This window comes from Semicossyphus pulcher, unplaced genomic scaffold (assembly GCF_022749685.1).
Source record: "Semicossyphus pulcher isolate SPU_LCO1_2020_fin unplaced genomic scaffold, fSemPul1.0.p SCAF_6, whole genome shotgun sequence".
Classification (NCBI taxonomy): Eukaryota; Metazoa; Chordata; class Actinopteri; order Labriformes; family Labridae; genus Semicossyphus; species Semicossyphus pulcher.
In genome coordinates this window covers 4,735,668-4,790,352 of record NW_027211737.1, presented here as the reverse complement: position 1 = coordinate 4,790,352, position 54,685 = coordinate 4,735,668, and the positions used below count along the sequence as shown (strand labels likewise).

The window sequence follows — 54,685 nt, the reverse complement described above, 5'->3', positions numbered from 1 at the left end:
AAAAATCCTCCCTTTCCTTTTTTGGTTCCAACCTGTTTGTAGAGTTACCAACAGAAAAAAGGTCCATTCCTCCCGAACACTGCTGATGACGCTCTAAAAGCGTACCCTGTTTAAATACACACATAAAGCTGCATTCAATCTTTGGAGGACTCATATCTGTTGGAGTTGCTGTGCCCATCCTTTCGGCACCAAACGCTTGTGTAAAGAAATACGGTCCTGTTGCTGGATGTGAGGCAGCAGCTGGCGCTGGCACCCCGATGCCCCCGGTAGAGAACACTGCTGTGGTTGCTGCAGGAAGTCAGTGAGGGCTGCTGGCGTCCCAGTGCCAAATGTAGCAGCTGAGTTAAAGTGCTGGAGCTCCTGAAGGAAGAAACCATAGGGCCCTGGTGTCACAGTAACACCTGCCCCTCCACGTACTGTGTTTGCTGCAGCGAGGCAGCGGTGAAGTAAATCCCAGGACTTTAACACTCTTTCCTCATGATCTAAAGCTAAATGTAACCATGATTACAAGGACATACATTTGATGAAGGGTTATTTATAATTAATGATTAATTATTAATAATATAATCAGCATCTTTATAAAAATTCAACAGATAAAATAAGCGGAGCTGAAACAGAGAAATAAAGGGTTAATTCATCATTCAAGTGTTATAAACAAGTGAAAACAAAACTTTCAGAATAAGAAATAAAAATCTAAATGTGTTATAAACTTAGTTTGACAGCTTGGGATCAAAATGTACAACATATTTTCCCTTTAACAGCTTCTTTGCTACAGAAACAGAAACAGACATTAAACTGCACTTCTGTTCTTCACAGCTAGGGGGCGCCGAGTCCCTTTGTAAACTCCATTTGTGGGGCAGTCAAAGAGAGTTAGACAGCTGACCTCTCAGTGACCTTCTGTTGCTTCTTTTTGTCCTCCTTAATTCTTCTTCTTGTTCCTGCGTCATTCATTTAAAAAAGGGTCAAAGATCAAAAGTCAAACTTCATCATGAACAAGCATCACATCGTTACCCCGACTGTTGCACATTTATCCTGATTTCAAATATCAAATGTAGCAGTGTTTGTATTGATGTCATAAATCAGATCTGTGTCGTGTGTCATTTATCATTAATACATATGATGGTGTTTCTGGCATCCAGCGTCTCCTGGAACAAAGAACACCTTCACTTCTGTCAGAAGAAACATTTTCAGTTACATTTCAGTAAAAAGTCCTGTTGGATTGTTGGTTTGATCTTACAGCTGATGCTTACAGAGACGAGGGTGGAGGACAATGACTGTGGACCTGAATGGAGATCAGAGGGAGGAGAACATGTTGAATCAGTCAGACTGACTCTGGAACCAGAGGTGAGTGTGTATCGTCGGCCGCTCCACTTTAACTCTTTAGCTTGGACGCTGCGATGAGTCCCTGTGATGCTGTTATCCCACTGACACCACTGGAGCTTCTGTATCGTGTTCTCTCTCTGCACTAAAGCTCCTCAGACTTGTAGTTTTCTCCCAAAGAGCCCAAACATCTGAAGACAGGCGTGAAGGTTTCCCTTCTGATCACGACTTCTCCCCAAACACACCAGTTTGAGTCGCTAAAAACATGATTCCCTCCATTTGTTCTTTGAGCTGGTGTTTTCCCTGAATGTTGCAGCTTCCTGTGATGTGTTAATGCTTTACAGTCTGCTCTAACATTAACACATCGTCCTCCTTCTGGGCCACCTTGTTCAACACTTTCTTCTCATCTTCTTTACACTGATGAAATCCCAATAGTGATGATATCACCATGTCGTCAGTGATGTCACCACGATATCTGCAGAGACAGAGCAGCATCCCTTTTCCTCTTAGTTTTCAGCTTCTGTTGGAGAACACACAAAGTGAGGGATAATGTCGGAGTGCTGCCTCACCATGAAGCTCGTCACTTCTAAAGAAATCATTTATTTTGATTTCAAAGTGTTTTAATGCTTCGTCTAACAAACTAACTCGTCTGTAAGATTTTAGAGTTGGAGCTGCCTGACCCTGCAGCCTTCTTAAAATGAGCTTTTGTAATCCACATTAAACTGAACATTTACACTGATGGAGGAGTGAGACAGGTAACAGGGACCACATGAGTCACTGAGGCTTTCTGTCACTGTCAAAGTCTGTCTTTAGTCCACACCGTGCTCACTGTAGTGTTTACTTCACGTGCCTCTTTTTATGCAGCAGATTTCTGTGTCATCACGCTCTGTGTCTTTTTTTCTGCAGTTTTCATCTTTATTTATTTTCTCTTTCAGCCAGACGTGAAGTTTAACAGAAATCCTGCACATTGACGTGATCGGACGTCGTCCTTCGGTCTGTGATCAGGATTAAATGTGTTCTGTTATTCTGAACAGATATTACAGTGCAGAAATTAACCAATCAGAATCGAGTATTCAACATAGCGTTACACTTAAAAAGAGGCTAATGCACTAAACACTAGTTCATTTAATAACAGGTGCTCACAGTGAAGCTGGAGGACAACACTGACCCTGAAAGCAGAGACTGTTTGGTTCCTTGCACATTAAAGCAGGTGCAGTTCCTCTGGAGTCCACTTGAGGCTGTCTCCAGCAGTGAGTCAGTCCCCATAGAGCCCCATGTTAAAATGAGTCATTGGAGCCCTTTGGAGATTTTTTCATACAGAATTGAACCAATCATCTGTCTTGCTGTGCGCTTTATTACACGAACCAAGAAGTCTGTGCTTCAGTGTTTTTGGAGAGTGAAAGTTATCACTATTAATTATTGAACAAATAATATTTATATGTTAGCACTAATTAGCAGCTATCTGTGTCTGTTACTGGAGAAGGTTGACTTAACATATGTGCTCACCATACTTTTATTACTGTTTTACAGATAACCAGTTTCCCCCACCCCTCAGTCTCAGGACCTTGTAAAACAAACAAACGCCTCTTTTAGCCCTCCTGTTATCCTTGGGGTCAATTTGACCCCATTCAATGTTTATCATTCAAAAAATAGTAGTTGACTATTTTTTTTTTGCTTCATATTTCATGACTTTTCCTAATTTGATGGGGACAACTGATTATGCATAAAATTATCATGATGATATTTTTTCAATGTGCTGAACACATGAAGCACGCATTGGTGTTCCTCTGGGGTCAGTTTGACCCCAAGCTGTTTTAGCTGTGTAAAACTTGTCTGTGTGTGTGTGACCTAACATCCCCACACCTGCAGGTGCAGAGTTAATACTTTTGAGTTGATACATAACAGGGGGGGGACAACTATTCCCACCAGAACTTTGATACTTCTCGTGGTGTGGGCATGTGGGAAACAACTTGACTTGTGAACTCCTGCCAAAATGAGGAAGCCAATGTAGGCTTGCAAGTTGATCACATCCAAGTCTTTCCAACTACACATGCCTCCCCTCTCAAATTATCATCTCAAGTACAATATTTTCAATCGATGGTTATATGAAGAGCTCATAATGACTTTATGTCTTCAACATGGCTGACTGTGTGTCTGGTGGGACACACTCTTAGCAGCACGTCTACCTTGTTGTTGAAGTGAGTAGAGGGACCATAATTTTCCATTTTTGGTGCTAACGTGACATGGGGGAGGGGGAAACAATATTCTCATGAGAACTTTCCCGCACCATGGGCATGAAGGTGTGTGTGTGGAGGGCAGGGTATTCCCGCAAGGACATTGGTAGTTCATGCAAAATAAGGGAGGTCACCAACATCAATCAATACGGTTCATTCTGTGAGAGTCATGAATGTGCACCCCAAATTAGAAAAGATTTGGATGAAAGATTTTCAAGACACACTAACTCTAAAACTGAAAGTTTGACCTGATGGTGGCGCTACAGGAAAGGTCATATCATCACCAAAACCAATAGGGTTCATACTCTGGTGTTCATTAATGTTGTCAGTCAATTTGAGAAGATTTGTATGAAAACTTTTCAAGATACATTCATTCTAATTTAAAAGTTTGGGCTGATGGTGGCGCTAGAGAACAGGTCAACTCACCGATATGTTTCATTATCAAGGGGTTATTTATGTATTCAACAAATAAACAAAGTGCCTGACACAAAGACTTGGTCAACAATTTTATGTAAATCATTTTCTGGAGTCAAATATCCCTGGGGTCAGATTACACTAAAATGTGTTAGTTTATTTGAGGATAATAGGAGGGTTAAGAGCCTATCTACCCATCTATCTGTCTATCTGTCTGTGCTTCCATCCACCCATCCCTCCCTCCCTCCCACCATCTCTCTCTCTCTATCTGTGTGGTTTTCTGTGTGTTGCCTGTCTGTCCTTGCTAGCTTGCTGGCTTTGCATCCATCCACCTTGCTATGGAGTTCCATGCACAGCAATTCTCTGGTAAGTAGTAGTGTGCACGAGGCATAGCTAAAATGTCTCTCAAAATAAGATCTTAAATATTTGAGGGGATTTTAGTTTAAAACAACAGCGTTTGGTTTGATATCACACTTAACATTTTAATGCATTTCAGTGAAATGAACAGCAATTGGATCATTTATCTTGTGATTTTGTATCCATGAATAAATGTCATGATATAGGGCCTATATCAGGATTGGGGAAAAAAGATCGCTGTGAAAGGAATGTCTTACATGTATTATATCTACATTTTAAGTTTTCATGCGTACATTGATATAACGAGTATTCATTGTGGCATCTGTAATGTTAACCTTAGTACGTGTTAGCTAAACAATAGCCTCTTGTGTTGGGCTTAAGGTGGGCATGGTGATTATAATGTATCCACACAAAAGCCTAGGCTTCAGTGGGCTTTAATCTGGACTATGATGGTGCTTACAATCTGAGCTTCCTACCCCCTAGACCTTTCAAGTGAAAGGAGACGTGCATGTTTTAAGACATGGGTAGGATTTAATAGAGAATAGGGCTGTCACTTATTGTTCGTAAATGGAATTATCAGGAATTACAGTTTGAACATTATGAAATATGTGTTCGAATTCAAAATTCAAGGGCAGTTACCCCTCTTATTCATTTCACAATCTGCTTTCCAGTGTCCCAGATCACTGTAAACACACTAAAAGTAAAGCATAGTCTTTCAAAATGTACACTTACTGGTATGTTTATAGGTGAGGTATTAAACAAGGGCTGCCTTGTTCCCCAAAACTGTATTGCGCTCTCTATTTAGTCTGAGATTAGTCAGGCACACACGCAGGCATATAGTTAAAACCTCAATCTCAGATTGCTTGAGTTCAGAACAAAAAACAACACCACTTCCAGAATGCCAAAACAACTGTCACAACACCTGTCTGCCAAGAGAGGTACTGGCTAATCTATAACTGTTCATTTTCAATATACTTTGTTGTTGTACACATTGTTTTTGTTGCTATTATCGCAGATAGTTAGCTCTAGTCACCTTTTGCTATATTCATCTTGCTAGCATATTGTTTCACTGTCGTGAAAAAACACTCAGGTAGCCCCTCTAGCCCTCTGTGTAAATGGTAACAAAGGAAAGCTGGGGCTGTTTCCCCACAGATCAAAGATTGATGGTTTAAAATGTTTTATTTTTGTTTGTTTTGGTACTTTGGCATCAGAAGATGATACAGAGACTCAGCTTCATGAGATGCTCCAAAAAGACCTCAACACAGTGGTAATGTATCAATTTCAATATCTTGTTCCGTACATGGGGATCAGACATTATGATTCATACCAACATTCTGTTTACTATATCTGCCAAATTTCAATGGGTAGGGACATTGATCATCAAAATTTCCTGATAGCTAGATTGTATCAAAGGCAAATTGCCGACACAGATATGAAAGAGACCAACGTTACTGAAAAAGCAGCTAGGCTAACATAGCTACAGTGAAGAGGCTAACCTAGCCTATGGGGTTGTCTCTTTCAGATCTGCGTCAGCTCTTTGCCTGATACAACCTAACAGATGGAATCTAGAATATATAACTCTAAAACTCTTGATAAAACTAGGTAAAACTCTACTCATTCAGTCAGTGATGTTATGGCAGCTAAATAGTGTAATGTTAGCAACAGGTTTGCCCTGTGTGCTGCTGAATGAAAACAGTGTAGTCCATATGTCCCTGTTCATTTAATATGTTTCACTAAAGTTGACAGCGCTTTACAGTGGTCACTTGGTATTGTTGTGATTTGAAAGAAGTTATTTGTGCAGGTTGGTGGTTTTGCATTACTTGGATTATGTTGTTCTTTTTAGGTGAAAAAGAGAAAGAAATCTAAACCATCACAGTCGTGTAAATGGAGATAACGAGATGAAGACGGCAACATTATTGCCCAAACCATCAAGTCCTCTTCATCAAGCTCACATGGTTAGTTTATCATATCCAGCTTTGCATAGTGTATACAAATTTGCTAGTAGTAGTAGTAGTAAGATCCATCCTCAACAACTCCTCAACAACTACCATTGAAGTGCTCTTGAGCAAGGTATTCAGCCCCCAACTGCTCCTGTAAAGGTACTCAGCGAGCAACAGACGAAGACTGATTGTACCGGGCACCTCACATGTTTGAATGTATTTGACTTTGTGAATGATTAGCAGGGCTCTGCTGAAAAGCAGCATACATGCTCAGCAAATCTTTCCTCTGTAAACTGGGCCAGTACTCAAGAGTAAAAGTTGTGATCCAGGGCTTGGCACAGGGTTGGGAGTAAGGAGACCAATGATTTTTTAAGTCAGTGTGTGTGGTTTGTTACTGTTAGTGACAGTGATCATGGTGAAGTAGCATGTGGAACAGTAGAGGAATGGTTTGATGATGCTCCTGTACAGTAGAAGCAGAAGGTGAGGTTTGACTGGGATGACAGTAGTGTGTTGAGCAAAGAGTTCATAGTCAAGGGTGAACCCGAGGTACTTGATTTAAGTTAGGTGAAATTCTTTTTTTTTTTTTAGGTGGAAATTCTTTTTCTACCTCCATCAACCTATGCCAATACCTCGTGAATAAAACCAAAAGCCAAGGCACGAACCGAACTTTGGCTCGGTGTGCCCACTGAAATCATTTCAGGGCCAGTGGCTTTAATAGTTGTGCCAGAGAATTTGAAATGTTAAAGGTATAATGGGTAGGATTTGCTTTTTGTAAACATTAAAGTTGGTCCCTCCTCCCTGGCTCAAAGGGCACGCATTTCTGGTGGTCCCACGTGCTTACCATCTGGTAACTGGTCACTGTTTTTTTTCGAGTCTCGCACCTCACACCCAGCGTGCTGTTATTGGCTGGGGGCTACACCACTCCCAGAAGAGTCCCAAGCACAGCCAAATAAGAAAAACCAGGCAGACTGCAGTGTCTATGTAGATACAGACACAAACACAAACGAGCCCTGTGATGTATTATCACATGGCAGCTCACAATTTGTTATTATTTGTAGTTTTAATAATTGCATTTACTTCATTTTTCTTAATGTGCATGTAGATATGACCACTGTGTCAAAATGTGAAAGACTGCATCACAATCCTGCAACTAACATCTGTCATTCTCGGCACTGTCAAGATCATATGTGATGCTGCACATCTAATCACCAATGTGGAGGCCAAGTGGCCCGGGTCTGTGCATGACTCACGGATTTACTGTGAGTCTACTGTAAGCCACAGAATGGAACGTGGTAAGTAGCCTCGACCTTTGTTCAATATAATTCACTTGTCTCTCTCCTTTGACACACTCAAAGTATCCACTATACATTACAGGACACTTTGACGGCTACCTGCTGGGTGACAGGGGGTACCCATGCCGGCCAACGTTGCTGACCCCTTACCCTGACCCTGAGCCAGGCCCCCAGCAGCGCTTCAATGTGGCCCACTGCAGGACGAGAGCTCGGGTGGAGATGACCATAGGCCTGTTGAAAGCCCGTTTCCAGTGCCTACGTCACCTCAGGGTAACCCCTGAGAGGGCCTGCGACATTATTGTGGCATGTGTTGTTCTCCATAATATTGCCACAATTAGAGGAGAGCAACACCCTGCCCTACAAATAGAGGCTGAAAAAGACCCCCTCCCTGCAGCTGACATGCAGGATGGAAGGTTAGTCAGAGGCGTCATCTGCCACAATCATTTCGCTGTCTAAGACACGTTTATTTTTTTTTCTTTTAGTTCTTTAACATGTCTTACCTTATTTAGATCAGACTTTGAAGTCTTAGTTATACTTCTTAACTTCCAACCGCTTAGCCATTGTTCATATGTTTGACCTTTGACCCATTTACACAGTGCTTGTCAGATGAGGCCTGGGTAGTTTTCTACTTTCTGAAGCCCAAGGACACCGAGTACTCCTATCTCTATAAAATGCCTGTGTATTCACTCATTTCTTTATCATTCTTATTAGGCTCTCTTTGGTTGCCTCTCTGTTATGCTCTGACCCTTTTCAAAAGTCTTTTATAGTTATAATAAAATAATCAAAAGATAAATCTGTGTCAAAGTCATGTTTTGTAGATTTTCAACCACCACTGCCGAGAGCAGTCAAATAAGACAAATGAGTCACATTTTATTTGGTCCTCTTTATTTCCTACAAATACAAAAGCAGACGTTAATTACTGGAACAATATTTAAAAAATAAAATAACACAATTCACCTGTGAATATGCACCCACCTCTAACTTGTGTTGCAATATTTTGATCTCCAGCGCTGTCTTTGGCTGTCACCAATTCTTTATTTGTTTTTTCTATTTTTTTAAACGATGCCTCCTGTACAGTTCCTTTACAGGTAACTGGGAATACATAAGGATGACATTAAATCATACAGTTCATGCAGAATTAACCTCTGGCATTTAGTGACTCACTGTGTTCACCTGTGCTGTTGAGTCTGATGGACCCTCCTCCTGCTGCCCAGCCATGCTCTGTTAAAAAGGATAAGAATGTCTGTTCATACTTCAGTGTAGGCTACATGCCACAATGTTCCACACAAGAACTTAAAGAGCAGTGAATGGGAAGATAACGCCAGATATCAGTAACATATCATTTTAACATGTTACCTCTGTAGGCCTCTCTGTGGCAGCAGAGAGGGTGTCTTCATCTTCCTGAGGTTCTTCCTGTTTAGATGAGCATTAGGTTTTAAAACACTTTACACTATTATTTGGTCATCTCTGGAGTATTGAGTAGCCTACTTACAGCTGCAAGGTGTTCTGTCGTTGGATGGGGCTCGACAAGGCAGAGAACCCCATCACAATCTGTTAGGACAAATGGCCATGGCTATTACATCAATCAATTAATTTTTATTTCTATAGTGACAAATCACAATGAAAATAATGTCATAACACTTAACATGCAGCGCAGGTTTAGACAGTACTCTTTATTTCTTACATCTTATGAAGGCACTGGTGTCCTGGGGAGTGACAGGCTCAGATGAGCTCCCACCAGGGATTCCCTCTGCCACTGGCCTCCCCGTGTTCTGGCTCAGGGCCAGCTCCTCTGCCGCAGTCAGAGGTGGTGGTGCTGGACCTCCACCAGCCTCTGCCTTCTTTCTGTTGGCTGAGCAGAATTTAAATGTATTGAGGCCTAATTAATGAAATGTATGTGAAATCAGCATCATGTTAGGGATAAAGCGGCACAAAAACTACCACTGAATGATATTTACTTTAATAATCTAAATATGATTGAAGTGAGGTTCAGACATGAGCCCATTTTACCTGTTTGAATGATGTTCTTGTACTTCATTTTTAGCTGCTTCCATGTGCGTTTAGGTCCCGCTGGATTGCACCTAAATTAATATAAATTGTAGCTTCTATTCCTTGATTATATATTTAATTAATACACCAATTCAAACTTAGGCGTTCACTCGAGCAGCGATTTCTTCCCACGCCGCTTCTCTCTCTCTTGCAGCTGCAGCCGTATTGCTTCTCTTGCGAAATATTTAAAAATATAAAAAAAATATAAAATTAAAATATAAAAATTTATTTATATTTAGTTATTTTTTGTTTTTTCATTGATTACCAAAAATGACTTTTTCAGGCTCTCTTTTCTTACTCATAATCTGGAAGCTAAAGTCAGCTGTCAACTGAAAGAAGAAAAAGGTTTACGGGCAGGTTTACAGCAGCTATACAGGTATTAACTAATATTGTCAATGCCCTGTACAAAAACAACATAGTGCTGCTTTATGAGCTAGACTGAAATAAAAGTTTAATAATGGTTCAAACGTTTTATTAATGGCACGTCAGAAGAAGTCTCGGCCTGTATATTCTTTTTCACTTCATCAGATGAACCCTGTTACACAAGAAACCACTATGTGTTGTCTGACTTCCCCTGAGGCTTTGATTTGTTAAAATCTTCATAGTCAGCTTTATTTGTAGATTATCACGTCCAAAGACCAAGCAGCTCTCGTACTCATGTAACCTTCAGATCCAGACGTCCAGCAGTCTTTGTTCCACCAGGGGGCGTCCTCACCAGGTTCCAAGGGTTTGCACTGACCAGGGAAAAATAACTTCTTTTCCCACTTTTCTTCTTGGATTTGGAATAATCTGCAGAACATGTAAAGTATCAGGTGACAAACTTTAGGCCCTGTTAAAAGTCCATGTAAGTGAGAAAAGCATGTTTGAAAAGGATTGAGTCTTTTCACGAGAGCTCTTGGTGTCTGTGTTCTCTGTCTGCTGTGTTTGATTTTAAACTGTAGCTGCTGTCTCTGCCAGGTCTCCCTCAGAGAGCGGACTTCAGTCTTTAGGGACTTCCTGTTAAAATAAAGCTTTGAAAACAGAACACGTATTCAGAGTATCCTGATCACTACAGTTTCAACAGGTTTGTGCTAATTAACATCTCAAATGTGAACCAACCAATATGGACTGACAGTGTGTGACAAAACCCAGAGTATCAGTCAGGTTAATCCAGCCTTATATGGGCACAGATTATAATGTTTTTTATTCTTAATTCACTTCTATCAGTTATTTTTGTTTTCCTCAGAGAGTGAATAAAATCCTGTTTAATCAGATTCTGCTAATGGACGCTGTTTTCAGATTATCATTGAAGCATTTTCCCTCCAAGCTTTACAAACGAGGCTCTCCTCTTTGGTGATCCTGTGACAACGCTGCCACCCAGTGGCTGAAAGGTGCCATTAACCACTGACAGCACAGAATATCGGAATATTCCAGGTTGATCAGTTAAACCAGGCTGAGACTAAAACAGTGAAACAGCAGCTCTGCATTAAACTCTGTCTTCATGGAGGTTTGAATGTTTCTGATTCATTTTCAACCTTTTTCAGTCTGCAGCTTTTCTTTCAGCAAATTTAAAACATGTTTCATTTATTTTCAGAACTTCCTTTGATTCACTTCTGTTCAGTGTTTCGTCTCCTTTATAAAATAACACAAACACACATGTAACACCGTGTCTGACACTCTGATGAATTTGTCACCTCAAGGTTTGGACAGAGGGGAGACAACACACGGCTGATAACTGAAACAGAAACAATTTACTTATTCCAACATGACATTAACATTTGAGTGGGAGATTTTGCCAGGTGCCACATTTACCTCCTTAATCAGCCAGTGTCAGTGTGGTTAGGATCAGTATAGGCTAGTGGTGATGATGCGGCTTGGGAAATAGGTCACTTTTATTTGGAGTAGAGCAGACACTGCTACATGATGTCAGCACAGTGTCATCAGTACTCCAGCTGCTTCATATGCTTTGTGTTGAAAAGCTTTTGTTGGCAGGTTCCTTTCATCTGTGGCTTTATTATCTGTGTTGTCTTTGCAATGAGGATGTAGATTCTTGTTATGTGAATGTCTGCCCCTTAAAATGTTTGAGGAGAAGCAAACACAATGTAGCTCTTTGTCAACAGAAGCTGCAGCTTCAGAAGCAAGCACAGACGGGTCAAGTGTCAGTTTCAGTTACAGCACAAATAATTGTCATGGAAATCTGTGATTAAATAAACACTATTTAATATAAAGAAAGATTGCAAAAAAGCACTTCACTAACCTGAGAATTATACAGCTGAATAATAAGCCTCATGCTTAAAGGACCAGTTTCTGTCTGTGTGCATGCAGTCTCTCTCTCTCTCTCTCTCTCTCTTTATACATCACATACATCCTCAGAAATGTCCCCCTGAAAAACAATGAGGTGAGGAACACAGAGTCTACTGTGCAAGCTGCCATACCAGACTGTTGTCAACAAGATCAGGATACTTTAACGTTGTACAAACATGTAGGATCAGTCCTTCTTCACCTTTCTGCACAGAAAAGTCTCTTCAGGAGTTTTGATGATGTAAATTTAGCTCCATATAAAGGTGACGCTGAGGTGTGTGAAAAAAGTGATGTGACTGTTGTTCCTGTTGGGTTTTGGATGTGTTGAGCAGCAGGTTGTTGTGGTGGCACAATGTGACTCCTTAGACAACCTGCTCCCGCTCACTGTGCTCTTTTTAGTTACACTCAGCTCATTTCCTGTAAATGGAGAGGGGAGGAGACACCTGACCAGGTGATCCATGAGAACAGGGAGGGAACCTGAAAGTGAAAGTGTCAGGCACCTCAGACTCCATTTTGAGTCGACGGAGCAGAAGGAGACAAAGCTGAAGGCTGAGGCAGGGTGAGTGTTAACAAACATTTGTATCATTTGACTGTTAAAGTCTCTGAGTCACTTTTCTACCTGTGGACTGTAGAGGAAAGAAAAGTTCGAATAAACTCGACAGTTTGTTTCATCTGTGGACACAAAGTCTGATTGGCTGAATAATTTACATGAAACCTTCAGTAACTCAAGAAAACAGGCAGAGATATAAAGAACACTGAGCAGGTGGAGCGCTGACTGCTTTAATTTCACTGTATACTGTGTGCGTGTGTGTGTGTGTGTGTGTGTGTGTGTGTGTGTGTGTGTGTGTGCGCGTGTGCGTGCGTGTGTGCGTGTGTGCATGTGCGTGTGCGTGTGTGTGCATGTGTGTGCGTGTGAGTACGTGCGTGCGTGTGTGTGTGTGTGTGTGTGTTCATGTGTGTGTGTGACTCCTTGACAGACTTGTTTTTCTTGAACGTTCTATCAGAAGATGAGTGTTTGTGTGGATGAAGAGGAGAACAGAGCAGAGTCTGCAGTATCCAGCTGTCTGTCTCTGAAGAGTGACCTGTCCAAAGATCATCCTCCAGACTTCAGTAATGAACCTGGACCCTCAGACACAAAGTAAGAGACTGATTCTAACTCAAGTATGACTCATTTTAGTTTCATCTAACACTTCCTTGTGATTTTGTTTTTATAGTAAATATTTCCACTGTTATTTCAAACATTTCAACCTGTTTTTGTTAAAAGCCGATAAAAAGTTTAAGAGTTAAAAACAACTCTATGATCAACAGCAGCAGCAGTTTGAGCTTTTAGATCTTCTTAAATGTTTGTAGTCTGAGGATTTATCAAGGATTCACATGATAAGAATAAAAACATGTTGTGTGTTGCAGAGTTCAGCCCAACAGATGGAGAGCAGAGTCTGCAGTATCCAGCTGTCTGTCTCTGAAGAGTGACCGGTCCAAAGAGTATCCTCCAGAGTTCAGTAATGAACCTGGACCCTCAGACACAAAGTAAGAGACTGTTTTTACTGTAAACTGACCTGACAGACGACGATGCATTGAGGATGAATACTAAATGTTTTGCTAATAGATTTATATTCCTGATGCAGAATGATTACTGCAGGAACAGTTTCACACTAAGGTGGATATAGTCTGAGTTTTATATCCACAAACTTCTGATGTTTCTTCTGCAGGAAACACTTGAAACCTCCATTTCAGAATTTACACTTCAGAAAATATAGGATTCATTACGTTTCAAAATCTGCTTCAAATGTTTAAATATTTTTCATATCACCGTTCTGATCTACCAGCTGCCATCTTGAATCAGTTCATATAATAACATTGTAGTGTCTGTGTTGGCTTCAGTAATCAGATGAGAGAGGTGAACACGCGTCTTTACTTGGAAACCTCAGGTAATAACACCTCACAGCAGGTTACAGCGTGTGTAGGCAGAGGTTATATGTTGGCCAACCATACAGTGACATCCAGGGTTGGGAGGGTTGTGTTCTGATACAGTTACTCATTACCTGTTAAAAATGTGATCAGTAACGTAATCCAAGTATCACAATGTTAAAGTAACGTAACTGATTACTTTTAGTTACTTTAGAATGACTTCAATATTAAATCTGCAAATTAAGACGAGAGAAAAGAGATGTCAGTACTTATGTCATGTGTTAATGCCCGTTTAAATGAAGAGCGGTAATTATGCACATTCAAATGTACTTTGTTAAGTCTGCTATTCACACTACTTAACAGTCAAACTGCCATAAAGTTATTCCAGTCCGGGGCTTGTGTTTTTACGCACACCATTCCGGCTGCGGCCTCACCACAGTCACAAACTATTTTTCAGTAGCAGAAGAAGACGACGACAGGTTAGCTTTGAACATGTTTAACTGAACTGATCTGTGCAGCTAACGTTAGCGGTTGGTCTTACCTGTAAATGTTTCTTTAAATTAGATGTCGAGTCCTTGAATAATGACAGCATTTTCACAGCCGGAAGGCAGAACTTGCACTGGACTGTGATGTTGCTTCAGGCAACTTTGAGGAGCGGTGTTGTGAGCAAGCGGCAACCTCCGGTGTTGAAAAATGAAGCCAATGCGGAAGTGCAAAAAACTGCAGTTCCTCGAGTTGCCACTTGAGGCTCCAGAAAACAAGAAATAACATTACAGCAGGTGGGAAAATGCCCATTTTTACAGCAGAAATAAACATTTTACAGCCTGGTTAAAAAGAACAGGTTTGTTATAAATAGCTGATTTTATTGTTCAAGATAACTGTACGGGTGGTGCATGTTTTTTTATAACACACCCGTTTTAATTATATTAAGCCTTAAATTATAGGGGTCGGATCACTTGATTGACAGGCGGATCCTGCAGGCTGTCAGCTAGACATCAACACAGACACAGACACTGAGCTTAACTTCACCTGTTTGTGTTGTTGGAGACTTTTGGGGATTTTTTCCATTCAAAGTTTGGACAAATAATCTCTCTGTGGGATTTGTGGAACTTTATGGCTGTGCAAGAAGTCTTAGCTCCAGCTTTACGGTGAGTTAAATGTTAGTGTTATTGTATTGAAATATTTTTCGCACTAAGTAGCAGGTATACTGTGCTCGCTTTAGCTGCTTGTTAGCCTGTACAGTGTTTATCAAACATTTATTTAATCGTCGGCCAGTAAATAGGAGTCAGGAGTTGTTGGCTTTTCCCCGGAGAGATTACAGCGGACTGCAGTGATGAGAAGACCGGTTACTTTAAGTTACGTGTCGGCTCGCCGCTCTCTCATCAGGCGAGCGAGCAGCGAGTCCGCTACTTCTTTAGTCTGATAACTAAACACCTGCATTCAGTCACCAACAGAATCTCCTCCTGGCAAAGCCAAACTAGCTCATTCATGATTTATACAGTCTATGGCCTAATAACCGCTAGCTACGCTGAGGAGCATATAGCCTAGCTTCATAGCCGTAGCTAGCTGATTATTGTGGCCCGCCTATAGAGCTCAGCCATAGCCTTTAGCTCTGTCGCGCTCCGCCTCTTTGCCTGCCTCTGGATTAGCCGGCTCTGGCGTTTCCAATATGGCGACCCCCAGCAGCGGCGCAATTCGGGCTTCAAAATGCTTCTTCAGAAACCAATGGGTGACGTCACTGAGACTACGTCCATTATTTATACAGTCTATGGTTGTGAGATGTGTGTGTCGTGAAGCATCGTGAAGCATCGTGAAGCGCAGTGAAGTGTCATAACGTGTGCGCGCAGGTGCATGTTATTATCAGACGGTCAGACGGACGGGTTAGAAATGAGACGCCAGATGTTATAGAGCCATGGTTCTCAACTGGTGGGTCAGGACCCAAAAGTGGGTCCCATGCGTGCAGTAGTAGTGTAGTTAGTTCACACTCCATTAATCCACTGAGTGGATAATCCCAGCTACATTTACGTTCTTGAAACTTGATGAGCCCCACAGTAGTTGCATTTATTATGCACTTTTTTTTATTTCTGTCGGAAAAACGGCCGTTACATGAATAAATGGTGGAGAGAATATTTTCCTCACACTGTCACCTGCTGGTCATTTTGGGTGACTATTACACTGGTGTGTTTTGTGATGTTGACATTCTGTGATGTTTTGTTCTGTCTCAGGTCATTTTTCATGAAATAGATTTTAGTGGTTAAAACACGTCAGAAATTTGGGTCGTGATTAATCATTAAAGGTGGTGATGGGTCCTGAGGCTAGGCCAGTTGAGAACCACTGTTATAGAGCATCTTTGGTATTAAATCGTCTTCATCTTCAAATGTATTTTAAAATTGTAATCCTGCTAGTAATCCCCATTTTTAATAAATGTATCTGTAATGTAATTACCACCTTTTTTTTCTGTGACTGTAAGAGAATACAGTTGCCTGTTTTTGTATCCTAATTACGTAACGCCGTTACTTGTATTCTGTTGCTCCCCAAGCCTGGTGACATCACAGCTGCATGTGCATATATAAACCAGCAGGTGGCAGACTACCACTCTGATACAAACAGCTTTGCTCACGTTGATTCTCGGTGTTGACGGTTTGCTCTTTGGATTTAGTTTTCAGAACAATGCTTTCATGGATTTATGATTTAAACTCTTACTTTGATAATGTCTTTGCATTGAGGTCCGGGTATCATCAAATAATCTGTTCTGTGATCAGAGAACCCAAAACGAAACTGCTGAAAACGACTCGTTTTATCGTTTTCGACCAATGGACTGTATATACAAAAGTGATGTTGAAATAGCCCCTGCAATAGGCGCTGCCATCTTGTGATGGTGACGTCATACGGAGCCAGGGACTGCGCAGTAGAGATCAGCGGGTGAAGCAGCCGTAGCCACTTCCGCTAACTAAAACACACATTTAACTTACTGAAAAAACAGCAAGGATCCCGCACACCAGCATATTTAACAGCAGAGCAGCTTCTCTGTGTTGGTCTGAGGTTAACGTTCACAGGTAAAAAGTAAGATCCATCCATGTTCTAACATCACTCATGCAGTTAAGCACGGCCTGAAGAGAGTCTTTGGTAGGGACCTTTAATGGTAAATACACCTGCACATCATCAGCAAAGCAGTGAAAAGGAACAACATGCTTTCTAAAAATCAACCCCAGGGGTAGCATATAAAGGGAGAACAGTAGGGGGCCCAGAACTGACCCCTGGGGGACCCCGCATGTCAGAGGGGCCACTGTGGAGGAAAACTGGCCCATGTGCACAGAGAGTGTTCTTTCAGAGAGGTACGATTTGAACCAGCCCAAAGCAGTGCCTTTGATGCCTACACAGTGTTCAAGGTGTGAGAGAAGGATTGTATGATCCACTGTGTCAAACGCCGCTGTCAGGTCAAGAAGAATTAAAAAGGCACAGTGACCAGAATCAAGGTTCAACAAGAGATCATTAAAAACTTTTAAAAGAGCAGTTTCAGTGCTGTGAAGAGACTTAAAACCAGACTGAAACAATTCACAAACATTGGCCCTTTGTAAAAATTCTTGGAGTTGGTTAAAAACAGCTTTCTCTGAAACTTTGGCCTAAAGTTAGATAAAACCACGGGATCCAAATTTTTCTTTTTCAAGAGAGGCTGCACTGTGGCATGTTTGAAAGAGGATGGAACACATCCAGCGCTGAGACACCGATTTATAAGAAACAAAATAAAAGACTGAACTGAGCTAAAAACCTCCTTAAACAGGCGGGATGGAATGCTGTCGGATGGACAGTTCGCAGGACACAAGTGTTCCACTATTTCAATGAGTGTATGTGGAGAAACAGGCTCAAACTGCTGAAAAACAGCTGAGCTTGCTGAAGGAACTGAGGGGTCCTGAGCAGACTGAGGGAGCGGGGACCTAAGAGCAGAAATCTTATTGATGAAGAACTGCAGAAAATCCTCACACAGAGAAGGAGAAGGCAATACAGGCAGCATCACAAGCATTCACAAGAGAATCAAACACATTAAATAGAACCTGCGGTTTGTGAGCATTGGCAGAGATATTCAGTTTTAGCAGCTTTTACAGCCTGCTGATACGTAAGGAAACAGTCACGTAGGAGATCCCAAGAAATATGGAGTTTGTCCTTTTTCCACTTTCTTTCCGCCTGTCTGCATGCGCGTCTGAGCGCGCGAGTGGACTCATTCAGCCAGGGCTCAGTCTGAGGCTTTACACGCCTTACAGTCAAGGTCCAAAATCTCAGTGCAGAGGGAATCAAACATAGTCAAACAGACATCCACACTGAGGTCGCCAAAATCATCCACAGAATACAAGAAAGAGTCTTTAAAAGCAGCGGAAAACTGCGAAGGAGTTGAAGAATTAAAAACACGGAGACAGCGAACGGGGGCGGAGTTCGTAGTTAAAGATGCAGGCAGTGAGAGGGAAAATAAAACAGGTAGATGGTCGGATAGGGGTGTGTGACAGATTTCGGATATCTGCAAATTCAATCCATATGACAGCACAAGATCCAAAATGTGGCCTTTGTCATGCATCGGCTCCGAAACAGATTGCGTGAGATTAAAAGAGTCGATGAGATTGAGAAAGTCTCTGACCAGCGGTCTGGTCTCACAGCAGACATGCACGTTGAAGTCGCCAACAATTGAAAAGTGATCATATTTAAGAGTGACACCCGATACAAAGTCTGCAAAGTCCTGTATAAAGGCTTTGTTAAATTTGGGTGGCCGATAGACCACCGCACAGAGAACAGTCGCAGGGAAGTTTACCTCAAAGAGTTAGAGCTCGAAGCTGGAGCAGCTGACAGCTGGAGACTGCTGGCAGTGAAAGGTAGACTTGAATATGGATGCCAGTCCTCCACCTTTGCCGGTGACGCGAGGAGAGCTGAAGAAACTACATCCAGGGGGAAGGAGCTCCGAAAAAGGAGCAAATTCACCTTCACGGAGCCAGGTTTCCGTTAAGAACATTCCGGCTATTCAGCTTCTACTATGGCGGAGATGGACCAGAGATCAGACCGGACATACGCAAACGATTAACGGCTCTGAGTATGATGCCACCAGCATCCTAATAGTCAGGTTAGTAGGCAGTATGCAGTACATACTGTTTGAGTATGTAGTAGGCAGTATGTTCGTATGCGGTTTCAGACACATCATCTGTTTTAGACAAAAAACGAAAAAACAGAAGAACAGAGCAGTTTTCTCGTTTTGTCACTCAGAAACAAAAATCGAAAAAATGGCAAAAACAATTTAAACAAAACGGTCAAATCTGTTTTATTGTCAATTTATCATTTTAATTTTTATCATAATGAATAAAGGAATAAATTGGGGACGTCATGTGACACGGAAGTAACACTTAAAATGTCAAAATAAAAGCCCCTAAACAGTACAGCTGGCTAGAAGATAGATAGATAGATAGAAAGAGAGAGAGAGAGAGAGAGAGAGAGATAGATAGATAGATAGATAGATAGATAGATAGATAATAGTTTTGAAATTGCAATTTAACTTAAATCTACATTCTTATATCATTTGATTTTTTTAATATCATATCACCAGATTATTTTTTTTGCAAGTCTGCAAAACATTTTGTTTCATATTTTGTTGAACCCAATAAATAATAAATCTTAACCCCAAATTAACATTTATATGAAGATGAGGTCATTAAAAAAAATATCTAATTTCTTTCAGACAAATTTGAGCCAAATTTCAAATCATCACAGATTTTGTTTTGGTTATTAACTTATTTTTTTCAATTTTCTTTTCACAACTGAAGATTTTTTGTGATTTTTTTTAATTAAGTGAAATAATTTTATGTTGTTTAGTTAACATCTTCCAGCCAAATAGAGCATCTTCAAAGTCACCAGCAGAGGTCCCCATCCTCCACCCTGAAGGTTACAAACAGTGACATGGTTTAGGATAATCATGACAACAGCAAAATAATGATAACAATTATACAACATATTACAATTGAACTTAAAGGTACATTGCTCTATCATTTCATTTGGCCTGAGTGACTCATTTTACGAACAGGTATATATTCCAAATGTGTATAAAAATAGGCAACAAACAGTAACATGTAATTTTCAGCTGCCAAAGAATGATTGTGGTTTGTCTATGCCCAAAAATAACTAGATCTAAATTTATAGACATGATCATTTCCAGCAATCAAATATACTTTGTTACCACACAACCATATAGAAATGAGAAAATAACACTTAAAGTGTCATCTTCCTTGTTTCAGTGGACAAATGCACATTATAAATCTACAGAACATATTTCTCTTTACAATTTACCAGAGGATCTAAATATGCAGTGGGGTGTGAGAGATGTCACTGGCTTGCTTTGCAAATATTGTTTTCCTTTCTGCGTGTTGGAGGCCTCTTGGGGCAGCTCTTGTGCCACATAATCAAACAATTACCTACCCACCTACCTACCTGCCTACCAGCTAGCGCTGTTTAGGGGCTTTTATTTTGACAACTGTTACTTCCGTGTCACGTGACGGCCACATTTATATCTTTATTCACTGTGATAAAATCCAAAATAATAAATGGACAATAAACCTGATTGGACCGTTTAGTTTAAATTGTTTTTGTCGTTTTTTCAATTTTTGATTCTGAGTGACAAAACGAGAAAACTGCTCCGTACTTCTGATCACAGAACAGATTATCCGATGATACCCGGACCTACCCGGACCTTGTTGGTTACATGTTGTTTAAAGTTGTTTGCAGCTGTGTGTAGCTTTATTACCCAGGGGACATTTGTGGACTATAGATTCATCTTCTCTTTAACTCACTACTTGTGTAAAACATGGTGAAAAAATGAAGCTCAAAGTTGCACTTGGTAATTCTCCAGTGGATTCAGGTGTTATCAGGACATTAAACGGCTGCTGTCAGTTGTCCTCTGGAGGAAAGATGTGAGGGCCGTACTCTAACTCCTAGTCGACCGATAATATCTAAACATTTTATAACACTAGAAGTATTTGGTTGTAGTACTTTGAAATCAAGTACAACAGAGACAATACATGTGACAGTAGTATCTCAAGTCCCATCAAACAGCTTCATTACAGTTAAATGCTCAGACCTTATGTTCCCTTTTAAACGCTGTCACTGCCAGTTATTACAATCTTTTTATATTTGGATCATTAAATGTGAAAAACAGCAAACAGGTGAAACGTATGTTGTTAAACTACTGCTTGAATAATTGAGTGATTATTATTTAGTTTTCTGCATCATGAAGTGTTACTTTCATTGCATGCTGGGATATACGTAAATAAAGCAGGAACAGGAGGAAGATTCAGAAACTTGCTGCAGTCACAATGTGGTTATAAAACGTAAAGAAAAGACTTGATGTGTTTAAATGTGTTTATTCAGGATGAGGAGCACAGCAGGCTCTGACACTCAGTGAGTATTGTTGTTCAACTAGAGAGAGACACAGATATATAAACACTGCAGCACACTGACATCATTGTGTTTGTGGTAGTATTACATTAGTGATGGTTCTACATTGATACACTGGCTTGTATAGCACTGTTAGATAAAATGAGGCTATGTGAGAACCCTGTCAGGGACCACGTTGTGTTCACGTGCTGTTTGTGTCAAACTCCAGAGCTGCTTTTATGTCCCAGTCCGTCCCTGAACAGTGGAAAGTGACTGAAGACATAAAGGGCCTGAAAACAAAGGCACCTGTCTGGACTTGAACCTGTGACACCTCTGTTACATGCTGTGTGTCTGAAGCCTTTTTTACACTGCGGTTCCTCCTCAGCGCCGTAACGAAGCTCCGTCCTCATGCCACCTTGTCATTCTACATTGGACCACACAACGCCGCCGCCCCAGAGTCTTTTTAAATAGCGTTCCAGCGTTGCGTCCGCCGTTTCGTTACATTCCGTCCTCTGATGCCGGCTCAGAGGCATCGGAGGACGGAACGTAACAGAGGCGTAATAATCATAAAATAATAATGAGCCTGCTGCTCTACTTCAGTTTAATTTAGGCCACTTCTGACCTCAGTTCAAACATGACCTACTCACGCTGAGCCGCCCACAGTGAGAGTAAAACGGTGAAGGACACAATCAGCTGTCTTTAATGGAGGCTTTTACTGTGAAGCAGCTGCAGGAAGTGTTTGTATTACTAACAGACTACAGGCAGATCCCTGAATGTTTAATAAGACTGTCAGATAGGAAAGCAGTTAATGAAAGGACAGTGTCACAGATCAGAGAGAACCCATATGCAGAATCACAGGGCAGAGGCAGGAGTAAGGCAGCAACAGTTATTTTACTTAGTTTGAGCAATGTACAGTCCTTTCCAGAGGTCAAAACCACAAATCCACAGAATCAGGCAGAGGTACAGAGGCGACAGGCAAAAGTTCAAAAACATGTAGCAAGCACAGGTCAAAATCCAAAAGGCAATACATACAGAACGGCAGGATGCGAAGCAGGAAGAAGCTCAAACTACGATCCGGCAAATGACAAAGGCAAGATGGCTTGTTTAAATACTGAGGGGTGAATGAGCTAACAGGCCACAGGTGTGTGGCAGGAGGAGCAGGCTGGCAAGTGATTGGCTGAAATGAGGGGAAGAGTCAGTGGCATGGAAAAAGCTGGCAGGTGCTGACTGGATAATGAGCAGAGGGGTGTGTGCAGGAGAAGCAGCAGGAGGGTGGGGTCTAAGAGGAGCAGGAGGCTCCAGCAGAGTCTGTGACAGACCAACACTTTCAGTGCTCTCTGTGAGCTATCACAGCTTCTACACAGTGTTGATCACATGGTGACATTTTTCTACCAAACTCAACAAATCATTTCAGTCATAAAGAAATGTCTTCACAGAGAGAAGAAGAGGAGTCATGTTCCTGTGGAGGAGCAGCCGTCCTGCTGTGCTGTGTGTCAGGACGTCCTGAAGGATCCAGTCTCTACCAGCTGTGGACACTGGTTCTGCAGACAGTGCCTCCCCTCATACTGGGACCAGTGTGGTTCATCAGGAGACTCCTCCTGTCCCCAGTGTGGAGAAAGATCCAGAACAACACCTGGACTGCAGACAGCCAGTCAGACCAGCACTTTACAAAGTAAGACCGTCCATCAGTCTGCTGATGTCATCACGTCTGAAACACGGCTTGTTGTTTTCATACAGAGACATTTGTTGTGTCATTCAGCACCAACATTAAGAGCTTTATAAATACCATCACATGTGAACTGATGTGTTCTGCTCCAGCAGACATATCTGCTCTGTGTCACGTGTCCCCTGTTCTCCTTTGAAGATAGATGAGGGGGGGGGGGGCACATCACTGAGGATCAATCTGTTCTCTCTGCTGTCAATCAAACACGTACCCTGACACACAGTCAGAGGCTGATTTGGACTTTATAACCTTTTGTAACACTCAACCTTTTTATTTTGTCGGGGTTAAAACGCTCAAGGGGTTCTTTTAGAAGAAAAGAAACCTGTAACACTTATAAACAGAAAGTTCCAACTGAGAAACAGTTAATTTCCTCTTAAGATAAGTTTCACCCCTTTTTAGAGCCACTTTGTACTGACAGGCTATTTAAGGGATCAACCAGTGTGCGTCACACAAGTAACTTAAGTTCACTCAGCTCAGTCCGACAAATGAAAATTTAAATACAACAAAACCAACCCTTTAAGTCATTCCATTGTGCATTCAAAACCAACTAAGAGTCCAAAGCTAACGAAATATGAATAAACGAAAGTTCACCTGATTTCTTTTTAGTGCTTTTACACCCAGAAAACAAACAATAAATCCGCCGTCCGTTTGCCTCAACAAAAAGGCGATCGATCACAACTGGTATACCAGTAAACAAATACAAAAAGGCATCGGTCTCACCCAGGTTCAGGAGGGAGAATAATCCACATGATAGATCCTGTCTTTGTTGTTGTTTCCCCTCCTGCGTGTCCAGCCGCGGGAGATGCCCGCACGGAGAGTCGCAATAATCCTTTTAGCTTCTTTCAGTTTCGCCACAGCTCATTCAAAGTTCTTGTTATCCTCATATTTTACTTTCACATTTGAACAGTCTATGGATTATTAAAAGGGTAGCTGCAGTGCTTTCGCCTGGCGCTACATAATTCAATCAGTGCGCACACTGATCCTCCCCCAGCGTCTACGCCACATCCTGCTAATACAACTTCAGCATAGTCATAATTACCAGCCATAACTGCCACATGCACACATCCTTTGACTTTACTGTGGAATATTTAAGTTTACCAGCATTAAAGGCAAAACAGGCATTCAAAAACTTAGGCTATCTCTTTGATTTAAAACCTTCTCATGCACTCCCTTTTACAATTGATTTGACACTTACTTTTTTAATGTGGCACTGTCACACTTTAACACTTTATATTTTCTTATATTGATCTTCTTTTTGGCAATAAGATAATCACCAGACTGTCAAATGTTCTTGGTTTCATTTCACACTTTTTTCTCTTTTTAGTAAAAGGTCAGCAGGAGGTTTTAGATCAACATAAGATCAGTCTGAGGACGAGATGTGAACGTGTGACTGAAGGAACTGATGAAACAGGAAGTGGAACCCTCCTCAACAGAATCTACACTGAGCTCTACATCACTGAGGGACAGAGTGAAGAGGTCAACACCCAACATGAGGTCAGGCAGCTTGAGACAGCTTCCAAGATGGAGACCCTCCGTGACACTCCAATCAAGTGCCACGAAATCTTTAAAGCCTTACCTGACCAACAGACACCCATCAGAGTGGTCCTGACGAACGGCGTCGCTGGTGTTGGAAAAACCTTCTCAGTGCAGAAGTTCACTCTGGACTGGGCAGAGGGCTCGGAGAACCAAGATGTCAGTCTGCTGATTCTGCTTTCCTTCAGGAAGCTGAACCTGATCAAAGACGAGCAGTACAGTCTTCTCAAGCTGCTTCATGATTTCCATCCAACATTACAGAAGCTCACAGCAGAGACGCTCGCTGTCTGTAAACTGTTGTTCATCTTTGACGGCCTGGATGAAAGCAGGCTTTCATTAGATTTCACCAACACTCAGGTTGTGTCTGACGTCTCACAGAAGTCATCAGTCACTGTCCTGTTTATGAATCTCATCAAGGGGAATCTGCTTCCCTCGGCTCTCGTCTGGATAACTTCCCGACCTGCAGCAGCCAATCAGATCCCTCCTACATACATTGACAGGCTAACAGAAGTCCGAGGCTTCACTGACGCCCAGAAGGAGGAGTACTTCAGGAGGAGGTTCAGTGATGAAGAGCTGTCCAGCAGAATCATCTCACACATGAAGACATCCAGGAGCCTCCACATCATGTGTCTAATCCCAGTCTTCTGCTGGATCACTGCTACAGTTCTGGAGCACATGATGACCACAGACCAGAGGGGAGAGCTGCCCAAGACCCTGACTGACATGTACTCACACTTCCTGCTGGTTCAGACAAAGAGGAAGAAGCAGAAGTATGATGAGGGACATCAGGTGAGTCCTCAGGAACTGATGGAGGCTGACAGGGAAGTTCTTCTGAAGCTGGGGAGGCTGGCGTTTGAACATCTGGAGACAGGAAACATCATGTTCTACCAAGACGACCTGGAGCGGTGTGGTCTGGATGTCACAGAGGCCTCGGTGTACTCAGGAGTTTGTACTGAGATCTTTAAAAGAGAGTGTGTGATCTTCAAGAAAACAGTCTACTGCTTTGTTCATCTGAGCGTTCAAGAGTTCCTGGCTGCAGTCTACATGTTCCACTGTTACACAAACAAGAACACACAAGTACTGGAGGCTTTCCTAGAAGAGAATGATAGGACGAACCCCTCCCTTGATGACTTTTTGAGGAGAGTCATGGAGAGATCCCTTCAAAGTAAGAATGGTCACCTGGACCTGTTTGTTCGCTTCCTGCATGGCCTCTCTCTGAAGTCCAACCAGAGAGAGGCCATGAAGGAAGCAAACAAAAGTGGTCACCTGGACCTGTTTGTTCGCTTCCTTCATGACCTCTCTCTGAAGTCCAACCAGGGACTCTCAGGAGGCCTGCTGGGCCGGACAGACAACAGTCCAGAAATCATCCAGAGAGTCATCAACAACCTGAAGGAGATGAAAAGTAAAGATATCTCTCCTGACAGAAGCATCAACATCTTCCACTGTCTGATGGAGATGAACGACCACTCAGTACACCAGGAGATCCAAGAGTTCCTGAAGTCAGAGAACAGATCAGAGAAAAAACTCTCTGAGATCCACTGCTCTGCTCTGGCCTACATGCTGCAGATGTCAGAGGAGGTTCTGGATGAGTTGGACCTGCAGAAGTACAAAACATCAGATCAGGGACGACTGAGACTGATTCCAGCTGTGAGGAACTGCAGAAAGGCTCGGTGAGTCCAGATGTGATTAAAATTACAAATCAGGTTAATAAGTAGTTCAGTTCTTCAAACATCATCACTATAGAATTATCATTACTCTTAAATACTGTTCCACTCTTTTATTGCACAAATGATCTGTCAGTTTATTCTGTCACAGATTCTCTTGAGCTGTTTCAAATGTTTGAAATGCAAAACTGTTGTTTCAGTCAGTTTTGTTTCCTGCTGTCAAGTTCATGAAGGAAAAGCTTTTCTAGTTATTTCTAATATGTGTCACCTTTGACCTTTTTTCTGCTGATGTTTTATCACAGCAGCATTTAACGACATATATATATAACAGTATTTTCCAGCTATCAGTAAAATGATTACTACATGAGTAGATTCTGCAAGGTGTGCTATCTAATCAATAACTATGACCACTATTCTTCAAAGTTTAAAAAAAGATCTGTTTCATTTTCTAAAGCAGATTTCTGAAGACAGAGAGAATTGCTTTCATGTGATTATTTCTGCCATGTTTCTGGTCAGGACAGAGGATGGTCGGGGACGCAACACACTCTGCTTTATATTTTCTATTTCTACAAAGCACTTTATTTTACTTTGTGATGCTCTGTATATATCCAGTGTTTCTGTTGTCAAAGCACTTTGTAAACGTGTTTCTACAAAGTGCTATAGATAAAGGATAAGTGTTATTAGTATGATTCAGATTGAGTATCTAATGTTTGCTGCAGCCGCTGTGGCCACAGGTGAAACTATGGGATCATGTTGAGAGCTGTAACACAGTGATTTGGTAGCACAAGCAGAGAATCGTCATCAAACCTGCAAACTGGTTCAGTGATGTCAGTTACACAACAATATCTATGTACAGTTTGCTAACATTAGCTAACATTAGCTTCTGTAAACTGCTGCTCATACGACACAGACTGTCACAGTAACACCCCTGAGTGTGTTGAACTGAGCAGTGGTGCATTTAGCTGCTCATGAGTTCCACAGTTTACAGAGGGAGGTTGTGTTACATGGCTGTGTTTGAAGTGTTTCCTGATATTCTGTTGCTCACAGAAAGAAGCTGACAGGTGTTTCTCTCTCTTGTTGCTGTAGAGAAGAGTAGGAGCAGGAAATGCACAGCTTCCACCAATATTTAAGGTCTGATGAATATCTCAGAACATTCTGGTCAAATTCAGACTTTTAAAGAGATCGTATACACACCAGTGTTATTTCTCTTAATACTGATACACTGAGAACATCTTTCTGATGACATCATGGTAACGATAATTAAACCTTACCGGTTTGTTAACTGTGTTTGTTTGCTGAATAAGTTCTTCAGATGCTCACAACAGAATGTAGACGACAGAACTTCATGCACTCAGCTGTCAGACACATCAAAATGTTTGATTATAATGTTATTTAAATATGTCCACGTCTAATACTGTCAGTAGTTCCCTTTGGTTTCGGTCGCTCTTGACAGCAGTCACTGAATTTTCCCACTCATGCTCGTGAACCTGAAAGCAGCAGGTAGCCAGCAAAGACAGATCGTCTTTTTAACTAAGTTGTAAAAATGTCTTTTAATCAAGACGACCTCATGTTAACGTTTTGGAGACAGACGTTTTCTCCTCCTTTATCTGCATATTAAAGCAAATCAAAGATTCAAAGTGTGCAGGTACGAGAGGGAGTGAGGAGAATTATTGTTTCATGTCAAACACAGAAAGATAAGATGAGCTGAACCCTGAGGTGAACAGCAAACTTACAGTTTTATTTAACCTGATGTGTCAAACTGTGATCAGACTCATGAAGTAAACACAAAGTGTCTCTTTCATTATAACATATCATGTAATTAATGTGTCATAACAGACTTGTTGGCTGTGGACTGTCAGAGACTCACTGGGAAGTTGTGGCCTCAGCTCTGAAGTCCAACCCCTCCCATCTGACAGAGCTGGACCTGAGCTACAACGATCTGCAGGATTCAGGAGTGAAGCTGCTGTCTGCTGGAGTGGAGAGTCCAAACTGTAGACTGGAGACTCTTCAGTAAGTTTACTGACTGTAGCATGTAGTGTTTCTTATGAGGTTTTAAAGTTTTGGGTCATTAATCTTCAGGATGGACCTGATCACAGATCTGAAGGAGTGATTTAAAAATGTTCTGTCTTTCCAAACAACGAGTCAAGAAAAGAAAAAGGAGAAATTAACTGTTTGAAAGTTTCCACACGACTCACATTGGTGTCGATCAGACCGTGAAGATGATGTCAGCAGTGACGAGGCTGTAGTGTGTGTGAGGGATGTGAACGATGTCGTAGATCTGATGATAGCAGATGAAAACAGGCTGCAGAGAGTTTGAGCTTCTGTGTCACAGACAGAGAGACAGGGGCGATACAGGAAAGAGAGACATGAATGCAGAGCTCAGTAAAGGTGAAGGAAGGAACTGTGATGATCTTCATGGTATCAGAAGCTGACAGCCCACACAGCTGCTGTGCTGTGGTGTGCATCAAAGCAGAGCTAAGAGTAATAAACAGCAGCCTAACAGCAGCCACAACAACACAACAGAGCAGGATTCAAGGTCTGTTTGAAGGTTTAAAAAAAGACTGATGTAATTAGTACAAGAATATCAGTCATAGTGTTTGTGATTTACAACATGAACAGACTGTACATTTATGCAGATTTTATTGACCAAAGTTCAGTCAAACTTTAGAAGCTGGATAAAGATTAAATGACACATCAAAGTCATTTGAACAGGTCAAAAGGTGCAGCATCCTTCAAAAGAACAAGTGTTACACCTGCTTAAAGCCACATGAAGAGATGATTCTGAGTGACAGCATTAAGTTTGAGTTATCTAAGCTTCTATATTATTTCCTGTTCTTCTTTCTAACAGATCAAAGTGTTGCTTTGTTTTCATGTCAGCATTGAGGACTTATCTGAAGAAACAACTTTAGATTTCAGCTCAAACAAATCAATAGTCTGCACCAGAAACATGTTTGTCTTAATGCAGAGGTTCATATTGATTCAAGTCAGTCTCATTACAACACTCACATTCCCACATGCACATCTATTTATAGAGTTATTTAATGCCTGTCATCTTTCCTTCTGTCCATACTGTCTGTGAAGAAATCCTCTCATAACCTGACTCCAGTGTTACGAGATGGAGGACAAACATTCAGTCTGTCACTTTACAAAATGACTTTTACAGTTGAGCTTAAACTAATAGAGGCTTCAGCAGACTGAGCGACACATATCAAGTGTTTAGTGTTTGGCTGTCTGCTTGTTGAGCTGCAGTGGAGGAATAGTGACTCAAAGAGTGAATTTGGTTCTTAGTTTGAAACGTTGGTGGACACAGACTTGATTTGGCTGACTCAGACTGCTGAAGCTTCATATTAGTTTCACATGAACTTATGGAGTTTATCCTGCTGTGTAGTTTTGTTAGGAAGGGACCACTTCACACTCACTGGGGACAGTAGGAATCATTACTGCCACTAATGAGTCTTTCATGTGCAGAAAGCATGTGGCTGTTATTTTAAGACTTCAACAAATGTGGACATCTCCTTTTATTACATAGACCTACTAAGCCCCAAATATAGTAAGAAGAAGGCCATTGAATAAATGAATTAGTGAACAGTGTTTAGTCCAACATGTCTGATGTGTTAATGGTTCTCTAATGACACACGTGACTGACATCAGCAGCATGTTATGAACCTGTGCGGACATGAAAAGGTGTATGACTGACTGCAGAAGGCTGACGTCTTGATGATCCACATAACACAATGGAAAAGTCACTCCACTCATTTTAAGGGAAATCTGTAATTTTATCTTCATCATTTATTCAGATTGAGGGGCTGCAGTCTGTCAGAGAGGAGCTGTGCTTCTCTGGCCTCAGCTCTGAAGTCCAACCCCTCCCATCTGAGAGAGCTGCAGCTGAGCTACAACAAGCTGCAGGATTCAGGAGTGAAGCTGCTGTGTGGTTTTCTGGAGAGTCCACACTGTAGACTGGAGACTCTGAGGTCAGAAACCATGTTTTACTTCTGTGCTGAGATTAATATGATGTGAAAGTTGTGTTGACACTAAACTGCAGACATGAGGCTGATATTATACTGATCCACACTGAGTATCTTAATGCTAAAGTCTGTTTTCTTCTTCACTGCTTTAGTCCATTGACTGTAGCAGAGCAATGTTGAGTTCCACATTTAAAACCTTCATAGAAGAAGAAAAATCCTACACTGTATAATTCACTGTGAACCTCTGAAACACCTGATTTCATCTTTTATTCCACATCATGTTTTTCTTTTTTTATGGACACAGCAGTGGCAGCGCGCACAACTCCACTTACAAAGTATCGTTTCGGGTGCACGGCAAAAAATGAAATCCAGAAAAAACAGAAAGCTCCGGCACTCACAGGATCAAGTAGAACTGACTTTAATGTGGGTCACAGATGAACGCGTTTCGGCTCTTATGCCGTCTTCAGCATACTGAGGAGAACAGAGGAATTGATATATATGCCCAGGTGAGATTAAATGAGTGAGAGGTCCGCCCCGCAGGAAGGAAGGAGGGAACGCGGGAAGTGTGTCCATACCAAGACAACATTCCACTTACTACAAATAACATGGACAGATCCCTTTCTAAGCCAAATACATGGCAGAAAATATGAACAAAAATGTCTTAGCCACTACAGACAGTCAGTTAGAAGATAGGGGGTTTCAACAGCCCATTTACATAGAATAATTTAGACACATTATACATATAACACAATGCGTATAATAATCGATATTAACAAGGACAAGTAGCAAAAAGTAATTGATATACATAATTAGATTAAGAGCTGCATGCCCCTGCCGAAAAGTGCAAAGTCCTGCACAAGGTACAGAACCATCCCACATGTACAGACATAGAATACATAGAACAAATATGGTTACATAGGGAAACTTACTCTGCAGCAAAATCTAGAAATTCTTCAACAAGTGACTAATTTCAGCTAAAACAAATCCTATTTTAAATTCATATATATAAATATATAGAAATATATACATATATATACACATACATACCTAAATATATATATATACCCATACCCCTGCATACACATGTGTACAATGCACACATACAAAAACGCTGCACAATCTTAATAGGCATATATAATATGAAATATAAAAGGTGCATGCCCTGACTCATAAATACTTACAGGAAGCAACCGAGTAGCAGTTCTTCATTCAGGCCTTTAGGGCTCTCAGCTTGTAAAGAATGAATCCAAAAAGCTTCCCTCTGCAATAAAAACCTGTCCAGAGCTCCACCTCTTTTCAAAGAATGAACCTTTTCGATGCCCTGAAATTTGAGAGAACAGACATCATGGCTGCATTGAAATGTCTGGCCACCGGAGATTTTTCATCTTTGTTTCTTATGTTGCTTTTATGTTGAGAAATCCTTGTTTTTAGCTCACGTTTAGTTTTACCTACATAGGCGAGCCCACAGGGGCATTTCAAGAGGTAAACCACATATTTAGTTTTACATGAGATTCTGTTCTTGATATTACATTTCTTACCGGTATGAGGATGGAGAAAGACGTCACCTCTAATCATGGCACTACATTGGGCCCTTCAGCCTTGACTAAAGTGTCTCTAAGATTCTTGGCACGTTTGTTAGCAAAAATAAGCAGATCTTTATAAGAATGGCCTACTACTGGGTCACTGGATAAAATGTGCTAGTGTTTAATGACCAAATTCTTAATGTCCTGTGATAGCGGAGAAAAGGTGGTGGCCATAACCAATTTTGAATCCCTCTTTAAGGGAGGTTTAGTGGTTAATCAACTTTTTCGCTCTATATTTGTTACTTTCTCTAAACTGTTGCCAACCACATGGTTATTGTAGCCTCTATCTCTGAAACGATTACACATGTCAGTAGCTTGTTCTTGAAAGACATGATCAGTGCTACAGATTCTCTTTGCTCTCAACAGCTGGCTGTATGGAAGACCCTTTTTGGGACCTGGGGGATGGTAGCTGCTGAAGTGTAAAAGAGTGTTCCTATCAGTTTGTTTTCTATAAACACTGGTGCTGAGGTGCTCAGTTTTTGTAACAAATACATCGAGAAATGACACAGATTCACTGCTATGTTCTAAGGAAAACTTTATAGTAGGCATTCTAGAACTTAAGTGTATATTGAAAGCTTCTAGTTGGTCAATAGTCCCAGAGAATATGCAAAAGATGTCATCCATGTAGCAGAACCAACATTTCAGCTGAGAGAAAAAGGGGTTATTATTATAAACACGATCCTCCTCAAACTTTCCCATGAAAAGATTGGCATAATTCGGGGAACATGAACTACCCATGCTGACCCCTTGGCACTGTAGGTAAAAAGAGTCCTCAAATTTAAAATAGTTTTTGTTAAGAACCAGCTGGGTGAGTTCCACCAAAAAGCCAGTAGGGGGGGTTTTATTTTCTCTTAAGTCAAGAAAGTGGGAGAGAGCTTCGAAACCTTCCATATGTGGGACATTAGTGTACAGGCTAGTAATATCCATAGTGCACAGTAAATCTGTATCCTGAAGACCATGAATGGAAGAGATTTTGTTAAGGAAGACGGTGGTGTCTTTCAATTAAGAAGGAAGCATAAATACCAACTGTTTGATATGTAAATCAATATATTGTGAAATAGGTTCCATGAGGGACTGGTTGCCAGCCACTATGGGACGTCCAGGGACTGGTTCAATGCATGATTTAGGAATTTTGGGCAGAGTATAAAAAATAGGGCGTATTGGGTGTTGTTGTAACATGAAATCAAATTTGTTTTTAGAGATGAATAAATCTTCTAGAGCTTTATTCAGAAAACAATTTATCTCCAGAGAAAATGTAATGGTGGGGTCATAACTCAGGGGAGTGTAAACATCACAGTTTTTGAGTTGGCGCAAGATTTCTGTCCTATATGCTTCTTTGCTTTGAACCACCACTGCACCTCCTTTATCAGCACTCCTTATAACAATAGAATTATCATTAGACAGACTGACAAGTGCATGACGCTCTTTAGAGGATAAATTCCAAAAGAGCTGAAATGCCCTGTTCTACTAATCTACAAAAAGTGGCAACAGAAGAATTGTTCACTGGGGGTATGAAAGTACTTTTACGTTTTAAATTTGATACAATCTTCGGCTTCTCAGGAGGGGCATTATGCATGTTCTGCTTATGGGAATTATGGTGATTCAATTCACCAAAGATGAACTCTCTAAAACTCAATCTGAAATCAATTCCTTGAAGAAGGAGATGGAATCTAAATTAAACACCCAAGGACTCCACGACATTGAGAAGAGAAGTTCGGAGCTGATTTGGAATGATGAGAAAGAGATTTCAGAAGTGAAATTGAGGAAGTACCAGAGGGACACTCTGGACTATAACAACAACCGTGTTTACGCATGGCTAACAGACACATACTGCCGTCCATTCAGACGAGAGGCTTCTGCATCCTCATTAGATCCATCCACGGAAGACTCGGGAAATGAAGGCCCTTCTGCTGCTTCACACTCTTTTTTAGAGATACCCCGTCACTTCACCAGAGCCACCTCAAAAGGCGCCCAACGCGGAGGGAGGGCAAGAAGCACTGACCGCACCAGAGACAGTCGACGGCAGAGGACTCGAACGTTGTTAACTGTGGTGGAAATTTCTGATGACGAGACCAATAAAGTTCTTAGGGAAACAAAGTTGTCTTTTGATGTCATTTAATTGAAGAATATTAAAAGATGAGTAAAAGCAATTAACAACTCGAGCTGGGTCAGACCAGTACTACACAGAACGCAGCTGTCTAGCTGACTGACACAGACTCAAGGTTCACAGTGTGTGTTATACATTACAGAAAGAACTCCCTCTCACAGAGACAAAGTAAGGTGTTATTGTTCTGACTTTAGCTGAAGCGCCTGACTATCTAGAGTTTCCCCCTTGCCCTGCAGCTCTCAGCCCAGACAAGGCCACCAACTATCTCTCTAAGACAGAAGGAGCAACAGTAAATCATGCACAAGACCCTGGAGAGGAGCAGACAATACATATCCTTAAAATTAACCTTAGCTGATTATACCATGATTATTAACTCCATAATATTAAAGAAATTTCAACACATGATCAAACAGGTTAACATAAAAATTTCCTTCACAACTCCCCACTTTTTATCATTAACTGATAATTACATTTGAGTATATGAGTATATAAGCCTTCAGCAACATCAGAATGTAAACCCTGTTTTACGGTTTAATTACACTCGTCACACAGAAGAGGAGTAAAAGAATCATGGTAAAAATCATTGTAATATCTGCTGTCCTGTGAGAATTGTCAATACTTACCCATGTGTGATATCATGTCTGTGTCATAGTCGGGGAAAGGGAAAAGGTCAGGTGAGCGGGGGTCATTAGGGAGGTCAGAGTCAGATGGATCAGTGCTTTGAACGTCAGCTGTTTAGTCAAACTCCCGCGTTAGTCTGGTGTGTTTTATTGGTCAGGTCATGTGTGTGCGTCACGCTAGTAGTCAGGTTATCAACTCTGGTTGTCTGCTGTTGCATTTCGAACCATAACAAAGGAAACTGACGATCAATGTTACTAAAGTTAAACAACATCTCCAGGCTGCCAGAATGGTCACCACGGTCGTTGACGATCCATTCTGGGGCAGCACCAAAGGCCACTGATGAGATGGAGCTTGGCACGCTACTGTTGGAGGAGGGCGCTTATTTCACCCCTGCCTCTTTAGGTTCCAACACAGCTGTAGGGTAGGGGGGCGCTAGGCTCTCTTCCCAGTTGTCTTCCTCAGCGTCTCAAATTTGGCTTTTCAGCCTTTTTATTTCTTTCAGGTTCTCCTCAAAGGGAGAAAGAGGCAATGATATTCAAAAGGTTCCCCCCGATGGGAGACAAACCTTGTATATTCCAAAGGTTGTAAATCATTTCCTCAGAGGCTCCCCTGTTGGAGAAGGAGCCAGTTTGCAGTGGCTGGTGTGGACTCAAGTGGCCCTCCCTTGGACTTTGAGAGGGTTGTGTGTTGTTAGGACCTGGAAAGGGCCAGTGAAACGCCTTTGCTTCCATTGCTTCCTCCTAAAATCTTTGAGCACCCAGTCACCAGGCTGGGTGTTGTGTTGAGGACCAGCGGCCTGTTGAGGCAGTGCAGCCTTCACTTGGAGGTGAAGGGCTGAAAGGGAAGCTGTTAGGTTGACCCAGTAATATCTGAAAAGGGCTCAGCCCGCGCTTATCTCACATGCGCGTCCGCATGTGAAACAGGATGAGCAGATACATCTTTACCCATATAAGTTCAGCATCCTCAGCTTTAGCATTTAGCTTTAGCTTCAAAGGAACCATTTTCACGCTGTACTGCACCTGCACTCTGTGGCTGATAGGAGCAGTGGTGTTTTAAATCAAACCCCCAAAACTTCAGACATTTCTTTGATGTTAGTTAGTTGGTTAGTAAATTAGTTAGTTAGATACTTTATTAATCCTTTACAGGAAATGTCACTGCTACAGCAGCTTCAATCACCGTCAAGACACCACATGTAACACTACAACACAATCAGGCACATAAAAATACCAAAATCAGTTTCTAAACAAACTAAAAATCACAACTGACACGTTAGAAGATATTTAATAAATGTAATAAAAATACACATTGTGGATGGAGATGGACGCAGATGGCTTGATGAATGAGAGCAAGACCATTACCACAGCTTATCTTACCAGGGATCCCCCACCGGGGCATCACTTCCATGAGCAGTGCTTTTGCCACTGCTGTTGAATCCTGTTTGCTGGAGAGGAAAACTTCAACCCATTTACTGAACATGTCCACCATGACCAAACAGCACTTTTTACCTTCACAGACTGAGAGTTAATGAAATCCATCATCCAATGTTGTCCTGGGCCTGTAGGGGCGGATGACTGTGCTGTGGGACTTTTGGAGCGCTCACTGCATTGTGAGCTGCACAGATAACAGTTTTTGCAGAAATGTTTCGCAACAACAGAAAAACCTCGTGTATACCAGCATGAATTAATGGCAGCAAACGTCCCCCCCTTTACCCACGTGATCCTTTCCATGAGCCAGGCGCGCATACAAAGTGAAAAGAGCACGTGGTAAACCAACCAATTTTGAGCAAAGTGTTTTTCAGATTGTGTAGCCATGTGAGTGAAGGCTGTTAGATCAGGTGGAGTGTCAGACAAATGTGAGGATGAGAACATGTTAAATACATCACCAGAGCGGGCTGCTGCCTTTGCAGCTGCGTCTGCTGACACATGTCCACGAGAAGCAGCATCATCACGTCGTGTGTGTGCTTCACACTTAATTACAGAAACTGCTGAGGGGAGCAAAACAGCACCAAGGAGTGATGAGACCAAAAAAAGGTTAGAAACAGGTTTACCTGAGGATTTTAGAATCCTCCGTGTCTCCAGAGGGCACCAAAGTCATGCACTATTCCAAATGCGTATCGAGAGTCAGTGTAGATGTTAACAGATTTACCAGCAGCTTGTTTACAGGCTTCTGTGAGGGCGACAAGTTCAGCTGCTTGAGCAGAATAGTGTGAGGGTAATTTACCTGATATCACAACTTCATGCTGTGTAACTACCGCAAACCCTGTTTGATTCTTCCCTTTTTCATCACGTGAGGCAGAGCCATCAACGACAAACTGGAGGTCAGCATTTGGAATGGGTACATCTTTCAGATCCACTCTGGGAGAGCAAACTTCCTGTAAAACTTGAACACAATCATGTGAGTCATCAGCCTCTCCATCCTCCTCAGTGGGCAGGAGGGAGGCGGGGTCAAGAACAGAGTGTGTAAGAACAGTGATGTTAGGCATGTCCAATAAGGTGGTGTGATACTTAAACCAGCGCTGCGCAGAGATGTGATGTTTTCTGAGTGTGCAGAATGTGTGTGACAGCATGTGGAAACATAAGAGTCAAATCAGAGTACTCTACTGAGCATCCAGAGGCTAGTGCAGCTTTCCTGCAGCTGCTGCAGCTCTGACACAGAGAGAGATTATTGCCACTGGATCCAGCTTTATTATTATTATTAATATTTTTAAAGGCAACAGGACGTAATCTAACACAGTGTTTTTGGCACAACACTGATGTTGAATAGCATGCTTTGTTATCTACAAACTGTACAAAAGGTTTATCAGGGTCAGGTAAACCTAGAGTTGGAACACTTGTAAGTGTGGAGAAGTCAGTGAAAACCTGTTGGGCTTCAGGTGTCCACGTGATCTTATCATGGGCAGAGAGCTGTTGTCATGAATCACAGATGAGAGAGGAGCTTGTTGTTCAGAGTAGTTAGGGATCCATTGTCGGGAATATGACGTCATGCAAAGGAAACTCATCATTTGTTTGTTACCGGTTTGGGGAGCTCCGATACAGCCTGAACACGTTTGGGAGAGAGGGATTTGCCCTCTGCTGTGATCACATGTCCCAGATAGGTTTCTTTAGTTTGAGCAAACTGCAGTTTTGTGAGACTTGCTTTGTGGCCATTTTCTGTTAGGAACATCAGCAGTGCGAGTTTGTGTTCTCGACAGGCTTCAGCTGAAGGGCTACACACCTTTAGATCGAATGCACTGAATGAGGGTGGAGCCTGATGGAAAACTCAAAGTTAAGCAAAATTTTTGAGTCAGCTGTTGATGGAAGTGCGCGGGAGACTCAGAATAAGCTTGGACGCAGCGTGTCCATAAGTTTTACCTTTAAACGAGAACGCAAACCAGTACTGGCTATCGGGGTGTACTGGGACCGAAAACAACAACAACATCGCATTAGTGAGGTCGACAACCGAAAAATGAGTAGTGGTGGTACTTGCAGCAAGATTGTGTGTGGATTCGGTACCTCGGGAACTCTTAGGTGAACTGCAGCATTTACTGCTTGCAGATCTTGTACCTCCATTCTGTGGGTGCACCCTGGTTTCTAGTTTTCTCTACAGGAGAGATAGGAGTCCTGACTGGAGATGTTTCACAAAGTATAATGATCCCTCTTTTAAAGGGACTCAAAAAGTGGCGCAATGCCGTCAACTGCTTCTTTATTTTACTTCTTTATTTATTTATTTATTTTTATTTTTGAGAGCATATTGTTTTGAACCGGCCTGTAGTCTGATTTTGGATGAATGATTAAAGGTTCTGAATTCTTCATGAGACCTACATCATATTTATGTTTGGCCCAGAGACACTGTGGGACTGTCGACAGATAAGGTGGAATTTCAGGTGAAGCCATGGTTACATAGGCATCAGTAAGCAAACCACGTGGTGTGTCCTCAACTAATTGGACAGTTCTGTGCACATGTACAGCTGTTCGTCTCGTACGATATACATCACCTTGCGCGCTGTATTCTCTTAGGATCCTCGGTGGCAAACGAAGTCATGACAAGCGGCCCTCTAACGAACCCAGTGTCCCAGATCTTGCCACTCCCAGTCTCGTGGTTTAGCCAGAAATACATGCATTATATTTCTCTGAAAACACACTTTTGGAGAGAGGACAGGGAAACAGCAACAGCAGACACCGAACTTTTCCATATACGTGAGTTAAACTTCTCTCTGGTTCAACAACTTGTCTAAACCATCTGTCCTCATACTCTTTATCTGGACCTTCATGAATGTGTGAGGTGCAATGTAAATCGTTTGTAGGCACGTAGTCATCTGCACATGGTGTGTGTGTGTGTGTGTGTGTGTGTGTGTGTGTGTGTGTGTGTGTGTGTGTGTGTGTGTGCGTGTGCAAATGCAATCAGTTCTCCTGAACATCTGGTGAGTTCTTGTCTGTACTCTAACTTTCTCTGGTATGGAGATCAGTACAATGCTGAGAAGACACATAAGATCTTTTTCTAACAGACAAAACAATGTTTGAACTTGATGTGTTCTAGGGAGCATGCTACAGGGACAGTACACTTTTCCTGTACTGGGGTACCACTAGCTCCTACAGTTAGGCATGACCTACCACCTGCCATAATGACAGATGCTTTGGCCTCTGAATCTCAAAGAAAAAGGTGTGGGTTAGCCTGCTATCTAAACTAAAATTTTCTGCAAGCATCTGGAGTTTGATACAAAGTGAAATTTTACACATCTTAGACTGGTAAGGGCTTACGTTTAGCAGGTTTGGGTGAGTTGTGTGGCGTCTGTGTGTGTGTGTGTGTGTGTGTGTGTGTGTGTGTGTGTGTGTCTGTGTGTGAGCAGGTGTGTGAGCGGGTGTGTGAGCGGGTGTGGCGTTCTTACTGTCAGGGCTCGTGGGAGGTTGGACTTCACTCTCTGGGGTCCGCCCACCACCGGCAGTCAATCTGAAGAAGGCACTCTCCATGTTTTTGCCCCTCCCTTCTTGTCCTTTGGATGCGGGCAGTCTGCAGCCCAATGTCCACTTTCTCCAAAGTTGAAACACACATCCGGATCATAGCCATGTCCTCGACACCCAAAGCCGCTTCCACATCCTCTGTCTGTGCCTCGTCCACGGTCACCTTGGCCTTGGCCACTGCCTGTGGCAAACTGCACCATAGTCAATATAGCTTGAGCTCTCGTGTCCCGTTGTTTCTTTTCTTCTTTTTCTTTTTACCATCTGTCCTGCTCTTCTGCATGTTCCGCATGTAGCAGGATATTTGACAGAGAGGTTGTGTCCCATGTGATGCAGGAACGTTTCACAGCTTCACACAGATGTGGGTGCATCTGGGCTAAGAACAGTCTCTTCAGGTTGGATCTATCAGGGCGGAGTGGATGTTCGCCCAGTCCTCCTCCTGGATTCTGTATGCTGCTGTGTTGGTCAAACTGGGCTGTTCTTTGCGTGAACATATTCTCTCTAATATTTCACGTAACTGGTCAAGTTGGCGGAGACTGAAACTGCCCTGTTGAGGGAAACCCAATTCTACCCATTTTGATAACTGATCACCACTTCCTGGGTGCTTTGACTCCATCACTTTAATCATGTCTGATTGGAATTTAGGTTTCGGACCTGGGTCCGGTTTTGCGATACTGCTTGCTATGAGCCCTTCCCATCCATCCCTAGCCTTAACTTACCTCCTCTTTGAATAAACAACCTTGGTATCAGTTATCTATGAGTCACCGGACTCCCAACTTCTGTTAAGTTGCTTTGACACGTTTATCACCGACCCCGTGAAGCCCTCTCTCTACTTTAATAAAAGACCTTGGTATCAGTCATTTACGAGTCAGCCGGACTCTCTCCTTGGCGACACGGTCCGTGGGATTTTAAGCTTTTTCCTTCTTTTACCGGTAAACCTTTAGCCTACTCAAAAATCAATACTCAACAACTAGATTTTCTCTCACCGTTGTATTGTATCTCTGCACGCGGTTTTGGGTTGGTTCTTTTCCCTTTCGATAGGATCCGAGCGCTGGCCGGGCTCCGCAAGGCGGTCAGCTGCGCTTTTCTGCCAGTCCGACGGAGTCTGATCAGGCGTCGGATCCCATCCTTGTCGCCAAGTTTGTGGTGGCAATTTTCTGATGACGAGACCAATAAAGTTCTTAGGGAAACAAAGTTGTCTTTTGATGTCATTTAATTGAAGAATATTAAAAGATGAGTAAAAGCAATTAACAACTCGAGCTGGGTCAGACCAGTACTACACAGAACGCAGCTGTCTGACTGACTGACACAGACTCAAGGTTCACAGTGTGTGTTATACATTACAGAAAGAACTCCCTCTCACAGAGACAAAGTAAGGTGTTATTGTTCTGACTTAAGCTGAAGCGCCTGACTATCTAGAGTTTACCCCTTGGCCTTGGAGGTCTCAGCCCAGACAAGGCCACCAACTATCTCTCTAAGACAGAAGGAGCAACAGTAAATCATGCACAAGACCCTGGAGAGGAGCAGACAATACATATACTTAAAATTAACCTTAGCTGATTATACCATGATTATTAACTCCACAATATTAAAGAAATTTCAACACATGAGCAAACAGGTTAACATAAAAATTTCCTTCACACTGATCTACAGCATTACAACATATTAATAAAAACTATTGACGCTCTGTTCTTCAACTCTCTGACGCTTTTTGATGTAAATTTTGGATTTGTACAAACGAGGATTCAGGAGACGGTCTCTCCTCTGAGCTCTGGGGGGGCTGTGAAGGTGGGACAGTGCTGATCAAATAATAAGCAGACTTTTATTCAGTATTTGCTTCTATATTTTTTAATTGAAAGGTGCTTATGGAATACGTCTCACTACAAGACGAGTACAAATAACACTGCTGGTATGATGTTGATGGTGACATGGCTCGCTCAATAACGCTTGATATTTAGTGACATTAAATGTGTGAAAAGCATCAATATACAACCTGGCTTCAGTTCACCACCTCACCATCTGCGCGGCCAATTTCCCCTGTCTCCAAAATGTTTGTACACATGGGTCAGAGCTGCCGTGGAGGGCCGCACATTTTCCCGTCAAGTTTGTTTTTTATAAATCCCAAAGTTTGCTTTGAAAGTGGCGTTCGCCTTCTTTTGTGCGTACGCTGCGTTTATAAATGAGGCCCCAGACCTTTGCACACTTCAACTCCTCTGTTAAGCTAGTTATCAGTAGCTGGAGTATGCCTTTCCCATACGACCCCACACTACCAAGACAACGAGGAACTCCAAGCCATTTCCTAATATAGAAATTTACCAACCTCTCTAGCCTTTCCACCTTTCATGTCGGTATGTCATAAACTGACAGTGGCCACATCAGTCTAGGGAATAGTCCAAACTGCAGACACCATAACTTTAGCTTGCCTGGGAGCCCTGACTTCTCTATCCTTCCTATCTCCTCTGCAACATCTTTCCTAAGTTGCTCTATCTGCTCACTGTCATTCAGGTCCCCATTATACCACCTACCCAAGCTCTTCACTGACCTTTCCCTAATGGATGGGATTTCTTCCTCATCCACATAAAACTTCCTCTCTGTTACCTTCCCTCTGGACACTGAGATGCTTCTTGATTTACTGGGCTTAATCTTCATCCTTGCCCACTTGAGATTCTCATTGAACCTCTCTAGTAGCCTTTTTGTACAGGGCTCTGTCGTGGTCACCAGTGTCATGTCAGCCATATAGGCCCTAATCGGGGGAGGCGTAGCCCGTCCTGCGTTCTCTCCCCACCAACCACCCATTTTGAAGCTCTAATAATTGAACATGAGCAGTACTGAGCAACATTTGGCAACAGTTGTGCTCAAACCCTCGATCAGAACCAGGCGACTGGATGGGCCAACAAGTGGGACAGAGGGAGATGCCAGGACGGAGACAAACACACAGAGCAACCACAACAACAGAAATCAGTAATAGATACATTTATTTATGATTTCAATTTGTAGCAGCAGAAAATAACAAACACAGCTCTGAAAAAAGAAACCACTCCAGATGTTCCTTTAATCAGCATCTCTCTACATGTCACGGCCAGCCCGATCCAGATCTGCCTCGAACAAAGCTGAGCTGCTTGAATATTTGCACAGAGCGGCCTCACGTCACCCAACAGCACTGTGACAGACTGGTGGAGAGCATGCAGAGATGCATGAGAGCTGTGATTATAAACCAGGTTATTCCACCAGATATAGATCTGTGACCTCTTCCTGAGTTCAAACATTATCATTCTGTTGTTTAAACATGAACATGAACTTGTTTTCTTTGCATTATTCCAGCTCTGAAAAACATCTTTCGGTTTTCTTAATCAGTTGTCACTTTCTGCAAATAAAAGACCTCAATGAGAATATTTGATTTGACAGTCGGAGAAATGTTGTTTACAATAAAACAAAAGTTCATTTTACTCAAACACAAACCGTTAAATAGTAGAACCAGAGAAAAACATGTTTTAGAAGTGGTCTCAGTTTGATCTTTGAACCTGATCACAGATTTTAACATCATAACAGACCAAGAAGCACTAAACTTTAACTTGTATCAGACTGTGAGTGTGTTATATTTGAACTTGTCACACTTGCAGAGTTTAAGAGGTGAAGTCACTGCGTCTTTATTGAAGTAGCAGCATGTTGTCATTAATATTAATGAGAGCTCTTTTTCACTTTGTGTATTTCACACATTTGAACCTGCATCCTGTTGTGTTCAGGTGTTTGGAGTTTCTATTTTCTAACCTTTTACCTTCTTCACCTTCTTCAGCTCTGAACACATTATTAAACATTAAAGGATTTCATGCAGGAACATTGTTTTCTAAAGTCTCATCATTTATTCTTTATTCAGATTGAGTCGGTGCAGTCTGTCAGAGAGGAGCTGTGCTTCTCTGGCCTCAGCTCTGAAGTCCAACCCCTCCCATCTGAGAGAGCTGCAGCTGAGTGACAACAAGCTGCAGGATTCAGGAGTGAAGCTGCTGTGTGGTTTTCTGGAGAGTCCACACTGTAGACTGGAGACTCTGAGGTCAGAAACCATGTTTTACTTCTGTGCTGAGATTAATATGATGTGAAAGTTGTGTTGACACTAAACTGCAGACATGAGGCTGATATTATACTGATCCACACTGAGTATCTTAATGCTAAAGTCTGTTTTCTTCTTCACTGCTTTAGTCCATTGACTGTAGCAGAGCAATGTTGAGTTCCACATTTAAAACCTTCATAGAAGAAGAAAAATCCTACACTGTATAATTCACTGTGAACCTCTGAAACACCTGATTTCATCTTTTATTCCACATCATGTTTTTACATAAATCAGTCATACAAACCCCAATTCCAAAAAAGTTGGCACGTTGTGTAAAATGTGAATAAAAACAGAAAACAGTGATTTGCAAATCCTTTTCAACCTATATTCAATTCAAACCAGCACAAAGACAAGATATTAAGAGCGACAGCGAGATCGAAAAGTGGCACATGGCAACGGCTCGTGCCACTGCACTATCGGCACAGACAGTGGCACATGCCGTTGTCGATGGCATGCCACTAGAGGGCCAGCGGCATGTGCCGATCGTTAGACTGGCATGCCTTTCCCCTCAGTGATATGCCACTCGTCTTCCAAAGGCAGGTGGCGCTCGATAGTGAAAGTGCATATGAAAATGTACAGGGGTCTTGCTTTACGACATGTAAATATATACACTTTTATCTTTATTGACACACAAGTGCAACATGTAAATAAAGGAATGTATACGTTTAAAAAAGTTTCAAGTGAAGATACTTTGAGTTTCTGGCTCCACTATTTCTAACAGAAATATGTCTTTGTTCACATTCCCTAAGATTCATCCTGACATATTTGGCATCTTGTTGTTACTGGTGTTACTCGGTGTTCAGGCTCCCACCGATTGCATAACTCCCCCACCATCGTTTTGCCTTTTTTGGGCGTATAGAAATAAAACCCATAGATTTCATTTTCACGTATCAGCGCAGCTCGTAGTTCATCAAATAAAAACAATATTATTATTTTGTTAAATACTTGGTGTATGTTCTTGATACAAACTGCAGTGTCCGCTCCATCACAGCAGCAGCACAGAGAGTAGCAGCAGGTGTCAGATGTCACAGCGAGGACACCGTTTATTTATAGTGTTTGCTAAATTCACTTTTTTTTATCATGTATATTATCATCATTATTATTATTATTATTATTATTATTATTATTATTGTTATAAGGCTTTAAGCCTGTGGATTTTTGTTGTTCATCTACGTCGCATACAACCTGCAGTTTGGGCTTTGTTTTCTTTTTTCTTCTGTTTTTTCATTTGGCTCCTGTTGGTTTGAATTCGTTTGCCATTATTTATTTGGTTCCAGAGTGTTTGCCAATGTCACGTTTTTACTATGTTGGCCTATATTACTAAAAACTTTATAGATCTAATTTGTTTTCGTATTTTATATCACTGTACGTGTATGTGCGCCATGCGCCGCCGCCAAGCCGTCATCCTTGTTCGTTTTGTTCATAACAGTTCCAGCCTATTTAAAAAATAATAAGGAACCGACCTTCTAAGCATTTGTTTTGTTCAAACATTAATCAGAATCAGAAATACTTCATTAATGCCCGGGGGAAATTCAGGCGTAGAGAAATATATGGCATAAAATAGAAGACAGAAAAAATGTCAAATATGTGCATAATATACAATAAAATAACAGATAAACAACAACAAAGAGATGAAGATTAAATGCTGAGAAGTGGGTCTATGGTGATATAAAGATAATTGTCAGAATAAAGTTAAATGCTAAACTAAAGTTAACTAAAGTTAAATACAGAATAAGAGTCACGATGCAAAAAAAGATATATACATAAAAGTTATTCACAAATGATGAGGGAAGATCACAGCAAGTGCTCTACAGGTATTGAGCGTCATAAATGACAAGTGACTTTTGGTTTAGTTTTTTATGTCCAGTGTAATCAGTGACACCGGTGGTGTCACGAGTTTATTGACCGGTGGGAACATTTCCCCACCGTGGCATCTCTGTTGTGTTCAGGTGTTTGGAGTTTCTATTTTCTAACCTTTGACCTTCTTCACCTTCTTCAGCTCTGAACACATTATTAAACATTAAAGGATTTCATGCAGGAACATTGTCTTCTAAAGTCTCATCATTTATTCTTTATTCAGATTGTGGAGCTGCAGTCTGTCAGAGATGAGCTGTGCTTCTCTGGCCTCAGCTCTGAAGTCCAACCCCTCCCATCTGAGAGAGCTGCAGCTGAGCAGAAACGAGCTGCAGGATTCAGGAGTGAAGCTGCTGTGTGGTTTTCTGGAGAGTCCACACTGTAGACTGGAGACTCTGAGGTCAGAAACCATGTTTTACTTCTGTGCTGAGATTAATATGATGTGAAAGTTGTGTTGACACTAAACTGCAGACATAAGGCTGATATTATACTGATCCACACTGAGTATCTTAATGCTAAAGTCTGTTTTCTTCTTCACTGCTTTAGTCCATTGACTGTAGCAGAGCAATGTTGAGTTCCACATTTAAAACCTTCATAGAAGAAGAAAAATCCTACACTGTATAATTCACTGTGAACCTCTGAAACACCTGATTTCATCTTTTATTCCACATCATGTTTTTAAATAAATCAGTCATAGATACATTTATTAATTATTCAGTTTGTACGAGCAGAAAATAACAAATATATTCAGTATTTAGTTTTTCCAACATTCTGATTGAAATCTTTGTTTCTTGTAACGACTGAAAAGTTTCAAGTGAAGATGCTTTGAGTTTCTGGCTCCACTATTTCTAACAGAAATACTGTCCATGTCTTTGTTCACATTCCCCAAAATTCATCCTGACATATTTGGCATGTTGGAAACTTTATTATTCTGAGTCGACTCTTCAGTTATTTTCTGCTGGTTTTTATTGTATTTCTTGTTTGTTGTGTTTGGCTGCACAGCAGGAGTTTGTATAGATGGAGCCACTGGTGCTTCTTGTGTTCCGCCCTGAAAAATGAGGAGAAATAATCACACAGTGATCGGGTGATGTTTCCTCAGAGACATCTGAAGTTAAATGAGCAAAGTGCTGTGATTTCTCCTGGTGAGGGATTAAAAGACCACTTTCACCATCACAGAAGACCTCTATTGCAGTTTAAATTCTACAACAAAGAATCAATCAAATGTTTTAAAATATCACCTAATTAGCTTTACAACCATTTTAATAGTGTAACAGTTTTTAAATATCTTTTCTATTTGAATCAGTCCTCATAAATGTTTGATCTTTTGAACCTGATCACAGATTTGAACATCATAACAGACCAAGAAGCACTAAACTTTAACTTGTATCAGACTGTGAGTGTGTTATATTTGAACTTGTCACACTTGCAGAGTTTAAGAGGTGAAGTCACTGCGTCTTTATTGAAGTAGCAGCATGTTGTCATTAATATTAATGAGAGCTCTTTTTCACTTTGTGTATTTCACACATTTGAACCTGCATCCTGTTGTGTTCAGGTGTTTGGAGTTTCTATTTTCTAACCTTTGACCTTCTTCACCTTCTTCAGCTCTGAACACATTATTAAACATTCAAGGATTTCATGCAGGAACATTGTTTTCTAAAGTCTCATCATTTATTCTTTATTCAGATTGAGTGGCTGCAGTCTGTCAGAGATGAGCTGTGCTTCTCTGGCCTCAGCTCTGAAGTCCAACCCCTCCCATCTGAGAGAGCTGCAGCTGAGCTACAACAAGCTGCAGGATTCAGGAGTGAAGCTGCTGTGTGGTTTTCTGGAGAGTCCACACTGTAGACTGGAGACTCTGAGGTCAGAAACCATGTTTTACTTCTGTGCTGAGATTAATATGATGTGAAAGTTGTGTTGACACTAAACTGCAGACATGAGGCTGATATTATACTGATCCACACTGAGTATCTTAATGCTAAAGTCTGTTTTCTTCTTCACTGCTTTAGTCCATTGACTGTAGCAGAGCAATGTTGAGTTCCACATTTAAAACCTTCATAGAACAAGAAAAATCCTACACTGTATAATTCACTGTGAACCTCTGAAACACCTGATTTCATCTTTTATTCCACATCATGTTTTTAAATAAATACAAACCCCAATTCCAAAAAAGTTGGCACGTTGTGTAAAATGTGAATAAAAACAGAAAACAGTGATTTGCAAATCCTTTTCAACCTATATTCAATTCAAACCAGCACAAAGACAAGATATTAAGAGCGACAGCGAGATCGAAAGTGGCACATGGCAACGGCTCGTGCCACTGCACTATCGGCACAGACAGTGGCACATGCCGTTGCCGATGGCATGCCACTAGAGGGCCAGCGGCATGTGCCGATCGTTAGACTGGCATGCCTTTCCCCTCAGTGATATGCCACTCGTCTTCCAAAGGCAGGTGGCGCTCGATAGTGAAAGTGCATATGAAAATGTACAGTGGTCTTGCTTTACGACATGTAAATATATACACTTTTATCTTTATTGACACACAAGTGCAACATGTAAATAAAGGAATGTATACGTTTAAAAAAGTTTCAAGTGAAGATACTTTGAGTTTCTGGCTCCACTATTTCTAACAGAAATATGTCTTTGTTCACATTCCCTAAGATTCATCCTGACATATTTGGCATCTTGTTGTTACTGGTGTTACTCGGTGTTCAGGCTCCCACCGATTGCATAACTCCCCCACCATCGTTTTGCCTTTTTTGGGCGTATAGAAATAAAACCCATAGATTTCATTTTCACGTATCAGCGCAGCTCGTAGTTCATCAAATAAAAACAATATTATTATTTTTTTAAATACTTTGGTGTATGTTCTTGATACAAACTGCAGTGTCCGCTCCATCACAGCAGCAGCACAGAGAGTAGCAGCAGGTGTCAGATGTCACAGCGAGGACACCGTTTATTTATAGTGTTTGCTAAATTCTCTTTTTTTTACTATGTATATTATCATCATTATTATCATCATTATTATTATTATTATTATTATTGTTATAAGGCTTTAAGCCTGTGGATTTTTGTTGTTCATCTACGTCGCGTACAACCTGCAGTTTGGGCTTTGTTTTCTTTTTTCTTCTGTTTTTTCATTTGGCTCCTGTTGGTTTGAATTCGTTTGCCATTATTTATTTGGTTCCAGAGTGTTTGCCAATGTCACGTTTTTACTATGTTGGCCTATATTACTAAAAACTTTATAGATCTAATTTGTTTTCGTGTTTTTATATCACAGTACGTGTATGTGCGCCATGCGCCGCCGCCAAGCCGTCATCCTTGTTCGTTTTGTTCATAACAGTTCTAGCCTATTTAAAAAATAATAAGGAACCGACCTTCTAAGCATTTGTTTTGTTCAAACATTAATCAGAATCAGAAATACTTCATTAATGCCCGGGGGAAATTCAGGCGTAGAGAAATATATGGCATAAAATAGAAGACAGAAAAAATGTCAAATATGTGCATAATATACAATAAAATAACAGATAAACAACAACAAAGAGATGAAGATTAAATGCTGAGAAGTGGGTCTATGGTGATATAAATATAAATGTCAGAATAAAGTTAAATGCTAAACTAAAGTTAACTAAAGTTAAATACAGAATAAGAGTCACGATGCAAAAAAAGATATATACATAAAAGTTATTCACAAATGATGAGGGAAGATCACAGCAAGTGCTCTACAGGTATTGAGCGTCATAAATGACAAGTGACTTTTGGTTTAGTTTTTTATGTCCAGTGTAATCAGTGACACCGGTGGTGTCACGAGTTTATTGACCGGTGGGAACATTTCCCCACCGTGGCATCTCTGTTGTGTTCAGGTGTTTGGAGTTTCTATTTTCTAAACTTTGACCTTCTTCACCTTCTTCAGCTCTGAACACATTATCAAACATTAAAGGATTTCATGCAGGAACATTGTCTTCTAAAGTCTCATCATTTATTCTTTATTCAGATTGTGGAGCTGCAGTCTGTCAAAGAGGAGCTGTGCTTCTCTGGCCTCAGCTCTGAAGTCCAACCCCTCCCATCTGAGAGAGCTGCAGCTGAGTGACAACAAGCTGCAGGATTCAGGAGTGAAGCTGCTGTGTGGTTTTCTGGAGAGTCCACACTGTAGACTGGAGACTCTGAGGTCAGAAACCATGTTTTACTTCTGTGCTGAGATTAATATGATGTGAAAGTTGTGTTGACACTAAACTGCAGACATAAGGCTGATATTATACTGATCCACACTGAGTATCTTAATGCTTAAGTCTGTTTTCTTCTTCACTGCTTTAGTCCATTGACTGTAGCAGAGCAATGTTGAGTTCCACATTTAAAACCTTCATAGAAGAAGAAAAATCCTACACTGTATAATTCACTGTGAACCTCTGAAACACCTGATTTCATCTTTTATTCCACATCATGTTTTTAAATAAATCAGTCATAGATACATTTATTAATTATTCAGTTTGTACGAGCAGAAAATAACAAATATATTCAGTATTTAGTTTTTCCAACATTCTGATTGAAATCTTTGTTTCTTGTAACGACTGAAAAGTTTCAAGTGAAGATGCTTTGAGTTTCTGGCTCCACTATTTCTAACAGAAATACTGTCCATGTCTTTGTTCACATTCCCCAAAATTCATCCTGACATATTTGGCATGTTGGAAACTTTATTATTCTGAGTCGACTCTTCAGTTATTTTCTGCTGGTTTTTATTGTATTTCTTGTTTGTTGTGTTTGGCTGCACAGCAGGGGTCCGTTTCACAAAGCAGGTTCAACAAACTGTGAGTCTAACCCTGAACTCTGAGTTGATCTACTCTGAGATAGGAAACTCTGAGTTTTTGGTTCCAACAGCTGATCAGAGTTAGTTCAATCAATTCTGAGTAAGTTCAGCCAGAGTTAAGTGCGTGCACTTTGACTATAAAAAGCCAGCCTTAATGGAGCCCCGATACCACGATTCACCATGGCAACGGTACACAAAAAGAGGTCCTCCTACGTCACACCAGTGGAGCTCGAAATCCTCATGTGGACGTTCAGCGAATACGAGCATGTTTTTAGAAAAATAAAGTAACACGGCTGCAGCTGCAAAAGAGAGAGAAGCAGCGTGGGAAGAAACTGCTGCTCGAGTAAATGTTCAAGTTTGAACTGGTCTATTTATTTAATACTTAATCACGACCGGAAGCTAAAATGTATATTAATTTAGGAGCAATCCAGCGGGAGAAAAACGTACATGGAAGCAGTTAAAAATAAAATACCAGAACATCATTCAAAGTAAGGCTCAGGCAGAACAGGCTCATGGCTGAACCTCACTTCAGTCATATTTTAAATATTAAACTAATGAAACATCATTCAGTGGCTGTTTTAATGTGCATTAGCTTTATCCCTAACATGATGCTGACTTCACATACATTATAATTTATGTTGATTAAACTGAATTGTGTTAGTTAAAAAAAAAAATCCAATTACTTCTTAAACGTCTTATTTGAGTGCTCTCGGCAGTGGTGGTGGAAAAATCTAAAAGTTATGACTTTGACACAGATTTGTCTTTTGATTTTTTTTATCATAATTATAAAAGACTTTTGCAAAGCGGTCAGAGCAGCACAGAGACGCAACATTTCTTTTTTTTAAATTTATAACCGCTCAAACACGCGTGAGACGGGCTGAATGAATGAGGAAGTCGAATGAGGGTTTTTTGTATTCTAGAGGGAGGAGACGGAGCGAAACTCTGAGTTTCCTGAGGAACACCTGCTCCTGACCAGGTTTGGTTCATAGAGTCTGTTACTACGGTAACTGACCGAGAGCTTAAGTTACCTCTCTCTGAAACAGGCTAGAGTTACCCCTCTTTCTCTGGTTTGAGTTACCTCCCTTTGTGAAACGGAAAACTCAGAGTTTCCCTCATTTCAGGGTTAACAGACTCAGAGTTTTCAATAAACCTGCTTTGTGAAACGGACCCCTGGAGTTTGTATAGATGGAGCCACTGGTGCTTCTTGTGTTCCGCCCTGAAAAATGAGGAGAAATAATCACACAGTGATCGGGTGATGTTTCCTCAGAGACATCTGAAGTTAAATGAGCAAAGTGCTGTGATTTCTCCTGGTGAGGGATTAAAAGACCACTTTCACCATCACAGAAGACCTCTATTGCAGTTTAAATTCAACAACAAAGAATCAATCAAATGTTTTAAAATATCACCTAATTAGCTTTACAACCATTTTAATAGTGTAACAGTTTTTAAATATCTTTTCTATTTGAATCAGTCCTCATAAATGTTTGATCTTTTGAACCTGATCACAGATTTGAACATCATAACAGACCAAGAAGCACTAAACTTTAACTTGTATCAGACTGTGAGTGTGTTATATTTGAACTTGTCACACTTGCAGAGTTTAAGAGGTGAAGTCACTGCGTCTTTATTGAAGTAGCAGCATGTTGTCATTAATATTAATGAGAGCTCTTTTTCACTTTGTGTATTTCACACATTTGAACCTGCATCCTGTTGTGTTCAGGTGTTTGGAGTTTCTATTTTCTAACCTTTGACCTTCTTCACCTTCTTCAGCTCTGAACACATTATTAAACATGAAAGGATTTCATGCAGGAACATTGTCTTCTAAAGTCTCATCATTTATTCTTTATTCAGATTGAGGGGCTGCAGTCTGTCAGAGAGGAGCTGTGCTTCTCTGGCCTCAGCTCTGAAGTCCAACCCCTCCCATCTGAGAGAGCTGCAGCTGAGCGGAAACAAGCTGCAGGATTCAGGAGTGAAGCTGCTCTCTGATCTTGTGGAGAGTCCACACTGCAGACTGGAGACTCTGAGGTGAGTCCATGTTGGTTTCAGTAGTATTGTACTAAACACAGTTATTATCACAGCAAAGATCCATATTGTCTGCTAAACCTCCAACCCTCCCAGTGGCTGCTGTCCTCAGTGAAGCTGTGAGAGGAGAACAGAGACAGGCTTCAGGATTGGACAGAAACACAGAGAGAGAACAGACAGCCAATCAGATCAGCACAAAGCTTGTTGTGATCACGTGTTTGATTTGATGTGAAGACAACAGTTGTTGTTGTGTTCATGTGTACAGGACATGAAGCTGGATCACAGCTGACAGCATCACAAGATGTTTAGAGACAGTGGTCGTCGTTCATCAAACTGTCGTACCATCAAATCTGATCTCAAAGTGTTCGTTCTCTCATTTCAGCACTAAACAACTGATCAGTTCATCTTTGTCACAGCTCTGAGATCAGTCTGCCTGAAGCCTGTAAATCACTGTCTGTTATTACACAGAACCACAGTTACATTTAGTAACCATGGTCTGTGTACAGAACACAACCTCTGCTGAAGTCCAGAAATCACAGCTGATGTTTCTGCTCTTCAGTCTTTGCATGAACATGAAGGACTTTTAACATCATGTATAGTTTATATATCTGTCCATGTGACAGCAGCTTGTCCAAATGTTTCTGTGACAGACACCATTTTTACACACTTCATGTGAGATTTCACATTTTAAGCAGTTACACTGAAGTAGTTCTACCGTGTTCTGGGGGAATACTCTATTCTGATTGGCTGCAGGGTGTCAAACACTTCCTGACAATGGACACATTTTAACTAGTTGTGGATACGTATACGCTGGCTACGTCTTCATCCTGTATGTACAATGACTGACCATGGCAACAGGTACAAAGTCAAAGGCTCTGTTTACACTTTCTGCACCTTGTTGACGAGCTAACATCTAACTATAACAATGAGGGACTTCAACAGCTCTTTGGCCTTATTGGGAGGATATGAGAACTGTGCTGACTGGGATGCAGCTGAAGAAAGAGAAAGAGGAAAGAAAAGAGAAACTTTTATTTACAACACTGAGTGTAGTCCTTCAGTACCTCTGAACACCACAGGATGGCGCCTGTAAAACACGAGCTGCAGGAAGTACACAGCCCCTCTGAACTTACTGACACTGTGGATCACATCAGCATCATCTAACATCCCGTTCACTATTCAACTCTCTGCTTCATTCTGCGGCCGACAGTAAACACTGCAGATCATTTGTTCGTACAAATCCTGATGTTGATTTCAGGACAATGACTCGGCTGGTTAGCTACATAGTCTTGTTGTTAATGTCTAAATAAGTTAACTTAAAGTCAACTGTTAATCAATGTTATTGACTTTTAATCTTGCTAGCATACCGTTAGCTTCCTCGCTCAGAGAGGACTTAAAAATATCTCCTGTTTCACAGTCAAATCTGAGCCCTGTTCTATTTATGTTTTTATTGTAGAAGAACCTTATTAGGTTGTAATGATTGTTCCAGGTATTAGTCAAACCCTCAGGTGTTACCGGTTCTGGCCTCCATGCGTCCACAGATTTCTGATAATGGACACCTCGTCGGGCGTTATCTCTTACAAAAGAAAATGTCAGTGAGAAACTGATTTGAATCCTGATAGAAGAGAATCCATCTTTACAGCGAGCAGTGAATGTGTCTCTGTTTCTGCAGTCATGATGTGTTCAGGGTCTCTCAGCAGTTAGGTTGCACTGTGTACTCAAGGCCTGTAAAGACTTGTGGTATGAACAGACTGAAGTCTCTGCTGGTCTTTAAACTGGATGTGCTGCATCGCTGACTGACAGCTGATGAAGGGACTCTCTGTAAACACTGATGTATGACTTCTGTTGTCTGTCTTCTTCTCTTATCAGGAAGTATTGATCTCTGTCAGAGTGTGGGCGATCAGGAAGGAGGTCGTGTTGTCAGAGGATCAGCTGTGTGCTGATGATCCAGAGGGTGAAGCAGCAGCAGCAGCTTGTGTGTGTGGAGGCTCTGACTGGGCCATGTTACTGGGAGGTAGAGTGGAGAGGAGAGCTTCATCCAGCAGTGACTGACAGAGGAATCACACCAGTGGAGGTGACTCTCGGTGCTGGAGTCTAAACTGCTCTGAGATCAGCTCCACTGTCAGACACAAAGTCCACCATCATCCCCGTGTGTTCCTCTGGGTGTGACAGAGTATCATCACAGTATGTGGACTGCTCTGCTGCTGCTCTGTCCTTCTGCACAGTCTCTGCAGACACACTGAGACTCCTCCACTCTGCTGCTCCACACTCCACCACCTCCTCCACCCTCCACCTGGACCTGGACTTTATTTAGTCTTTATTTCTGAACCAAAGTGACTCTGCAGGTTACTTCTTTTTAGGACACATTCATCACTCATTTAAAGTGCACACAGGTTAAATCCCTGTGCTCTGGTGTGAAGCCTTTTGTTATCTGTGTTTTTCTGTGTGTCATACCTGCACACTGTTGAATGGTGGAGAACATTATACTATATCTAACAGACGGATCACATTATGCATAAGAGTGACATTATGACTCTGTATCCTTTTCTCTTCTGTATGTTCACATTCTTGTTTCATATGAATA

General features: G+C 41.4%; 1 protein-coding gene across 1 annotated transcript; it reads left to right on the top strand.

Annotated features, from left to right (window-relative positions):
* The first annotated feature begins 12,403 nt into the window (after positions 1-12,403).
* LOC138609725 (NLR family CARD domain-containing protein 3-like) lies at positions 12,404-54,415 on the top strand. The gene is made up of 10 exons (XM_069682369.1): positions 12,404-12,445; positions 12,864-13,024; positions 13,294-13,413; positions 22,632-22,867; positions 24,243-26,121; positions 27,952-28,125; positions 46,968-47,135; positions 53,774-53,882; positions 53,971-54,115; positions 54,216-54,415. The coding sequence occupies exons 2-10, from the start codon at positions 12,894-12,896 to the stop codon at positions 54,413-54,415; spliced, it is 3,162 nt and encodes a 1,053-aa protein (XP_069538470.1). The 5' UTR covers positions 12,404-12,445; positions 12,864-12,893.
* Positions 54,416-54,685: the final 270 nt, after the last annotated feature.

Coding starts and splice junctions, on each gene's coding strand:
- LOC138609725 (XM_069682369.1), top strand. CDS start 12,894: ATGAGTGTTTGTGTGGATGAAGAGGAGAACAGAGCAGAGTCTGCAGTA. Junction 26,122..27,951: donor AGGAACTGCAGAAAGGCTCG/GTGAGTCCAGAT, acceptor GTGTCATAACAG/ACTTGTTGGCTGTGGACTGT. Junction 47,136..53,773: donor CCACACTGTAGACTGGAGAC/TCTGAGGTCAGA, acceptor CTGTTTCTGCAG/TCATGATGTGTTCAGGGTCT.